Source organism: Coregonus lavaretus (assembly GCF_964263955.1).
Source record: "Coregonus lavaretus genome assembly, chromosome: 20".
NCBI lineage: Eukaryota > Metazoa > Chordata > Actinopteri > Salmoniformes > Salmonidae > Coregonus > Coregonus lavaretus.
This window is the reverse complement of record NC_140007.1, coordinates 10,829,305-10,901,393: the sequence shown is the minus strand read 5'-3', so window position 1 is coordinate 10,901,393 and position 72,089 is coordinate 10,829,305. Positions and strand designations below refer to the sequence as shown.

General features: G+C 42.2%; 2 protein-coding genes across 3 annotated transcripts in view; one reads left to right on the top strand and one right to left on the bottom strand.

The window, feature by feature from the left end:
• LOC311148273 (guanine nucleotide-binding protein G(s) subunit alpha) overlaps nt 1–23,000 on the bottom strand; it is a 24,836-nt gene extending 1,836 nt beyond the window's left edge. The window contains exons 1-12 of one of the 2 annotated variants that reach the window (XM_084185177.1): nt 21,663–23,000; nt 20,036–20,108; nt 17,086–17,140; nt 16,805–16,924; nt 11,743–11,840; nt 7,290–7,344; nt 7,031–7,104; nt 6,791–6,849; nt 6,375–6,495; nt 689–819; nt 415–500; nt 1–171 (exon numbers count right to left, since the gene is read on the bottom strand). The exon at nt 1–171 is cut by the window's left edge and continues 1,836 nt beyond it. In XM_084185177.1, the coding sequence (XP_084041303.1) occupies nt 25–171; nt 415–500; nt 689–819; nt 6,375–6,495; nt 6,791–6,849; nt 7,031–7,104; nt 7,290–7,344; nt 11,743–11,840; nt 16,805–16,924; nt 17,086–17,140; nt 20,036–20,108; nt 21,663–21,801 (1,158 nt within the window). In that variant the 5' untranslated portion in view covers nt 21,802–23,000 and the 3' untranslated portion in view covers nt 1–24. The remainder of the gene's footprint in view (nt 172–414; nt 501–688; nt 820–6,374; nt 6,496–6,790; nt 6,850–7,030; nt 7,105–7,289; nt 7,345–11,742; nt 11,841–16,804; nt 16,925–17,085; nt 17,141–20,035; nt 20,109–21,662) is intronic. The other variant, XM_084185178.1, reaches the window with a different exon arrangement.
• Nucleotides 23,001–31,383: 8,383 nt separating this feature from the next.
• Nucleotides 31,384–67,832, top strand: LOC311147610 (piezo-type mechanosensitive ion channel component 2-like; the record flags this gene model as incomplete). Its single annotated transcript, XM_084184349.1, has 52 exons — nt 31,384–31,447; nt 32,415–32,510; nt 36,061–36,162; nt 36,464–36,509; nt 36,605–36,764; nt 37,057–37,270; nt 37,452–37,665; nt 38,240–38,408; nt 38,872–38,925; nt 39,064–39,146; nt 39,779–40,151; nt 40,356–40,734; nt 40,956–41,137; nt 43,347–43,495; nt 44,056–44,223; nt 44,715–44,756; nt 45,082–45,114; nt 45,252–45,376; nt 45,550–45,722; nt 45,904–46,080; nt 46,385–46,537; nt 46,805–47,005; nt 47,169–47,373; nt 51,081–51,182; nt 52,962–53,127; nt 53,316–53,559; nt 53,808–53,904; nt 54,106–54,265; nt 54,440–54,529; nt 54,636–54,718; nt 57,102–57,214; nt 57,312–57,432; nt 57,527–57,595; nt 57,706–57,872; nt 58,034–58,233; nt 58,464–58,625; nt 62,615–62,887; nt 63,057–63,315; nt 63,426–63,614; nt 63,701–63,902; nt 64,035–64,167; nt 64,366–64,513; nt 64,610–64,824; nt 64,922–65,080; nt 65,202–65,349; nt 65,591–65,779; nt 65,886–65,978; nt 66,116–66,285; nt 66,528–66,644; nt 66,866–66,945; nt 67,146–67,374; nt 67,580–67,832. The coding sequence occupies 52 exons, from the start codon at nt 31,384–31,386 to the stop codon at nt 67,830–67,832; spliced, it is 8,193 nt and encodes a 2,730-aa protein (XP_084040475.1).
• Nucleotides 67,833–72,089: the final 4,257 nt, after the last annotated feature.

Here is a 72,089-nt window from a genome sequence, read left to right as displayed (position 1 = left end):
AGTCTGTGTTGCAGCCCCCTCCAATCACAAGAGCTCGTACTGCCGAAGGTGCATCCGCTGAATGATGTCCCGACAGTCGTTGAAGACCCGGCGGATGTTTTCCGTGTCGACGGCGCAGGTAAAATGCGGGTAACAATAGTGCCTGCCGTCTCCACTGGCTGTGCTGATCCTCTGAAATCACAGTGAAGCACAATGAGACAACAGAGTACTAGCACCATCGGGACATCATCCACTTGACTCAATAACAAATCTAACACTTACTGCATGTTACCCTTCCTGCTCACTTATTCAATATGAGTAAGAGAAAGTCATCTCATTTGGCATCTTTTGTTGTGATTAGATCCTATTTTGTAATCAATACCATAAGATTCTAGATAACATTAGCAGGGGAGACATTGGAATTTCTGCACTTACCAGGAACTCATCTCGTATGAAGTACTTTGCCCTCGTGACGCGTGGATCCTCCCCTGGTTCTGGTGTTGCTATAGAAGCGTGAGAGACTGATGATGAGTGTTATGATTGGATTCTAGTACACCATCACACATGGTCAGTGACACAGTTCGCTATGGCGATTACTTATCAGCCACAGGAAAGAACATTCAGGAGCCACCTACTGTGGCTAAAAGCAGAAGTGCTCTGTGGGGGGGTGTGTACAGTTAACGACCAGTCAAGTGTATCAACTTCTCACCATCATCCGGTGTGGTGTAGCGTGCAAACTCTGGGAAATACTCTTCGATTTTTGATTTCCCAGCCAACACCTTCTCTGCTAGCAGGTCCTGTTTGTTGAGGAATAGGATGACAGAAATGGTCCGCAGCCACCTAAAGAGACACAAACACACACAGAGATGCTGGGTAAATACACAGGTAGAAAGCAATCAGTGGTCATTTAGGGCTAGCAAATTATATTTATGATGAGAGCATTTCATTAGAACAGAGGAATAGAATGAATCTTCATTGTTTGTGGATAGTGGGTGTCATGGGTTGTGTGTGTTTCTCTGTGTGTGTGTGTGTGTGTGTCAGTGGAGGCTCCTCAGAGGAGGAAGGGTAGGACCATCCTACTCAGTGAATTTCATAATTAAAAAATGAAACATTCAAAAAAATGTACCCTTTTTAGATAAAACTATACTAAACATATTCACGTCACCAAATAACTGATTAAAACACACTGTTTTGCAATGAACATTAGCCTCAACAGCATCCTCTAGGGTAGCACCATGGTGTAGCCGGAGGACAGCTATTTTATGTCCTCCTCTGTTTACATTAACTTCAATACAAAACCTAGGAGGCTCATGGTTCTCACCCCCTTCCATAGACTTACACAGTAATTATGACGACTTCGGGGGACGTCATCCAAACCATCAGAGCTCTTGCAGTATGAGCTAAAAATGTTGTCCATCCAATCAAAGGATCAGAAAATGAATCAAGTACTGAAAGTATAAGCTACAGCTAGCTAGGACTGCAGTGCATAAAGTATGGTGAGTAGTTGACTCAAAGTGAGAGAAAGACAATAGTTGTAAAGTTTTGAACAAATTAATTTAGTCAAATTGAGAAGCAGCAGAGAGAGCTAGCTATATTGCGTTGTATCTTTTTTTCTTCTTAGTTTACCTTTCACTTTGTTAGAAAATGCAGCTAATTTGGCCTACTCAACAACCTGACTCAAACAGAGAGGAATGCTATTTATGTTAGCTAGCTGGCTAAGACTATCCAACACTGCAACTCTTTCATGTCAAGGTAAGCTTTCGGTTTTATTAACTTATTGCCACCGGGGCTCCCGGTGTAACTGCTAAACTGCTTGCTGTACATCGTACTGTGTGATTGTACACATGGATTGGATTTGGGGTTTACTAACACCTTAGTTCTAGTTTGTTGACTATAACATTAATACAGTGTAGAACCGTGACTATAGGATCTAGGCATTCAGAGGGACCAAAAATCTTCCAATACATCGCATCAAACTCCAAAATAACATAACAGAAAATATACCATCACTTAAATGTGCCCGACATATCTTATGTAGTCAGTCCATTCTAGTTGTATGAATGAATCAAACAGGCCTGGCCGCGCTTCGGGCTGCGCACACACAGAAACAGAACCGGTTTGGACAGTGGACACAACATGTGACACATAGCATAAAATAATGCGACACTGTTTACACAACCTATGGTACCCTAACACCACTATCAGACTATCACCAATAGCATAAACAACAGTGTCACATCAGAGGTTACAGGCTCATGGTGCTGAAAGGACAGCGACCATAATACCTGTGCACTCCATTGGGCTGAAGAAGAGCCAGTTTTGGTGAAACACATAGACCGGGCTGATAGACAGGCGACAATAGTCACACACAGCATCAAATCATGTTAAAGAATAAGCAACCCATTCACTCCAGTAGGCCCCATGAAATCATAACAATACAAAAGCACAACCATTTCATTTCCAAAATGAAATTAACAAACCAGCTATTACTTCCCATTGCAAATATATTTGATCACATTCTTCACACTAACTGGTGATCTAAAGTTTAAATGCAACACAGTTATAATGTTCAAAGAGATAGCCCGGTTGCAAGCTGCTACAAAAAAGGGCCACTCAGATGATAATTTGTAAACGAAGTTTGAAAATTAATCTTGAAAAGGGTGATGCTACAAATTAGCAACAACATCCACCTTAAAATTGATAACAGCTGCTGCAGCCACCATCGCCATTGTCTCACTACTACAACACAAGCTAGTTAACTCGCTAACGACCATCAGGTCGCTAATGGCCTGGTACTCAGAGCTCTATTGTCCCTCTAACCACTCTGACATCAATGCAAATGTCATCAAAAATCACCTCAAACACTTATCATCAAAACAGTATGTGCTTTTAAAACTCACCTCACTGTGATTGATCAATTTGAAGAAAGAAGTTCAACAACAAGTTGAAACTGAGTGGGAAACCTGGTGTTTTAAGATGTTGTTTCAAAGTCTAACACAACGAAATGGTCAGCGCTTTCTACAGTGATTATTAATTAAAAACACCAATATGCATGTTAGAGGTTATGCATAAGCCTATATACAGTGGGGCAAAAAAGTATTTAGTCAGCCACCAATTGTGCAAGTTCTCCCACTTAAAAAGATGAGAGAGGCCTGTAATTTTCATCATAGGTACACGTCAACTATGACAGACAAATTGAGAAAAAAAAATCCAGAAAATCCCATTGTAGGATTTTTAATGAATTTATTTGCAAATTATGGTGGAAAATAAGTATTTGGTCACCTACAAACAAGCAAGATTTCTGGCTCTCACAGACCTGTAACTTCTTCTTTAAGAGGCTCCTCTGTCCTCCACTCGTTACCTGTATTAATGGCACCTGTTTGAACTTGTTATCAGTATAAAAGACACCTGTCCACAACCTCAAACAGTCACACTCCAAACTTCACAATGGCCAAGACCAAAGAGCTGTCAAAGGACACCAAAAACAAAATTGTAGACCTGCACCAGGCTGGGAAGACTGAATCTGCAACAGGTAAGCAGCTTGGTTTGAAGAAATCAACTGTGGGAGCAATTATTAGGAAATGGAAGACATACAAGACCACTGATAATCTCCCTCGATCTGGGGCTCCATGCAAGATCTCACACCGTGGGGTCAAAATGATCACAAGAACGGTGAGCAAAAATCCCAGAACCACACGGGGGGACCTAGTGAATGACCTGCTGAGAGCTGGGACCAAAGTAACAAAGCCAACCATCAGTAACACACTACGCCGCCAGGGACTCAAATCCTGCAGTGCAAGACGTGTCCCCCTGCTTAAGCCAGTACATGTCCAGGCCCGTCTGAAGTGCATTTGGATGATCCAGAAGAGGATTGGGAGAATGTCATATGGTCAGATGAAACCAAAATATAACTTTTTGGTAAAAACTCAACTCGTCATGTTTGGAGGACAAAGAATGCTGAGTTGCATCCAAAGAACACCATACCTACTGTGAAGCATGGGGTTGGAAACATCATGCTTTGGGGCTGTTTTTCTGCAAAGGGACCAGGACGACTGATCCGTGTAAAGGAAAGAATGAATGGGGCCATGTATCGTGAGATTTTGAGTGAAACCCTCCTTCCATCAGCAAGGGCATTGAAGATGACACGTGGCTGGGTCTTTCAGCATGACAATGATCCCAAACACACCGCCCGGGCAACGAAGGAGTGGCTTCGTAAGAAGCATTTCAAGGTCCTGGAGTGGCCTAGCCAGTCTCCAGATCTCAACCCCATAGAAAATCTTTGGAGGGAGTTGAAAGTCTGTGTTGCCCAGCGACAGCCCCAAAACATCACTGCTCTAGAGGAGATCTGCATGGAGGAATGGGCCAAAATACCAGCAACAGTGTGTGAAAACCTTGTGAAGACTTACAGAAAACGTTTGACCTGTGTCATTGCCAACAAAGGGTATATAACAAAGTATTGAGAAACTTTTGTTATTGACCAAATACTTATTTTCCACCATCATATGCCAATAAATTCATTAAAAATCCTACAATGTGATTTTCTGGATTTTTTTTTCTAATTTTGTCTGTCATAGTTGACGTGTACCTATGATGAAAATTACAGGCCTCTCTCATCTTTTTAAGTGGGAGAACTTGCACAATTGGTGGCTGACTAAATACTTTTTTTCCCCACTGTATGAGTCCAAGCCCGAAAAACCCCCTGAATTAAAATAATTATGTACCCTACCGCATATTACACCTGGCAGAAAAACATAAAGAAATACTGATTTAAGGTACCTTTGGTAGATAATTGGTCCAGCCTAAATTAAACAAATTCAGATCTAGTCTAAAATTATAGTGCATTTGTATTTTATTTTGAATATCCTAGTAATAGGGCATTTAAAATATATACATTTTCATAATTAATAGGCTGACATCTCACCACCGTGAGTTTCCATCTCCTCCCCTCTCTCCTTCATTCCTTTTTCCAGCGCGCAGAGAGAGGGGCTTTCAACAGTTTAATGAAATATGTTTCATTGTGAAAACATGTTACTATCGATGTTGCAGAACAGATTTCACTTGGTTTCCCAAATTAAGCACTGGGTAAAGGCCATGGCATACAGAGTTTGGGCGGAATATTACCTGTAGTGCAGCACCGACATGAGTGAAAAACGTACTGGCGGGAAAGTGGCCTCCAATCGCTATTCCAGACCTCTTTTTTGTCTTGTCCCTATTCTTGCCCATTCAAAATCTAAACTAACTGTACATATTAGTAAAGACTAGATTAAATTGAGAATAGTCTGACGGGTGAAAATATGATCACTTGATGAGAGAAGAGCGTGTACAGCAAGGAACAGAGCGCAAGCATTTTTGGACGACTTTCTCAAATCATCAACAGCCTATAGTCGCATCATGCAGCTCAAATATCTTTTGATTTCTAAGGCACTCTAAGATTTGTATCATTCACCACTACAGTTGCCAGATAACTCTAAATCTAGCATTTAGGACCAAATTATCACTTTTACGCTCAACATAGCCACTTCATATGCGCGCACTCTCGCTCCAGAATGGGAAAAATATCCTTTCTATTTTATTCAATTATATTCTTCTTACTATAAAATCATATCATATAAAATAATGGCCAGGTACTTATAATCATATCTTGTCTGCTAAATGAACAAGCTTACAGCCTATGGCATGGAGCATAGCCAGGTAACATACAGTAGGCCAACTCATATTCTGTTCTTCTGAAGAAAAAAAATATTCATATCATAATGTTTCTTTAGACCTGACTAAAATAAATATTGGATTTATTGTGATGGTGTATATTAAATTGATTGAATATACTTTTTTTTATGTAGATGTTCCAAAGGCGTGCATCAGCGGCTTGTATGCAGCTTGTATGCGTGGAGGCCTGGTGATGCTAAACGTGTTTATGTTAATTAACGGTCAATTACCGTGAGACCGGCATGACAATAACCAGCTGACAAAATGTTATGACCACCACAGCCCTAGGAGGGACCTACCTGAATTTCTCCAATAGAAACTCTTGTTTAAGTAGACTAATGATTACACCCCAGATTAGCTAGATGCAGGCAACAGTATGCAAGGCGTTATTGAATGTGTCACTCACTGTCTGTCACCTTGATTACTCCAATTTGTCTCTTGACCTGTGCACCTACGTTATAAACTTTCATTTGTAGGCTAGGTTGTAGTAACCTCATGATGGGTATAGGGTAAATTCAAGTATCATGTAGTAGCCTAAACCTGAGCTGGGCGAATGGAATATGAATGACAGTCATTCAATATGCTGTAATAGAAATAAGGCCATGCTCATTAAAAAATGAAAGAATGGACTCCGAACAGCACCGACTGCCATTGGTGTGTGTGCATGCATGCGTGCGTTTGTGTGTCACCTGTTGTTCCAGATGTTCTTGAATAGATTGAGAGCCTCCTGTAAACGGTTGGTCTGATTGTCCTCCCGGATCACCATGTTGTAGCTGCTACTGGCCACCACGAAAATAATGGCTGTTACATCTGTGGGGAAGACAGAGGGAGGAAGGACTCAGACAAACTGGTTTTGTAATGTGCAATCAATGACACAGTCAAAAGGCACTTCGCTTTAAGCCTAAGCTCGAAACACACAGGCATAGCAGAAAAGCAAAGGTGATGGTAAATAGGTAGGAAAATACAGGAAACCTTTAGTGGAACGAGGCTACAGACTAGGACCCGTCTAGACTAAAAATAAAGACATCTATAAATGAGATCTGAATTGTGTTTGTGAGTTATTCTCTATTGGGTTGGCCAGATCAATTGGAAAAACAAGTGTTACCGTTAAAGCACTGGATCCATTTCCGACGTTCATCTCTTTGACCACCAACATCAAACATGCTATGGAAGAAATGGCAAAGTGAGACCAATATATCACACACTACCACCTTGTGGCATAGTGATGAATCACATGTTAGCTGCACTGAATGGACTCCTAAACGTCTGCAGGGCTGAGTTGGAGATTGCTCTTCAGGTATTGTACTAATAACCGAATGGGACGATAACCCCGGGTTATACTCACTGGAAATTTACTTTGTCCACTTGAAATCTGGTTTCGAAGATCCCAGAGGTGAGCACTCGGCATCTCAGTAGGTCCTGAGAGACGAGAGAGAGAGACAGGAGTCATTAATCTGTGTTATATTTATAAATATTATGAAAGGCAGTTGATGATGGAGGGACAGTAGTGGCCAAAAGTAGTGCATTGTACAGGGAACAGGGTGCCATTTGAGATGTATCCCTGGGCGTCTGGTGATGGCGGCACTGAGACCACGGAAACTCACCTGATCAGTGGGAGTGTAGTCACTCTGTTTCACAATATCAATCTTGTCTAGAAAGCTGAGGAGAAGAAAGAAACAGAGATTCAGGAGGATGAACAGGAAAGGACAAAATGATGGAATTCTCATCAGTGAGTGAGCATTATGGGAAGCTTTTCTGTGTGTGGACAGGTAGAGACCACTGAGCTCAATAGAATTATATAGACCTGTGTTTCTCCAACTATTTTTCTGCTAGGGAGGGACTGACCTGCAGTAAGCCATCACTCCTTCCTCTTTGGAGGCCAACTTAGATAAAAACTAGGACTTGACAAGTAGGACTTGAGACAGCAATGCCGTATAAAATTCTAGTTACTTGGGAACAGGTCTTTGATGTCCCAATACCTTGGCATCGGGTCTATTATCTGATATCTAAAACAATCAATCTGGTCATTTTAATTTAAGCTATTATATAAAATTCTTGCTACAAAAAGAATGCTCAATATATGGGGCATTGAAAAGTCAGCCTTGTGCTGATACTATCCACCGGTGGCTCGCTTTTGGAGTCAGGTCCAGGAATGGTTGTTATGTCATAATATCAGGGTTCAGATGGACATGAAAACTGTATTGTTAGGGGATCTGAAAAACCACAATCAGTAAATGGGAACTATCATTACACTCTTGTGTAAAATATGTATTTTTAGGGCAATTTCGGTAGAAATGTTACAAATAGGGAGGTTCAAGACCCTCGTAAGACATCACAGTAAAATAGAGCGATGTATCGCAAAAGGAAATAGCACTATAGTGAGAAAGATGGGTTAATCTGTGGACATCAGAGTGTTGGAGTTAAGATCCCAGTGAATGGTGGATTGACCGCTGTGGGTTAAAATCCAGCACTTGCAGAAAGAGGAAATTAGGAATATATGTAGAATTATTTAACTACATGTACATTAAGTATTGTTGTCCTTTAGTTAACTTGAGAACTGATTCGAATCAGTGTCAGCTAACTAACTGAGCAGCCAGTTAGTAACATCCCAGGGACCAGTGTCAGTCCAGGTCAGGAACAAGGAGGTGGAGAGAAACACTAGCATATACGTCATTTGTAGAGACACTTACAGATGACAGGAATGGCAATGGTTCTAGTCCTGTAGTCATACTGACTTTGAGACTAATGTCCCATTCAAAGATATAATGTTAACTGATATTTCACTTGGGTTTAAACAGTCCCTATAGAGTGGCTAATACAACTGAACATCACAAACTGTACCAACAGTGCGTGACAGAACAATGCTGGCCCGGTCTCCCAAGCATACTGAACACAGAGGAATGCCGAGCCTCTGGATAACCAGGAATGTGACATGGTGGGGTGGAATGGGCCAGGCCTAACTACAGGTGAGACATGGCATGAATGAGTCGGCACTCACTGGGTGAGACAAAGGGACTAGGGCTGTGCGATATCTCAAATGTATTTGATATAGTTTTATTTATGTTTTTGCGCGACATTCAAAATCCTTGTATCGCAAGAATCGAGGTTTTGTTATTTTTTCGTTTATATGAGCGTTTATGTCCGCTTGTACTCATGTTGTATTTTTGGTCTCGTCTCCTTCGCTCGTCTGCGCTTCTGTGCTGTGTGCACCTTCCCATTTACACCAGAGATCTGTATATAATGACGAGATGCACGTCTCCGCCCTAACAATGGGAGTCGTTGTCTGAAAGGCGGGAAGGTAGAGGCGACAAGCTTAAATCCAAAAGAAGCCAATAGAAACGCGTTGGCCTTATTTTGGACAGATTTTTAGCGAGAGTGAAACCTCTCGCTTCGCCTCTGCCTCTTTGGTTTACACACACAACAAGCCCCTCCCCTTGCCTCTCACGCCAACAAAGTTGAGAGATCAAATCTTCCTCTCTGACAAGCGGTTTCAACGCGCTATTTGCGTTTGAGGTTTGGTCCAACAGAATCGGTCATATGGCCACCATAACACATTATTTTACTGTAATAGAGGATAAGTTAACTTTTCGAACGATACCCTTATGTCGCAACTACTCAAATTGCGCACAGAGCAGACACTACTAAAACGAGCGTATCAATGTACATTGATTCTGGGAAAACAATGCTCAGTTTGTCGCGCGCGGCATTGGTGTACCATGTACCGCTAGCAGTATTTTGTTATACTGGTTGTCTAGTCTGTGTTTTATAAATGTGCATAAAGCATAAAACACAATTATATAAGGAATTGGCAACTCGTTCTCATTCTGATAAATAATGTAGGCCACTTGATTTCAACATCTGAACAACGTGGACAGGCTAACATGCTTTTCAAACAGTTGGAGACAGACAGAAGGGTGTGTTCATAACAATTCAACTGTTCAACCTTGTTAGCTAGCAAATAGATCCAAATTGGCTAAACTTGAAATATAAAAGATTAGCTGGCTAATCACTAGCAAGTGGGCTTGAGAGATTGTTGATGAGACCTGTGTTAATTTTCGATAGCCTAATGCCTGCTACAAAATGTTGGTCATTATTAGTGAATGTGCATTATGCATTGTTCTAGTTAAATTTATAACAAAAAAGGCCATTTTCATAGCCAGACTTGAAAGCCAGATCAGTGATTATTGCACCAAAAAAATCTGGTTAAACTATTTTGATAAACGAATGAAATTATTAGTGGGTCTTATGGTTGTGGAAGGCTTACATTTAGCCTAGGTATAACTTCACAAACCCTGAATTCATTAGATTATTGCTGACTGTTTGAAATGCGGTGTATTTGACATTTAAAATTGTACAACCATGCTTATTTAGAGAAAACATTTTTTTAAAAATTGAGATATATATCATGGATCGCCCATAAGTTTGAAAAAAGTTAGAGGAATTTTAGGCCATATCGCCCAGCCCCAACTAGGACAAACACACAAAGAGATGATGTGTGTGTACGTGCGCATTTACCATTCTTTGTTATGGCAACAAAGATGGCCAGAGATAACTGCAGACTCCAGAAGAACACAGGTGTGGAGATGAACTATTTTCCTTTCCTACACGTTATAGAATAATGTTGTAAAAGCTGTAAGCTCTCCTTCCACAAGGGTTCACACTCACAAACCTGACCTAGCCCACCGGCCTGAACCCAAAAGACAAACACAGACATCTGGCACTGGGAGAGAGATGAGACTGAGTGGGAGGGGGAGAGAGGAAGTGGTAGGCAAGGCGTAGAGTGAGAGGTACGAAAGAGAGGGAGGGGGATAGGTAGGAAGGGAGTACAATTGAAAAAGTGTGTGTATTTGTGTGTGAAAGAGAGAGGGAGAGAGAAAGTAGTGTCTGACATTACAGAGCAGATTCAAAAATAGCTCCCTGGCCTCCAGCATGGTTGCCATAGAGACAGAACTACAGGCTCTATAAATAGACTATCAGCTCAAAATCTTGTGTGACTAGAGTAGCCTGAGAGAGGGAGAGAAAGAAAAAGGAAGAGAACAAGAGAAAAAAAGAGAGGGAGCAAGAGAGAGAGAAAGAGGGACTGGGAGAGAGGAAGCGGGAGAGTGAGTGAAAGAAAGAAAGAGTGGAGGAGAGTGAGTGAAAGAAAGAGAGAGCAGGAGAGAGAGGGAGGGACCAAAACTGGACTGGACCATCTGAACCACCTGAAGGGGTTGTCCTAGACTGTTAAGTAACACAATCCAATACACAGCACTATTTCTTCAAACATTAGCACATATATTTGTTTTATACAATCAGCTCAAATCAAACACCACCATAACAGATTTAACTCTGAGGCTCCAGTCACTGTGGTTTAGTGGTGTACTCCCCCCCCCCCCCCCCTCCCCATCCAACCACTGGTGAAATCTCTGTATCTCCCGTCTTATGACTCAGGACCTGCCATTTTTGGTCCCTGTCGCTGCAAATATCCTACATCACAGATGCGGAGATGGAGCCACACAACAGTTGAGAGAGAAAGCATGAAGGAGAGGAAAAGAAGGAGAAGAAGAGAATGTGTGTGAGAGAGCGTGGAGCGAGAGAGTACGAGGGAGAGCGGCAGAGAGACGCATAGCCAGAGAGAGGTGGCATTGTTGATGCAGACAGCTCTGGTGATGTCATACTGTGGTGTGCGTGCACTGAGATGCGATGAGGAGATGCAGAGTAAGAGTGTGAGCTCATGAGGACTTCCATTACAGAGCTCTGCGTCCACACACCACTTCCCAGGTCCTTTTACACAGACCCTCAACCACAACAATAGGAATACATAAAACATCAAGGGCCATTTTTCAGGCAGAACACTTGCCCATTATGTCACAGAAAATCAGAACAGTCTCAAGGAAATTGCTTTGTACAATAAAGTTCAGATGAAATTGAATACATTTCAGTTTGGGTACTGTGCTATACGTGCCCCTAATCTTTGGCCTAGACTGTTTATTTTCAGCAACACAGGCCTGTATAAGGGCACTGGAGCTACTAAAGACTGCTGGTCCTCTCTCGGCGTGCGGTGCAGTGCATACTTACTACTGCGCGCAGTCGATCAGCTGGTACTCATTGGATCTCTCAAAACACGCCCTCACGCCCTCGTCCTGCCAGAGAGTCTTCGCATTTTCATAAAACTCCTGAAAGAGAAATACATGGGGAGAAAGAGAATGTGAGAGAGGACGAGAGAGAGAGAGGATCAACTGAATTAAAGCAAGTCGAAAAAGAGGACACTGTCCATCCATGCTGTGTTTGAGGGCACTGCGATGTGCGGCATCTTTGTTGACACCACACGCTGTGTCCTTTGTGCTTGGCTAGAGCGTGTGTACATGCAGAAAAGGTGAATATGGGTGGGAAGAATGACATTCCAATAGGGCAGCACACCTATTAGGGATCTGGCATTTATTGACTGGAGAACAGGTTCTGTGGCCAGTGAGGGTAACGGCCAAGGGGAGCTTCAATATAGCAAAAACCAAGTGGCATAGTCAGGCCGTTGAAATTAGATTGTGCCTTAAATCAAGTAAAAACAAGGCATGTTTTTCAACGTTTCCTTCAATGAGGAGAAATTAAGATTGCATATGGTCGACAGGCTTGGGAGGGTCAGTTGACTTATCTTTGGCAGGTATCACGGACCTACCCCTAAATAATCATGTCAAAATCCCATATAATATTGAATGAATCATATTTAATTGCATTGACTCGACAAACAAAAGTGGTGCAGGTGTAAACAGAGGAGTCAACTGTCATATCTAATGGCTAATCTGTTACATCCTTGTTTGATAAAACCTTTGCATAAAGTGGGAATGTTCACATAGCTTATCAAGGACCAGAGTGACTGCCCCATGGACAACATTCAGAGGGCTAAAAAGCACATGGAAAGGTAGTTAGTCTCAAATCTCCCTTCATTCTTCTCCATTTGGACCATGAAGGTAAACAGGAAACTGTGTCATGTATAAAATAAATGCTTTTGGACAACTGGACATTTGTGGAACAATTGGGCCACACACACTCGCATAACATTTAGGTTTCGCTGCCCAATATATTTGTCCCACTTTTTCGCTGGCTTGGGTTACTTGAAATCCATGTATCCATCTCCATAAAAGAGCACTCATTATGTGTCTTAGTAACAGAGTCCTCCTTTATTATCAGTCATGCGCTTGAGAAAAAAAAAACTCCTCTCTAGTAACTCCTTATTGCATTACAGCAGCCGACCCAGAATCCTTTGGGGCTACAACTCAATGCTATATTGTTTCCCTCCTGCTCACTGGCTTGCAGTGTTCGGGAAGCTACTCTGAAAATACAGTTTACCAAGCTACCAATTACTTCACGCTGGAAGAAGTTAAGCTACACTAAGGCTACTCTTAAGAAAAATACAGTTGAAATGAACTAAAGTTACTTTGAAAAAGTAGTTCACTACATCCAAACTACTTTGTGAAAAAATTATGATATCTAAATCTGGAATGTCATAGACTACAAATTGCAAGAATAGATCACTCTGGAGTCAGATGTTAACAGAATGTGTGATTTAGCCTATTACAAACAAAAACTATGTTTTAAGTGAGAATTAGGCAGGTCTAATGCCGAAAAAGAAAGGAAATTGCCATCTTTCCTTTAATTAATTTTTTTATAATTTCCATTTCATTCTTTGGGATGGGCTTTCTCAAATACACTAATGTTATTGTTTTGCAAAATATATCACAGGGAGCTTGATTTTGCTTTAACAATTTTTTGAAGCAATGGGACAATTGTCAAGTTGAGGTTTATCAGAAGGCCATGGCTCCGTTTCAATGGCTGGTTGCTTTTTCCTGGTTTCTAAACAACAACCTATAACGTAGCATGTGCTACACAAAAACCTTACGCAAAATGTGGCTGAATGGGAATCTCCTCAATAGCATTCTAACTCTATGGTAAACACTACTACAATAGCTTCATGTAGCGAGAGAAATTAGAAACGAAGTGAGGTCCCTGGTAGCTTTGCATTTTAGAAAATTTACATTTTACTGGCGTTTAGACAACCCATAAGACTTCCATTATCATCAGTCGAGAAATCATCAGTCTGAAAATAAATCCCATACCACAACAAAAACGACACCTTAAAACATTAAATTAACTGGAAGTGAATAGCCCAGACAGTAGATACCCGTACAAACTACCCCCACTTCTACCCCCAGATACCCCCACTTCTACCCCCAGATGCCCCCACATGCCCCCACTTCTAACCCCAGATGCCCCCACTTCTACCCCCAGATGCCCCCACTTCTACCCCCAGATGCCCCCACTTCTATCCCCAGATGCCCCCACTTCTACCCCCAGATACCCCCACTTCTAAAGGCCTTTTCCTCATCCTCTCTTTTTTTCTACATGTACTCTGAGATCAGGTGACCAGTAGAACCGGTTTCCTCTCAGCCTGGGGGGTGACAAAGAGGAGGGAGGGAGGGAGGGAGAGAAAGAGTTACACTGTCTGACCTTAGAGTTCCCCAACTCCCCTCCATCAGGAGCTAAAATCACAGACATCCAAACACCACAGAGCAAGATAGCAGACAATCACATCGCCTTCACACGTAGGCCTAGACATCCAAACTCAGAGAGAGATGTTATGGCAGGTGTGCTAGGCCCAGAAAAAAGACAAAGCAATCTTCAATAACTGTCTATGGCGCAATGGTAGGGATGCAACCATTCAATCGTAATAGATCATTTTGTATCAGCCTAAGACTCTTAAGTGGATCTAAATTAACACGTAATAACAGCAAAATATACGCAAAGCATTAACCTATCGGTTGTTTTCATTTTGATGAGTGACAACATGTTGTTGTCTGTCCTAGGGGTAAGTAAAACTCACTGTGGTGCACACTATTCAATCAAATCCGTTAAGGTTTCTGTGATCAATATATAACAAAGTTCCCAATGCATTGATAAAGCCATTATAAATTCAATTAAATGGATTATGTTTTTGACTTATCCAGAAACCTGCTACCTGCTTAACTTGAATAGAGTCCTATGTCCCTCCCAGCCAAGTCCTAACAGCCTGAAGACTACCAGCAAGCACTCTGTTGTTCAGGTGTGGGTCCCAGTGACACTGACACAGACACGTGGGTCCCAGAGAGATATTTAGGGCGTTAAAGGCACAATCAGTGTCAAGCAGTGGTACTCAGAGACCTCCAGGCCTTCCCTCAGGGCAGTCAATTAGCTAAGGGGCATCCCATAGAGGCCCTACCTGCTAATTACTACTGTACTGTACCACAACCCAAAAGAGCTACCAGTACCATGAGAATGGCACCTGCAACAGGGACTACTACATACGGAAAAATGTATGCACACATGACATGACTGTAAGTCGCTTTGGATAAAAGCGTCTGCTAAATGGCATATTATAATATTATTATTATACTAGTGGATGGGCCTTCCTAAGGGAACATGTACAGTGCCTTCAGAATGTGTTTCCCCCCATTTTGTTGTGTTACAGCCTGAATTTAAAATGGATTAAATATACATGTTTGGTCACTGGCCTCCACACAATACCGCATAATGTCAAAATGGAATTATGTTTTTCGAAATGTTTACAAATCCACACAAATACAATTATCTGTACGGTCCCTCAGTCGAGCAGTGAATTTCAAACACAGATTCAACCACAAAGACCAGGGAGGTTTTCCAATGCCTCACAAAGTCGAGCACCTATTGGTAGATGGGTAAAACATTTAAAAGCAGACATTGAATATCCGTTTGAGCATGGTGAAGTCACTAATTACACTTTGGATGGTGTATCAATACACCCAGTCACTACAGAGATACAGGCGTCCTTCCTAACTATGTTGCCAGAGAGGAAGGAAATTGCTCAGGGATTTCACCATGAGGCCAATGGTGACTTTAAAACAGTTACAGAGTTTAATGGCTGTGATAGGAGAAAACTGAGGATGGATCAACAACATAGTTACTCCACAATACTAGCCTAATTGACAAAGTGAAAAGAAGTAAGCCTTTACAGAATACAAATATTCCCGAAACATGCATCTAAAAGGCACTAAAGTAATACTGCTAAACATGTGGCAAAGCAATTAACTATTTATCCTGAATACAGTGTTATGTTTGGGGCAAATCCAATACATTACAGAGTACCACTCTCCATATCTTCAAGCAAAGTGGTGGCTGCATCATGTTATGGGTATGCTTCTAATGGTTAAGGATTCTGGAGTTTTTCAGGATAAAAAAGAACGGAATGGAGCCAAGCACAGGCAAAATCCTAGAGGAAAACCTGGTGCAGTCTGCTTTCCACCAGACACTGGGAGATTAATTTACCTTTCAGCTGGACAGTAACCTAAAACACAATGCCAAATCTAAACTGGAGTTGCTTACCAAGAAGACAGTGAATGTTCCTGAGTGGCTGAGTTACAGTTTTGACTTAAATCTACTTGAAAATCTATGGCAAGACCTGAAAATGGTTGTCTAGCAATGATCAACAACTAATTTGACAGAGCTTGAAGAATTTTGAAAATAAATGGGCAAATGTTGCAGAATCCAGGTGTGGAAAGCTTTTATAATAATAATAATAATAATAATAATATGCCATTTAGCAGACGCTTTTATCCAAAGCGACTTACAGTCATGCGTGCATACATTTTTGTGTATGGGTGGTCCCGGGGATCGAACCCACTACCTTGGCGTTACAAGCGCCGTGCTCTACCAGCTGAGACTTACCCAGAAAGATTCACAGCTGTAATCGCTGCCAAAAGTGCTTCTACATAGTATTGACTCAGGGGTGTGAATATTTACATAAATGCGATATTTCTGTATTTCATTTTCAATAAATTTGCTAACATTTCTAAAAACTTGTTTTCACTTTGTCATTATAGGGTATTGTGTGTAGATGGATTAAATAGATTTGTTTTCCTCACCCATTTTGAATTCAGGCTGTAACAACAAAATGTGGAATAAGTCAAGGGGTATGAATATGTTCTGAAGGCACTTTAGATATGTGCACATGCACAGTACACACAAAAAATCATGTGCTCACAGGCGTGTATATACTGTACATTCATGAAAAGACAATGCCAATCTATAATGATCTCTGTGTGTGTGTGGGTGGTAGAAACATTGTCATACTCACAGATGTGAATTCAAAGTCCTTCTGATTGACTAGGTTGAGGACATAATCGATTCGATGTTGGTTGTGTGGACTGGCGAGCTGAACGGGAGGAGTCAGTGTACTCATAGCCGCTACTATGGTCTAAAGAGTGACACAAACACACACAATCAATACAGATCAAGTGACAACACAGGATTGTCTTGGGGTATCTTATATTCAATAATCATTGATAAAATATTGATGATTCATGCTTAGCTGTTTAGATTTTCCTACCCACAGTGATATTCAAACCGAAAACTTACCTCAATAGCTTCTTTAATATTATTCTTGATGTCGTGAATTTTCTGCTTCTTCTCTCTGCAAAAAAACATCGAAGCTCAATCTTCCACGTTGTAAATTACAAATATCATTTTGTCATACACAACAGATATATTGATGATACAGCAAACAAAAAACTAAAATGTATGTGGATAATAGTCTATAAACAGCTGGCACACATGCACAATACCTCAACATCATCCCTTCTGAACCTGCCACACACATCTTCAACTATGTGAAACTCATATTTAACAGGTCACAGTCTCCCAGTGTCTACACTCTACCTGCTACGATAGCTACAAATGATCCCATGTCAAGCATGACCCCACTTGTAAGAGTGGTAACTGAGCTGCAACAGCCCATTACTAGACTGTTTCAATGTACAACTAAATTGTAAAACAACCGTTCTGCTGAGCAGTACCCATCACAGACTGTGCACTACCACTGATGTTTAATTTACACCAAAAACACAAACAGCATTCAAGGAGTAAGGGAGAGAATGTGAAGGAGAAAGAGGTACACCGACAAATAGAGAGATAAAAGGATAGAAAGGGAAAGGGTGCGAGAGAAGGGAGAGAAAGTAGAGAGAATAGGCAACAGCCAGCAGAAGGGCCTGTATCCCACACAGGCATACCGTCTTGTTTATTGGGTTAGGAGGTAGATTGAGAAGGCCTTGTTTACATTTTCAACATGATAGTCATTAAAAATCACATGCTATTACAAAGTAGCATGTGTTCGCTTGTAGGTGTGTGTCTGTGTTCGGAGAGAGAGAATAGGCAACAACTTGAAGGAAGGAGAAAGCATGTGTTAGTGTATACATCAGTGTCTAGCTTTTTCTAAGAATGTACTAAAGAAGACAAAATAATCCAAATATATTTGTTTCACAAATGGATGAGCTATCATGCTATTAGGCCTATAGAAGTTCAATGGAAGTTACTGAATGCAAAAACATCATACACCAGGATTGAAGGAATCTACCAAACACCTCCTGGAATTCCTTATATTCCTTTTCCTTGTACAGTATATTTTCCTCCAGGACTGACGAGAAAACATTGCTCAAGAAGTCAGTCACACTGCCCTACATTTTATCCATTGCAAATACCATAGAGTTGAAGTTATATACAGTACAGCTAACTTAACACACAGACACAACCAACTAATCAATTAATGTTTGAAATGTCTAGGACAGGCATTCGGTCTTCAACGAGGTCCAGAGGGCCACGCTGAAAATTGGTCATATTTCTTCACCGTCAAAATTTGCATCGTTTTTGGAATTTGATACTCTGACTGTCTAGCTTTAATTTCTGTGATTTTTAGCGAGCTGGACAGTCATGAAACTGTATGAATGTAGGTCCATTATAATTTCTACACAGTTTCGATTTGGTTTTAGTCATTTTAAAAGTAGATTGAGTTTGTTTTCCCCCAACCAAAAAATCAAATAAGTATTATTAAAATGTTTTAGTCAAACTACCCCCGGGCCGTATGTTTGACACCCTGGATCTAGGATGTGACCAAGTGACGAACTGAGTATATTCGCGCGCACACACACACACACACACACACACACACACAGCAGTTGTAAGTGTTATGGAGTCACGAGATGGGTCACACGCTGCTGGGTGCCTTAGGTGCTGGTTTGCTCATCTAACCCAAGCCACTCACCATACCAGAGCCTGAACCGTCAAACCTAACCCCACAAACTGGGGACTAAAACCCAACCCACCAACGCACAGAGGCTGTATCTAGACTTGACAGTTAATGCCATTTTTGTATTCTGATCATGGAATTCCGAACACATCATGCGTCTACACCTACATTTAAATGTGTCCACATTGTGTCCGGATTCCATTTTCCCGCGTTATATTCAAATGCCAGTATGCATTCTGCAAACGGTGGAAAAGGCTAAATGTGATAACACAACAACTACTTGATGGCAGAAGCTAACTACTGTAGCTAATTAGCCAGCTAACCTCTTTAGCTAACCAGCAAGATAGCTAGCAAAGCTAAAAGGGATTGCAAACGGGTTTGCATAACTCTAGTAAAACAACACTTTTTTTCTAAATATTATTTATTTGGCTAGCATTTGAGGACAGCAAACACATTCCTCACACGCTAGGAACGTACGTCCTCCAACACTATAATAAGGTGCCTCTCGCTACCAAAACACACGTTTTCTGGAGACTTGTGGGCGGAGTGCTGATGATGTCGCCCATTGTATGCACTTTTTGGTAGCCTGATTGAGTCCAGACTGAGGAGAAATACGCACACAATGCATCCCTGACCACCTAATGAGGTGGTCAGCCAGATCTGAACACAATCATACCACAATGCGACTTTTGTCTTTTCAATGCGATCATCGTATTCTGATAGCAGAAGTCGCATGTAAGTGCCCAGAGGCATGGACCCTCACCCATCCCCACATTTAGGCCTAAACCCCCAACCAACCTACTTACCTGGGTTTAAACCTCCACCAACCAATGCACTAGCACCCGTCACCAAGCAGGGCTTGAACCCCACAGAGTTAGTTCCAAAATAAGTTTACTCCTCATCTTTACATTAGCTTTTCATTTTTGGAAGTCCATGCAATCGTACTGATAATTCTTCAACAGCAATCTAAGATTTCCATAAAAATTTAAAAAATAACATAAAGACGAGACACCTAGACAGTAAGTAATAGTCGCTATTGAAGCCAAACCGAGGGAACTGTAATTACCCTCCCATCATGTGCTGTAGCACAGGTGCATATAGTGTGTGTATTATACAATTCAGGTATTGAAAGACCAATGCATGAAAGACGCATAAGGGTCAAGTTAGTGTTTTGAATGTTTTCATTCTTGGTTCCTCTGGGAATTTCCCCTATCCCTCTGCCAATCTCAAACCCTGATCTTTATTCGCAGTTGAGGAACGTAGTCTGTAGAATAAAACGATACTTACTCTGCATTGAAGCCATTCACATGTAGGATTCGCATCTGTTTCACTATGGTGCTCTTCCCTGACTCACCAGCCCCTGTGTAAAGGTATAGAGAGAAAGAGCGAACGAAAGAGATAGAGAACAAGAGGTGGTTAGAAACATTTCAAAGATTACAGAGCACTGCACTATCCTGACAGCCAACCGAGATGGCCATTTGGAATGTGATGCTCAGAAGTAATCTGCAAAAAAGTTATTGTAAAGAGAGACATGTTCAAAGTGATAGTGTTTATTTCACAGATTTGAAATGCTGAACTATCAGAAAAGTTCCAATTGAAATGGGTTATTCTGCCACCTGACTGAGGTCTCACACAGCAGTAACAGAGGCCAGGAGTTGGAAGAGGTTGCCCTTAACCTCTGGTCTAGGGTCAGATATACTTGTATTCTCCAGTTGGTTAAGGTCTGGATTTAAGTTGGATGAACTGATGTGGTTAGGGGCAACTTCTACCTTGAGTGTGAGACCAACTGTGTCTGAGGCAAAAAATGTACAATAGGGGGATGTTTGGTGAATCCACACATACAGTAAAATATAAATAAATGAGTGCAATATTAACCTGTTGAAATCTAATAATGATAATAATAACCAGGGGTGTAATGCTAACACAAAGTAAGGCATAAAACCTCTATCAAGTCTGATAGATTATTTTAGATTGGCTAGTTTAGGTTTGTGGACTTCCCCATGTGAGAATAACAAAGGAAGCTCTTCATCACAGATCCACTCTAATGCCTATGGGGCTGACCTGAACTGTACTGGCTCTGATAGTCTTTTAACACTGTCCTTTCCAGCACGGTTCCAGTGGTGGATGCATAACCAGGCTAGCCCAGTAGAGCTCGGCTTGACCCTATAGCGTGAATCAAGCATAAAGGTGCCAACTATACTCTCAATTTCAATTTGAAAATCTTCTTTCCCATAACAGTGATATCAAATGGTATGAGCTTAATCATGGTCGGTTTTCTATCTCCACTGTCTGACAAAATTCAAACTCACAAATATGCCAACATCTGAAAACCTGACAATGGCACAACAAAAAATGGTCATATCATAGAAAAGTGCAAAGAGCACAGTGCTATATAAAGCAGCATTGTAGTAGACATTATGGTTAAATGTGAACTCTGTTCTGCTTACTTTAGTTACCACAACTTCCTCTCCAACGGAAATACTGGTATAACATTCAATACACTAGGTCTCAGGCATTTTCTAATTAAATATAATTTAGAGGACATTTAGACTGTTTTTACATGATAACAGTACAGAAGTGTCAGTGGTAGAAATGCTCAAAGAGTGAGTTCATTATTTCACACTTAGGCCCACCTCGAAATACACAGGCCTATGGATTTGAAAGTTTTCAAGCAGCTAGTAGTTCTGAGAACACAGCCACAACCCACATGTAGAGGCTCAACACCCATGTTTCATATAGATTAGGCACTAGCTGTTACAATCACACAGGCCTACCACATAATGTATCAAATGTGAAGAAACAGAGAAAACAAAATCCTATATCACAACATCAAATATAACATGTCATGTAGGAATAGAAACAATGTTGCCAATGAGGCCTTGCCTACAACACATCAGATTCCATTCAAATTTACCTAAAAGTAGTAGCCTGTGAGTTGCTCTATATAGCTGTTTGTCCTTCTGAAGCTGTTTCTCTATCTTTTTGTTTGCTTCTCTTTGTGCCTTCTCCTCATTTCGCTGATCTTCAGTCTTACTGTTGCCCAAACAACCCATCTTCCCGCAAGAAAGAGAGTCCAGGGGAAGGGGAATGTGAAAAAACAAACTATTCTAGATCCCTCGGTTGACCCACGGAATTGAGAGCAATATTAACGACATGTATACAGTCTGTTGTTTAATGTTACGTCGAACTAATGTCTGTTTTAAAACGTTGTCCTATTGCGTTTGTAAGTATGTGTATATAATGCGTATTTTCAATAGATATTGCTGTCAAAGAGGGCAGGATACTGTTGATGACGACACCCAGGCCGTCCTCTCAGTTTGGTCAATTCTATTAGCCTTTAACGTCTTCACATACAGCGTTTATGTACCGATATAGATGACCATCCACAGATTTAAAGGTTGATTGAAGGGTTTGCCTCTTTCACATTCAATTGAAGAGATTAAAAATATCCTATTTTCATCTCACGAACGGCACGGGTCTCACGTCTCACTGTTGCCTGTGACAAATACCCAAAATCGGCATGGCACAAAAACTCGACTGTAAAATTTGACACGGATCTTTTTGACACGGGTTAGAATAAACATATCTTTGGGAAAAGTCGTATTTGCTGCGGCCTTTCTCCGCGCAGACTGTAGAAAGAAAAAAATATTGACACTTAACGAACTACATGTGTAATATTTTCATTGCTTCCGTCTTCATTTAACACATTTTATATCCATAATATGATCCTCGATCTAAACGGTGAGTCCGGTTTTCAGTTTAGATCCACGAAATAATTCAATTTTCCTGATTTTCCCCCGTTTCTGTGATGGCTGTTCCTTGCTGGTTTTTCTCAATCCAAAAGGCCCTTCGCTGTCTTTTCTTTTGTTGCTGAAATGTGTATCCCTCCTCACATCAGCAAGGCTCCTAAAAGCGCTCTGATAGTCCCCAACACATTCTTAAATGGGTTCTGATTCTTCTAAACATGACGAAAATACGAAAATCCCTCGAATTTTCCCGTTTCTTGCAGCTATAGCCCACTGTCAATCTCAGTTTTATATTCCTTCTGAATTCGAATGGTAGGTACTCGGTAGAGCCTACATGTGCATATACATTCATATATATAACGCGTGTTGTAATAACACATTCCACTATGAAGACAGTTCCCTCCTGGGCTGGTAGTGGAAGATGAAACACGGGAATAACCTATTCTTTAAGGTATTATTTTTCCCTTTCTCTCCGGGAACAGTACATGAGATAGACAGCGCTGAATAGATGGGGTGGGGCAAACAGCGCTCATTGAACCCTGGGAAGGACCAGAGCTTAATCACATGATTCCACAGAACGTCAGCATGGCGAAATTCTGCAGAGAAAACGGCGCCCCCTTCAAAGAAACGACAGATTGGGACCTGAGAGCCCAACCTGAGACCCTCAACACGGGGCCACCGGAGTCACTCTCTTTCTATTTTCCGATGTTTGGACGCGCAGTGGCACTATATTAGGCTACCCCCATTGATGATAAAATATATGTTTCCAGTAGGTTATTATTATTATTATTATTCTCACGGGACCACGAAAACAGGTTTGATAATGCTCCAAAGACCTAGGACTATATGAGGTTGGTAGGCCTTGTCATTTTTGCACTAAGTAGACAGGGTTGTTTTTTCAATTGCAGATTATAAACCTAATTTATTCTTTATTACTGGACTGGAAATTAAATGGAATGCCCTGAAACCTGATAAATTCCTTGTCTTCATCTGTACATCCAGGGGTTACATATAGGCTGACCAGATGGATGGAGTTCTGCCACTTCAGGATGGAACTATAGAATTATAATTCAGAATTATAATTCCAATTTTATTCTAATCCCAACTGTATACTATGATGGAGGGTGGCGTAGGCTACATTTGGGATTGAACATGTGTCCAATTTGGGGGACATTCTTACCCACATGACGAAACCTTTCACTGACACCCCCTGGTCACATTCTAAAACTTGATCATGTCAGATGTCCAATTCTGAATATGACTCATGCTTTCTATTATTAACTAATTTACTGGGCTGTATTTGGAGATCCAAAGGGTCTCTTGGGTGTGTCACTGTCATTGTTTGGATAGCTTTATTCAATGTCTTCCTGGAATTCCATTTGGGAAGTTCTCTGTATATAGGCTGTCATCAAATATTTCCCTGTTCATATTCTCCGTATTGACTCAGAATCTCAGTATAAATAGTTTCATCATCCCCAGTGGTTTGAAAGTGATTTGAATCAGAGATGCTCTAGTAGTATGTTCTAGGTGTAGTGGTGTTCACATTCATCAACATATCATGACTTCTATGCCATAGTCACCCTGCATTGTGATAATGTGGAGCCTAGAGATCTGTGACGCTTTAGCCTCTGTTGCTGTCACATCTTCTCAGCACTAGATGGCAGCAATAACTTGTTTGGATACAAGGTACTACCATTCACATCCTTACTAGCTTTCACGCTTTATTGTACAAATTCAGTTTCAGCATATTGTAAAAGTCCATAAACACACCCTATTCTATCCTTACTCCAAAATTAATTTGTCAGAGGGTTTATGGAAGACTTGACTATATAACTTGAATAGGGTTGATAAACACTGTTTATCGTTGAATATTGTACACTTGGTCATATTAAATTCACCACATTTTGCTTTATTTGTAAAGGAATTTGATCCCTCAAAAGTGTATGCCTTGTAGGAGAGATTTTGGCTAACTTATTTGGTTGTTGTGTTGTCTATAGTTTGTCTCTGTTTGTATATTCCACTTAATTTGTACACTAGAGGGCACACTATGTTGGGTCATGGGTCACTGGACACATTTATAGGCACACCGTTAACCAGGTAGTAAGGATGCACAGTTCTTACCGTGTCCACTTAGCATGTCCACTGCCAGTTCTGAAGTCTTTATAAATGCTTACATAAGGGCATGTGACAGTATATATTTTTTTTAGGGTGGCCAGTAGCCTAGCTGTCAGAGCGTTGGGCCAGTAAAATAAAGGTCACTGCTTTGAATACCCGAGGTGAAACATTTGTCGATGTGCCCTTGAGCAATGCACTTAATCCTAATATGCTCCAGGGGCACCGTAATACTGACACATTTCACTGCACCTATGTACGTGACAATCATTTTGTAAAAAAAAATTACATCTTTGGAACTATGATATCGGCTACTGTAACTAGTATGGAATAATTGCTGTATTTTGCTCCTAATAAATGGGTAAAAGACCCAACCAAAGATCTATGATTGTAAAGCGGTTTGTGCTGCACACGTTTATGAACATTTGCAACCCCACCTGTGCTAGAGTGGCTATCAGGAAGGTTAGCCACTACATGCCTATCAATACAAACATGAGCATGGGTGGATGGACTTCTCTGGTGGTGAGTGCATGATAAGCTCCGGAGTGGGCACTCACTGAAAGGCCCTAAAAGCCCCAGTGAGATATGATATGTATCCCCCATCCTCTAGGCATTGAGGTGGGCTCTGGATTGTGTTGGTGCTACTGACCTGTTCTTCTGTTGGGCTTTGGGGTCAATTAGAGAAACTCATACTAACTGTGGTCAGAACAGATGGGAGTCCCTTTCTGGAACATTTTACCGAAAGCATTTATAATGCTGTGTTATGCTCCATATGGATGACATATAGGATTTATGAACAGGCAAAAGTAGTCTATGTAATAGTGGTGTAAGTGAAATGTTCCAGTTCATGTCACATGTGTTATGTTCCCCAGCAAGAAACCAAAAATTGTCGCTCAAACTGAAGGGGGAACTAACACTCATGGGGGTGTGCACTGAAAGTTGACTAGCAACAACAACTGGAACCTAAAAGACACCCACCATGAGCGCCCACTAAATTTGCCCAAGAAGAGGCAAACTAAATGAAAACTCACATCCAACTTAGACAGGAAGCAAACCAAAAAGTGGAGCAAAACGAAATCAGGGAATATCGAATAAATCATTGTTTTTTAGAAATCAAATAGGGAGAGCCCACTAAAGGTGTTAACCCTCCACATCTATCCAGCTAACTGGAACACTGAGCCAGCCACTCTTAAATATCACCTTCTGACTAACGAGATGACAAGCCAGCAGGGTAGATATTCCGGTCCCACCGTGCCGCAGGGAAGTCAAGTCCTTGATCCCGGCAAAATGGCTCAATCTTTGGCAAAGGGAGTGGGATGCAGCCGTCTTCATCGACCTGGCCAAGGCTTTCGACTCTGTCAATCACCGCATTCTTATTGGCAGGCTAAATAGCCTTGGTTTCTCAAATGACTGCCTCGCCCGGTTCACCAACTACTTCTCAGATAGAGTTCAATGTGTCAAATCGGAGGGCCTGTTGTCTTGACCTCTGGCAGTCTCTATGGGGGTGCCACAGGGTTCAATTCTCGGGCCGACTCTATTCTCTGTGTTTACCAATGATGTTGCTCTTGCTGCTGGTGACTCCCAGATCCACCTCTACGCAGACGACACCATTTTGTATACATCTGGCCCTTCATTGGACACTGTGTTAACAAACCTCCAAACGAGCTTCAATGCCATATAACACTCCTTCCGTAGCCTCCAACTGCTCTTAAATGCTAGTAAAACTAAATGTATGCTCTTCAATCGAACACTGCTTGCACCTGCCCACCCGACTAGAATCACTACTCTCGGCGGGTCTGACTTAGAATATGTGGACAACTACAAATACCGAGGTGTCTGGTTAGACCGTAAACTCTCCTTCCAGACTCACATTAAGCATCTCCAATCCAAATTTACATCTAGAATCGGCTTCCTATTTCGCAAGAAAGCCTCCTTCACTCATGCTGCCAAACATGCCCTCGTAAAACTGACTATCCTAACGATCCTTGACTTCGGCGATGTCATTTACAAAATAGCCTCCAACACTGTGTAGTCTATCACAGTGCCATCCGTTTTGTCACCAAAGCCCCATGTACTACCCACCATTGTGACCTGTACGCTCTCGTTGGCTGGCCCTCACTACATATTCGTCGCCAATCCCACTGGCTCCAGGTCATCTATAAATCTCTGCTAGGCAAATCCCCGCCTTATTTTAGCTCATTGGTCACCATAGCAACACCCACCCGTTGTATGCGCTCCAGCAGGTATATCTCACTGGTCATCCCCAAAGCCAACACCTCCTTTGGCCGCCATTCCTTCCAGTTCTCTGCTGCTAATGACTGGAACGAACTGCAAAAATCTCTGAAGCTGGAGACTCTCATCTCCCTCACTAATTTTAAGCATCAGTTGTCAGAGCAGCTTACCGATCACTGCACCTGTACACAGCCCATCTGTAATTAGCCCACCCAACTACCTCATCCCCATATTGTTATTTATTTTGCTCATTTGCACCCCAGTATCTCTATTTGCACATCATCTTCTGCACATCTATCACTCCAGTGTTAATACTAAATTCTAATTATTTTGCACTATGGCCTATTTATTACCTTACCTCCATAACTTACTACATTTGCACACACTGTATATAGATTTTCTATTGTGTTATTGACTGTATGTTTTGTTTATCCCATGTGTAACTCTGTGTTGTTGTTGTTTTTATCGCACTGCTTTGCTTTTGTCACGTACGTCGTGTAAAGGATTGGACCAAGGTGCAGCGTGGTATGCGTACATGTTTAATGAAGGAGTAAACACATGACAAAACAACAAAAGCAACGTAACGTGACGTTCTAATGGGCTACACATAAACAAGCCAAACCAGAAACAAGATCCCATAACTAAAGGTAGGCAAAATGGCTGCCTAAGTATGATCCCCAATCAGGGACAACGATAGACAGCTGCCTCTGATTGGGAACCACACCCGGCCAACATAGAACTAGATAAACTAGAATCTACACATAGATATTCACACCCTGACCAAACCAACTAGAGATCTCTATGTCAGGGCGTGACAGCTTTATCTTGGCCAGGTCGCAGTTGTAAATGAGAACTTGTTCTCAACTGGCTTACCTGGTAAATAAAGGTGAAATAAAAATAAAAAATACAATTGCTAGTAGTAAGGGGAAGCAATTTTATCACGTGCATCGGTCAGTAAAGGAAGAGGTGAGGAGTATGGGATGTAGGAGAGAGGAAGTTGTGTGGAGTAGACTACGGTTTGGGCACACAGGTTTGAATGACACATTGTGGATGATAGGGAGACATGAAACAGGTCTGTGTGACGACTGTTTAGTGGAGGAAATGGTGGAGCATGTGGTGATATTTTATGAATTTTATGACATAGATAGGGAGAGATTGTATAAAAGGGTTAGAGAGGCTGGACGAGGTTGGGGTTTGGGTGGTGTAGTGGGGGGAGGAAGGGGGAGGGAAGTGGTGTCTATGGCTATATTTCACTTTCTTAGAGGAACAGGACTAATGAAGAGAATTTAATGTAGTTAGGCCGCGACTGGCCTCACACTCCAGTACAGTAGGTGGCGGTGGCGGTTTATTCACCTTGAAAGTTGGATGTGATCCGCCAACACAATCCCAAAGAAGAACAAGACAAGCCAGCACAGGTGTAACACATACTAACGAGGTGACACCAATTGACGTGCCCAACGTGCTAACTTGCTAACGTCCAACCTCGAAATATAAATGGAATAACCAAAGCCTGTAACACATGCAACGATTAGTAATGACCTACATCACACTGTGTCCTGTGAACTTACTTTGAAGTTTTACTTACTAATACTATTTTCCATAGCCGTGGGAAGTAGTTTGGGGGTGGGGGGTGCAGCGATTTGTTTTCTCATTGGAGGGGGGGCTGGACAAATCTTTTTGCCCATGCTGGCTCTGCAGATGGCCATATCTGTCCTCTAATATAGGACTATTAAACTATTAAAGGCACAGTGCACTACTTTTGTAAAAAAAAAATATATATATTCTAAACAATATATATTTTTTATTATGATTTTTCAGGGGGTGCTGCAGCACCCTCAGCACCCCTACTTCCTGCGGCTGTGCTATTTTCCCCCTCAGACATAGATACACCTTTAGGTCTTTACCTGAAAATCTTTGCAATGGGGAGCCAAAGGAGAACCATTACCAAAGGTAAAAGTGCAATATCACTTTCTCCATGGTTGTAATTCAAAATCAAAGGATTTCGCCATGATTACCATACATCACTTTAACAGGGAAAGTAAATATATTTAATGCATTAGAACCTTGTTGTAAATCATGTGTAAATAATGCTTTGTTCATTTCCCTTTCCCTTAAAATAATTGTTTACTGGTGCCATTATGTCTAAGAGTCAATGCTACTTACTCTTACTTTTGACCTTGTCTAAGAATGACTCCTATGTCCAGGGGACAGTTCCCAGCAGTACTATAGCAACCCAGGCATCTGTATGGCCCTTTGGCCTCCTGCTTCCTTCCACATGCACTAATGTCTCTCTCAGTCTACTCACTGCACATTTAACTGCACTGTCAATATAATATTAGCTGCGTGCTCAGCATTTATTGACATAATCAATTTAAATCTTCTGAGAGTAATTGAGGGGGTTTCTCCTGGGTTGAAGACTTTACCTCCGGGCGTTGTTCTGATCCGGAGCGGCCACTCAAACACAGTTGATTATGTTACTCTGTAGTTTGGTTTAGAACACGATTACGGCTTCAGCAAGGTAGTTAAGTTCACGGTAAGTGATTAACTAACTCTTGATAAGGTATCCCTTGATAAGGTATCTCAGTTAATGGCTCTTGATAAGCTATCTCTTGACTGAAATACGCTACAGTTTGCTTACTCTATAGCACAACGCAGGTAAGTGATAAATAAAAACCTTACTTTACATGGGAGACACTACCTGGAATAGTAGGATTCTATGGGAGATGAACGCAGTCTATGACGTGTCTATGGGGTATGGTTACACTGGTGCTGTTACATGCAGTACATGGTGCTGCAGATTAGAGGCAGACCCACTCTTGCATGCAGGTTTACAGTAAGCATTGGGTCTTGTGTCTGTGCCCTGTCCCTGCAATAACTGCAATTATCGCTTATTGCCCCGATCATTGACTAACAGTGAAATTAATCTCCTTCTGAAGGATATACAGTTCAATTAGTTTCCCCTTAGTGCTTCACAGATGTGTACAGTATCAACACCATGATTGGTTTACTCTGAAGCGCCTCTAGACCTCCTCTACTGGTGAGTCAGGGTCAGACTTGGACCAGAAATCAGCCCTGGCGTTTCTAACACACTGGCCGATTTTCCTTGAGGCCCCGACACTCGCCCATTTTCCCCTTCAGTCCCCCATTATTAGCTAAATAATGATAATTTAAAACAAATAAAAAATAAAACAGGGCCACTGGGCTAAAGATGGACCAGGGTCATTCCATCTGAAAAAACACAAGAAAGAGGATTTCGACGCCCACCATCTCAGATTGTTCTGAAATTGTTTATGTTGTTAGAAACAGATAGGATTAGCATTCCTGCAACATTATTTTGTTGAAATATAATTTCTGAGAAATTAAGCAAATTGATTGCACCCTAATTTTTGGCACTTAATTTTTTTAAACAACGAGTTAGACATAAGGAATACAAAGAAATTATCAAAAGCCACCTACAGACCCCCCACAACCACGCCAATCCCACACAAACACTGAGTATATAGTATAAGTTCTCTATGTATGACAAGTAGTATGAAGCGGCTCAGAACATTGTTTCTTCATCCTGTGAAATGTATGTCATGTTTTTTCCCCCTTTAGAGAAATTATGAATTGAAGTTGTTAGGTTATATCCTACATTCTGATATGACCAGGTTCTGACCACTAGATGATGCTGTTCCAGGTGATTTTCTTCATCCTTGAACTCCAGACAATGGCACCAAATTGATCTGATTATTTGAAGGTACAAGTTAATTGAATTGAATGACTTGATTAAATGTCTCCCGTAAAATAATGCTGTTTTACTGGATGTGTAGCCTAGTTCCCTGTGTTCCCTCCCACTCCTGCCCGACAGACAATGTGCTGTGTTCACCATACACTTCTGCTGCAGTCACTGGCTCTTAATGGCCTTACACCCATGAATATTAGATAAACTTTCCCTCGCCAGCAGAAAAAGATGATGAGCTGTGATAAAATACATGGTCCGGCCAAGTGCTGACAAAACAACCTATGAAAAACACATAAATCTCCTATATTTTGAGGGGCTATATTGTTGAGCTTGGTCTCTGTAAAAGTAATTGACAATACAAACAAATGGCCACAAAGTGAAAAAATTTTCTAGCCACCTGATGACTAAGTGTGTTTTTGCTCTGCCTAATGACACTGCGGACTCCAGGGCTCTTGGACAACTTCATCATAAGTCCTCTATAGAGATTCCTATGGTTCCTATTGGAGCCTCCCTCCTTATCAGGGGGGGTTGGGGGAGATAAGAGAGAGAAAGAGAAATTAGATAGAGAGGGAGTCACACACATCTGCATCCAAAACCAAGGAAACACCATTTGGTTTTCGCTCCTCTTGTCTTGGAACTTTCTTTCATTTTGACAAGACCTCTTATTCAGGACCACTGAGTGGGATCATTCTTCCAGTGTATCATTGTGCCTGGTCTAGGGAGATAGATGTATGAACAGATGGGAGTTACCTGCAACCACAGGCAGCCCAGAGAGTAGACTGTCTTCAGAGGGCTGGGTGTCTCTCACACGCTAAGGAGACATGGCAGGGGATATTGTGGTGGGGATGCTCTATAACTTAGTTCTACCTCTTCTTCTGCTTGCAGGTAAGTTGACCTTTCTTTTACATTTTATTCTTATGGGGCTGGAAGAATGTACGGTAATAATTCAAGTGTCAGGCACCAATACAGCAGGACTGTGGACGTGTTAGTTATTGAGGTCATAGTAGTGACTTTTACAGTGATATTGAGAGATTCTGCCTTTGTAAAGTGATCAAATAATATTGCTAGAAGCACCATTTTGGATGCTTTACAGAAAACAAAAAAAATTGTTGTTTGGGGGAATATGCAGATTAATCAACTATGTCTTGTTTCCCCTGATGGGAATTATTTGAGTGGACACAGAAACGTTGTAATATTGTGATCATGCAGTAATTGAGTAAGTTGTACTGTAAAACTGTAATGGGAAATAAAATATTTTAGTTGTTGAATAGTATGTTTATTGTATTGTAAAATGTAAGACATATTTTACATGTTAAGGTGTCATTACATTCAGTAAGTATTCTAATTTTCTACTTCACAATTAGGTAAAGAAAATCAAGATTTCAAGTAATTTCAATAAGAAAGAAATACAATAATCGTTAAATTATACTTTCCTTTATTTGAGTGTTTTGTATTGGTAAAAGATTAACAAAGTAAAAACTATGATACCTGATTTTGTTGTCAGTTTCATTGCCATTGTTGGTCCAAGAAGCCGCATAATTTTTTTTAGCTAGTTACTTGTTTACTGTGTGATGGAGTTTTGTTCAGTCCAACACTAATGCATTTTGAATTAGCAGGTGCAATGGATCATAGCATTTTATTACCAATGCCTTTTCTCTTTGATGGATAATACTGTAGGCTATTTGTTTCTAGCAGCTCTCTTTCAACTCTATTTATTTTGATTTTCAGAAGGATGGACTCAACATAATGAAAAATCTCATAAAATACAGCATCAAAGACAAGAAATGAAAATTATACCTCGATATTATATTCAGATTAACATAAATGTAAAATCTTTGTTTTCTCTCCGTAGCGTCATCATTCCGTTACAATGGTCTGTCTGTGGTGTATTTCCTTTTCTTACTCACCCTTCCCCTGCTGCCAAACCCCTCTCTCACCTCCATGCAAGGTAAGACTTCAGAGGAACACCACTGGGTTGGAAATGGCACCCCAAGTACAGTAGTAGACGATAAAGAATAGGGTGTATTTTATTCCAAGTTACAAGGTATTTTATTCCAAGTTACAAGGTATTTTATTCCAAGTTACAAGGTATTTTATTCCAAGTTACAAGGTATTTTATTCCAAAGTTACAAGGTATTTTATTCTAAGCTATAATAGTGTTAATCAAGGCCATGACATTTAATGCTGATGATGTTTGACTTCAGCCATGGAATGTGGGAACTGACGACCACTGATGACCTGTGTGTGTGTGTGTGTGTGTGTGTGTGATTCATCAACTCATATTGATCAACATACAACATGTCCATTCTATTTTATATTGATCAGTAAAGTTGATGAATTAAAGGACTGGTCATGTACTTTGTAAAGGGATATGGCCGATATGGTCTTATCTATTATGTATAACCTACTAATTACATAGTGGAATTAAAAGTTGTGGTGTCAGCTTTTGTAAGATGGTTTTGTTGCATGCTGGACTGTTTGCTCTTTTCTCTTCGAATCCTCATAGAACCTTATCCATCTCTTCGTCTCGCTAATATGATATCACCCCTGGCTTGAGTGGCCGGGGGATGGTGCAGAGATGAAACACATCATACTGAAGCAGAATTGACCGGCCTTTACTTGGGAGGGCAGAAATGAGGAAAAGCTTTTAGTAAAAACCTGGGCATCAGACAACCATTTGCTGGCTCAGCTTATGCTGCACCATTCCACCAGGCCTTGTTTTCACTCCTATTTCTTAATTATGGCGTTCAGCCTCTTTTTAATTCCCCTGCTGTCTTACTGCTCTGTTTCTGTTATTGGCGTGTAGCTGTAGATGAAATGTAAACATTTCAAGAATACTGCCTTACTACAGAAAATACATACATATTTCACAGCGCATCAGGAATATTTGCCTTCATTGATATGGTATCTATTCAATATACACACAAACTGAAACCAACTGTGTTTCTTAAAGGAAAATACCACTCAAAAAATTATATTTTGGTATTTGTTTCATTAAACCATTGTTGATATAGTCCCAAAATATTTTGCATGTCAGCAATCAAGTTTTCAAGATATATAGCTTTCAAAATACAGAAAGTGTCACATTATGTGTTTTGTATCATATGATGCAAAATGCCAGTGATGGAAAAAGTACTCATTGTCATACTTGAGTAAAAGTAAAAAGTAAAATTAAATGCTATATATCAAATTCCTTATATTACGCACACCAGAGGGCATGATTTTCTTGTTTTTAAAATGTATGGACAGCCAGAGGTACACTTCAACACTCAGACATCATTTAGAAATGCAGTATTTTTGTTTAGTGAGTCTGCCAGATCTGAGGCAGTTGGGATGATAACATGTTATATGGATATTTGTGTGAATTGGGCCATATTGGTGTCCTGCCTGAGCATTCGAAACGTAACAAATATTTTGGGGTGTAAGGCAAAATGTATGGGAGTAAAAAGTACATATTTTCTTTAAGAATGTAGTGGAGTAAAAGTAAAAGTTGTTAAAAGTATAAATAGTAAAGTAAAGTACTACAAAAAACGACTTAGTTACTTTACACTACATCAAAACGCATGATACTGTGTCACTTGCTGTATTTTTGAAAGTTCTATAGGCTATCTTGAAAACATGATTGCTGACAGGCAAAAATAAATTGGGACTGTATCAACAGTGGACTAATGAAAGGAATACCAAAAGATCGTTTTGAGTGGTATTTTCCTTTAAGTACAAGTGTTTTCTTTTTGATTGCGTTTGTCCTGCTGTTCAGGCGAATCCAGTTCCATGTTGGCTACTTTAGTAGACGATTGATCACAGAAACTGCTTGTAAGACACAAAGGGCTCTATTTTCAGCTGGCGCTTAGGAGGCGGAAGTGTCAAAAGCAGGTTAGTTTGCAATTTCGTCATGTAAAAACTGGCGCACTGGCATTTTCCACCCCTTATGCCAGGCAATTTACCTGTCTAACATTAGCTCACTTAACCTGAGGTGGGAGGGGTGGCAATATTTGAGGTTCCTTAAAAACAACCACAAACGTGGCATTTTCATGCAGCGCTAAAGGGAAGTTTTAAGACCCGCCCAAAAGCAGGTCTTAACAGTAACGCAGTTGCTAATGGCATGGATTTTGAGAACAGAAGCGAAGCCTATCCTGCCGGGATGCACTGTGCCCTTGGAATGAGAGATGTGCCTTTTGTGCCGTGAATCTGGTATTTAAAAAACATAAAGAAACGATTGGTTTCCCCCCATTTCATTTAATTTCATTAAAAACCAAGCATAGCCTACCCTCCCGGTAATCAAAGCTGGTTAACAGCTTGGCATATGTGCGTCTTTTTATGCTGGCCATGCATTAGCCAAGTAGCCTATAAATAAAGGGGTTTTAAATGGTCTACTGAGGGGGCCTTGAAATATTTTGGAGTTTTTTTGTCCTCAGGCTTTTTTATGCTTCACAATTCACATACCTGCATACTTCATTTCGCTAGTTAAATTAGACAATCCATCCCCATTTTCAAAAAGCACCTCTCCAAAGACGCGCTCCTCCAAACTATTCAGTCATCCAATAATGCCATATCAACAGCAGATTTTTTTGAGAATGTGCCTCGCACATAGGCAATGAATGATACAATTGACAGAAGCCTAGTATTTTGGTTAAACATGCCTGTGCACACAGTGCCATGGAACAAGAGATGCAATTTATAATATCATGCTTCTGACCCCATCCTATTTAGAAATATTGTTGTTGTTCCAAAAAAATGATCGCTTGTTTTTCGTTTATTAAAAACCAAGCATCTCCTCCCCTCAATGAAGGCTATGTTTTTTTTGTCCTGCCCAACGCATTCGCCAAATAGCAGCCTATCAATAAACGGATTGGCTCATGAGACTGCTTGAAATAAATATGAATCACCAAAGCTTTATTAAAAGATCAAGTTTGGGAGGAGCAAGACAGTGAGTGGACATCCCCTCTTTATCATAATTTTAGCAAGCACCCTATATTTTTTGGGACAAAAAAAAACTCCATGTTGTCCATATGCCCATCATGAAACGAGACATGAGATGATGCCGGTGACCCTCATATTTAGAAGTAAAAGTGGCTTGTGCGAGCCAGAGTCATACTTAGAAACATTTATGTTATTTTCCTGTAACATGTTCTTGTTTTCCATTTCCTTCGATTAAAAACCAAACTAGAATATATATTTACATATTGAAGCCATGCACAGCTCACTATCTGTAAGTACAGACAAATGGGATCTGCATTGCCACAGTAGACTCCACCACTATCCTCAGCCATTAAGATAGGGGGAAATGGAGTAGAAAAAAAGCCACAAAAAGTAACAGCCTAATTACATGTAGTGGTCCCCCTATGGATGACAACACAAAACAGAGTGGCTGATCTGAATGCCTTGTATGTGTCTTCGAGGTGTTGGAAGGAAGAAATAGGTTTTGTTTCTCACAAAAATGGCAAATATATTCTATTCTACCTCTGTTAATCTGTGTCTCTGGTCTTGTATTTCTGAAGGAAAAACAGGGACGTTCCTGCTGCTCATCTGTTCTACCAGCGTGACGTTTCTGGCTCTCCAGTGTTTCATGCAGATCACTTTTGCCTACGTACCTCAGTATGGTAAGATAACATAATAATAATAATAATAATAATAATAATAATCAATAAATAATAATAATATAATAACACCAGCCTCTATCAGCTCACTGAGCCACTAACAACAGACTACTCAGAGGTGCTGCTGAACACCACCTAAAATAGAGGCAGAAGTAGTTTGTTTTAGCATTTCAATACATGGAGAGTATAATGAACGTATTACTTACTCATTCAATTAACATTTGATGAGGGTGGATGTTGCTTTGGCATTTTGCTGATAAGACTAGACTTGATTTCTATCTGAAATATTTGTGTTGTTCAACAGAGAACGAATATTGGGAAAATGTTCTCTACCATCTGGGCATTGTACGGTAGGGCCACATTTTCTTTACTTTTTTAAAGCAGACTTTGGTGTTGTTTCTAATGCAGGTGTTGTTCATCAGATTGTCTTGTGTTATGTCCCCAGGTTCAGTTTGGTGGATGCAGGGGACATTTTGCGTCTCTTAGCCCCTGATCTGGGTCTCTTCCTGTCTGGGCTCTTCATACTCTGCCTGGTCAGGAAGCTGCTACGCCCCGCGCCCCAACTTAATGTCCACGAGAACTGTATCAAACCCTCTGACCCTGAGGTATCCACATGGCCAATTTCATCTGCCACTTTTGTTCAATTAACAGTATAGTTTTACCATTATTGTTTTACATGAGCGCTTTAGAAATGTACATCAAACATGGCGAGATGTTCTAAAGGATTTGAAGAATGTGAAGGTGGGGTGCCTCACCTTCTCATGCAGTATGTCAGCACCTCTATTCTAGTGGTTTGAGCATGGACCTCCTTCAGGTTGAATCTGTTATAAAGCAAAATAGAGTTATGAAACACACCAACTTCTTGTCCATCAAACTTGTGCTCTTTCGACAAAGCAGAATGTGGAGATGTCCGACTCAGAGTCTGAAGATGGGAGTGATGTCACAGATGGCTCGTCCTATGACAGCTCAGATGAAATCACAGCGGCGCCAGCAACCCCTCCTCAGTTTGTCCAGAAGTTCATTTCATTTGCCCTTGGACTGCGCCTCTTGCTGTCTGCCATCATGAACACAGCAGGGAAAGTAGTGGTCACCATACTACTGGGGTTGGCAGGTACATCTCAGAAGGCTGTCACTTTGGACTCTCATGTACTAGTCTTGCGTGCCAGACTTAAAGTCTTGCATTGGCTCAGCATTCTCCGCTGTCTAGCTCAGCCAAAATAAGACACATTTACTATCTGCTCCCGCACACTACTATAATCTTCTCCTTTCTGGTCCTCTTCCCTCTGTACCAGGCATTGCCATGCCCTCCCTGACCTCGGCGGTGTATTTCGGGACGTTCCTGGGCCTGGTGTGGTGGTGGGTGTTACTCCGTTCCCTCAGTCTGCTGTTCTTCAGTACCCTCTGTGTGATGATGGCTATATTCAGCGCCGGTCACCTGCTGAGCCTCTACCTGTACCAGCTGCCCCTGGCCCAACAGATCGTACCTCCACAGGACATCTACGCCAGGTAGGGTCACAGGACCAGGATGTAGCAACGCTGGACACTGGCTGGACGCTGACTGTACAGATACACACTGTCCTTTTAACGATATTGGTTTGCCGGCTGAAATACAGCCACTGAAAAACGGATTGAATTTATTAATACTTGTCGAAATACAAAATAATTACACACTCTATTACACTGGACACAGACATATACAACATAATTACACACTCTATTACACTGGACACAGACATACACAAATCATTGTTAAATGTCATAAACTGATACATGCCCATCTTCAAATTTCAGTATAGACTTGATCTATCTACTGTGAATGTTGATTAAGTTCTGGGTCCATATGTGTTAAGAGAAGAGATCGGAACCGGAACGAAGAGCGAGCAAGTCTATGGGCCAAATGTCCCCTCCCCTTCCGGAATTTGAAGGATGCTAACACCTGGGAAATCGTGATTTGTCTGAAGCACTGGAACTAATCCTGCTCGTTATCTCACACATCCTGATGTATCATGACAGATCTACGGTACCATTTATGTTTACGTAGTCTGTCCCAAGAGATTAATCACCCTCTGGTTTTGTTCAGGCTGTTTGGTATGACAGCGTTCATCTGGACCAATGAGACGGAGCCATACAGTCTGGGTCTGCAGGCAGATGTCAGCTGGCCTGTCTTCACCAACCCCATTGTGCTGCTGCTCCTCTATTACACAATGGTGGCTCTGCTGCACAAGTGGGTCTACATCACTGAAGAAGAGGTACTTTACCTAGACTGAGACTCTAACGCAACTAAGACCTTAATAGTAAATGGCTGCGTCTGAAATGTAACCCTATTCCCTATATAGTGCACTACTGGATATGGGGTAGGGCTCTTTATAGTGAATAGGGTGCCATGTCAGACGCAACCGATGACTTGTGGGTTAAATAAAACTGTGGGTTTATCCTTTATTGGAAGTGTTAATTGTGTGTCAGTTATTTCATGGTGCTGTCTGTGTATTTCTGCAAGGATACTCTGGTGAAGTCTGAGAGTCCAGTAGAAATCCCTGAGAATCCCCACAGCTTCTCCAATATCTTATTCATCTCAGGAGACAGACTGGAGGTGTTGAAATCTACTAAAGTTCTATTTTTCTTCTACAGCTATCACAATCTAGCCTCCTGTAGTTTTACCATCATGATTTTCTACAGATTTCTTGAACAATTATCTTTCTTTCTCTTTTGCAGCTACTGACCAGTACGGATGATGAAATTTATATGCCAGATGAGGAGATGCAGGAGGTACATTCTGCTCTCCCAATGTGTTGTTGTTATAACTACCTTAAAGGGACTTTACATGTCTGGTTAGATACTGTACATTTGGTGCGCATCACTTTTCTTCAAAGCCAAAATTCCTAATGAACTGTTTTTCCTCTGCAGCCAATGGTCTTACTGATGAGCAGCTCATGGCATGATCTGAGAGGACAGGAGGTGGGGTCACTGCTCGGAGGGCCAGGGGTAGGGTATACAAACTGCTGGCCTCCACCACAATATGAAGAAATAGACTTGTCACCCTCACAAGGTATGTACCTGCAAGCCTTGTCAATGTCCAAGTCAAATACACTCCAAGGTCTATTATTTGGTAGCATTACCAAAATGTTAGGTTCTAGACGAATGGTTTAACTTATGGGAAGTCTTTTTTATATCCACCTGGATATTTTGATCTTACTCAGTCATGACTAAATGGTAGGAATTTAATATTGAATACATTTTCATCACTAGTATAGAAACTGATACAACACAGCCTTAAAATATGACAATTATATGGTATAGAAACTTTCCTAAACTCCATCTTCTGCTGTTTTCCTCTCTCAGACTCGGAGGAGGTTAAAGAGAGTAGTGAGGAAGAGAAGGAGAGGAGGAGTGAGATGTCTATGAGGGAGAGGAGGAGTGAGGTGTCTATGAGGGAGAGGAAGAGTGAGGTGTCTATGAACGAGGAGAGGAGTGAGGTGTCTATGAACGAGGGGAGGAGTGAGGTGTCTATGAGGGAGGGGAGGAGTGAGGTGTCTATGAGGGAGAGGAGGAGTGAGGTGTCTATGAGGGAGAGGAGGAGTGAGATGTCTATGAACGATGGGAGGAGTGAGGTGTCTATGAGGGAGAGGAGGAGTGAGGTGTCTATGAGGGAGAGGAAGAGTGAGGTGTCTATGAACGAGGAGAGGAGTGAGGTGTCTATGAACGAGGGGAGGAGTGAGGTGTCTATGAGGGAGGGGAGGAGTGAGGTGTCTATGAACGAGGAGAGGAGTGAGGTGTCTATGAACGAGGAGAGGAGTGAGGTGTCTATGAACGAGGAGAGGAGTGAGGTGTCTATGAACGAGGGGAGGAGTGAGGTGTCTATGAACGAGGAGAGGAGTGAGGTGTCTATGAGCGAGGAAGATAATGTGCCCACCCCTCCTGGCCCCAGTGGACTGGCTTTGTTTGGCCTGTTCATCATGAAGCACAGCTATGTCAGCGCACTCATCATCATGATGGTAAACCACTTTATTTCTATGACGGTATTAAAGTTTTGGTGTAGACATTAGTAATTGAACAATTAACTCCCTGAAAAAAAATCATTTCAAAGTCAAACTGAATTGAAATAAATGACCTTTACATTACCTTGCAATCTTTGAACATAAACGTGGGTATGACTATAAGATGTGTGGCGTGCCTCCTGTGTTCCTTCAACCCCTCAGGTGTGGAGCATCACCTATAACAGCTGGCTGACGTTCGCCCTGCTGGTGTGGTCGTGTGTGATCTGGATGATGCGTGACCGTCGGCGCTACGCCATGATGAGCGCTCCCTTCCTGGCGGTGTACGGCACCTTGCTGTTGCTGCTCGCCTTCCTAAGCGGCCTGAGGCTGCGGCAGGACGAGCTGTACCCTGGCCTGCCACATGCCGTGCTGGTGGACTTTGACATGGCCACGTACCCAGCACCCTGCATCCACCTGGGAGGCAAGGTGTTCTACGCCTTCAGCTTCTGGCTACTGTTCCGCCAACAACTGAAGGAGAAACAGGAAGAGCAGGATCTCAAGGAGTCTGACGAGTCTCTGGATGAAGTGAAAGTACTCCCACGTATGGACTCCTCTCTTTATATGCATACTTTATGGCTTTACATTGATAAAGTCACATTCTCTAATACAGTTACAATGATCAAATGCATTAGAAATGGAAATGTTATTGTACCCAGGTGTTTATAACATGTTTCACTTAACAGTGCCCTCTAAGCCATAGGTGTTTGAACCTTGACCCAGGTATGGTGACATGTTCTACATTGTGTTCCTCCTCTCCCTCAGCGGATGAAGGTGAAACCTCCCCCATAATGGAGATGCTGGGTTCAGCGGTCAAAGGAACCCTGGTGAAGTACTGGATCCTGTTCTGCTGCTACATGTTCTTTGTGGTCAGCTTCTCTGGGAAGGTGATGGTCTACAAGATCCTCTACATCGTGCTGTTCCTCTTCTGTGTTGCCCTCTACCAGGTGGGCCTCATATATATGACTCCTAGATTGTGTTGTAGTGGATATCAGTGGTGCTGTGTATGCTGCACATGATATACAATGTACAATACAACTTTACTGTCCATGTCACAGTGAACAACGGAAATTACTTAACTCCCCCAGATAGCACACATCTCAGGGTGGCAGGTAGGCTAGCGGTTAAGAGCATTGGGCCAGTAACCGAAATGTCGAATCCCTGAGCCGACTAGGTGAAAAATCTGTCGATGTGCCTTTGAGCAAGGAACTTAACCCTAATTGCTCCTGTATGTCGCTCTTGATAAAAGCGTCCCCTAAAATGTAAATGGAAAATCACACATACGAGACGCTATTAACAGTATGATGTTATTCAGAAGGGAAGGAAATTTGGTTTTTACTCGGTGAAAGATAAGATTATGTCATTCAATAGCCATGTTAGTGGGTGGACCAAAAGATGAATCTCAGACCCTGACTATGTAAATATCTTATCACTGACCTCACTATTGGTATGACACATTTACCGCCCGGCCTTGCAGCCAAGACCTCAACAACAGCCCAAGGCTCTAAACTCTTATCAATAGAGCTCCCGTTATGAATATTGATCCTACCTCGTAAACACAGACAAAAAAACATTTCTGCTGCCGTTTTCCTGGTTTCCCTTCCCTTCCCCTCTGTAGCTCAATTGGTAGAGCATGGCGCTTGTAACGCCAGGGTAGTGGGTTCGATCCCCGGGACCACCCATACGTAAAAATGTATGCGCACATGACTGTAAGTCGCTTTGGATAAAAGCGTCTGCTAAATGACATATTATTATATTATTATTATATTATCTTGTATTTCCGCTGATCTTTTAGCGCTGACCACTTACAGTAGCCTAATGGCCTAGCTACGACCTCACAGCACACATACTGTAAGAAAGCCAATATGAACCTCTTGTTTATCAGTGCTAGCAGCGCTGTTGATTCACATACAGTGAGGGAAAAAAAGTATTTGATCCCCTGCTGATTTTGTACGTTTGCCCACTGACAAAGAAATGATCAGTCTATAATTTTAATGGTAGGTTTATTTGAACAGTGAGAGACAGAATAACAACAAATTAAAACGCATGTCAAAAATGTTATACATTTATTTGCATTTTAATGAGGGAAATAAGTATTTGACCCCCTCTCAATCAGAAAGATTTCTGGCTCCCAGGTGTCTTTTATACAGGTAACGAGCTGAGATTAGGAGCACACTCTTAAAGGGAGTGCTCCTAATCTCAGCTTGTTACCTGTATAAAAGACACCTGTCCACAGAAGCAATCAATCAATCAGATTCCAAACTCTCCACCATAGCCAAGACCAAAGAGCTCTCCAAGGATGTCAGGGACAAGATTGTAGACCTACACAAGGCTGGAATGGGCTACAAGACCATCGCCAAGCAGCTTGGTGAGAAGGTGACAACAGTTTGTGCGATTATTCGCAAATGGAAGAAACACAAAATAACTGTCAATCTCCCTCGGCCTGGGGCTCCATGCAAGATCTCAGCTCGTGGAGTTGCAATGATCATGAGAACGGTGAGGAATCAGCCCAGAACTACACGGGAGGATCTTGTCAATGATCTCAAGGCAGCTGGGACCATAGTCACCAAGAAAACATTTGGTAACACACTACGCCGTGAAGGACTGAAATCCTGCAGCGCCCACAAGGTCCCCCTGCTCAAGAAAGCACATATACATGCCCGTCTGAAGTTTGACAATGAACATCTGAATGATTCAGAGGAGAACTGGGTGAAAGTGTTGTCGTCAGATGAGACCAAAATGGAGCTCTTTGGCATCAACTAAACTCGCCGTGTTTGGAGGAGGAGGAATGCTGCCTATGACCCCAAGAACACCATCCCCACCATCAAACATGGAGGTGGAAACATTATGCACAAAAACAGCAATTTAGTAAAAGATGTAGGTATTATTATGGAAATAAATTGTGAATGTGAAATTAATATTTGAAGACAGTGATGATAGATGGGTGTGAAAAGGCAACTTGTTTTGTGGTCGCCTGTTGTCATATGACCGAGGGAAATCAGAGGGTTCGGTTGATCTTTATAAAATAACGTATTTTCAATGTTAATATTGCTCCCTATAGATCAACCGATCCCTCTGATTTCCCTCAGTTACTAGGCACATTTCATAGTGATTTGACCTGATTAGCATCATGGCATCTATGTTACCGTTCCTCAGATCCGTTGTGACGTGTGGAGGCGAGTACTGAAGTACTTCTGGGCGGTGGTGGTAGGCTACTCCATGATGGTCCTGATTGCCATCTACATGTACCAGTTCAAGACCGTCTCTGGCCTCTTCAGACAGATCATGGGCATGTCTGAGGAAGGGTGAGTGTGCATGGTGGCACTGTGGCCAACCCTGTACATTCACAATGCTGCGTATGCCTCCGTATTGTTGTAGTTGTCCCAAGACTTTGACGTACTACATTGTTAATTGATTCATTCATTCATTCATTGGCCCGAAATTCCTCATATCTTGTACCCTATGTCTAGAAGTCTCCCTGATGATGCATGGTTAAGGAACATTTGAACTTCACAGTGTCTTTGCATACTGTGACTAAGTTATTCTTATACAGATGTAGTAGGATCTTAATTTGATCACTCTTTTGTTGCTGAGAATCTTCCTGCACAGCAGGAAATGCAAACTTGTAGTGTACTTTAGTTTTAAAATGGCTTCTTAAGTTTGTCATTTCCACTTTGAAATGTCAGACTTGAAATGTTAAGAAAAATGTATCAACCCCTACAAAAAGTGTCCATTCATTATAATCCACATAATAATTCACATTTCCTGTTGCGGCAGGATTATTTTCCTGCTGTAGCAAACTGGCTCAAATTAAGATCCTACATCTGTACACTCAGTGCTGTCGCTGTCCCGCTCTGTCCTCTAGTCTGCGTGATCTCGGGTTGGAGCAGTATGATACTGTGGAGCTGTTTGCTCGGATCCTCCTCCCTGCAGCCTTCCTATTGGCCTGCATCCTGCAGCTTCACTACTTCAACCAGGACTTCCTGGATCTCACCAACCTGGACAACGTACCTGTCCACCACGGACAAACCAGGTGGAACAGCTAACCTGATCGCAACCACTGGGATAATGTGCTTTATATCAGGGAGGAGGGAACTGTTAGTCCATTAACGTGTTCCTTTCATGTCAACTGGTCTTTTTAGAGACATAATACATTTTCTTCATTAAAAAAAGATGCACAATGGCGTTATCAGTATCATCTCCAGAGCAGTGGACGCTGCTCATAATAATGTCTGGAACGGCACGAATGGAATGGCATCAAACCATGTGTTTGATGTATTTGATACCATTCCACCTATGCGGGTCCAGCCATTACCACGAGCCCGTCCTCCCCAGTTAAGATGCCACCAACCTCCTGTGCTGCAGAGAGATATTGAAAATGTAAGGATCTGATTGGTCCAAATCATGAGTTTAATATTTGCTGGGGTGTTCTTTCCTTTTTTTGTGGAAAAACAAGCTGTCTGTCGTTCTCCCCCCATCTCTATGTTGTTGTGTCTCATCCATTCTGTCCATCTCTTCACCTAGAGAGGAAGAGCTGAGGAACTCAGTCAATGTGATAGCTGACATGTAAGAGCTGCTTTTTTGTCTCCATGAATGGCATGCTTCACACAGTGGTTTGCTCAGTGTTTCAGTCATCTTAAACAACCTTAGTTACGCAAAATTCAAAGTAAGGAGTGTAAAAATATGTTAATCTCATGTTATGATAATATGTTGGCATTATTATACAGAGAAAGCAGCCACCATTTTGAGTGTGCAGATATATCATTTCATTCCATCAGTCCGTCATCAATTCTGAGTAATTTAAATGAAATCTTTTTCAGATAATTTCATGGAATGTTAGCATTTTTGCCACTGTAAGTGCAATGTTTAACTGATGTTTATTTTTCCTCAGAATTAAAGAAAACATTGAAAAGTTACAGAAACGGTACATTCTTAATACACTTTCTTCCTTTACATGGATGAAAAAAGACCATGTATTGCATCTTATATAATGTTATTATACAGTATAAGGTATTAAAATGACTAAATCCATGATGGACTTGCCTACCCTCTTTCTGCTAGGATGGCGAAGGAGCAGAGTGAGCAGATGAATGGGGAGTCAGAACGTGTGGGGAGTCAGGACACCTTGGACAGTGATGGACTGTCTGCCTCATCAGAGAAACCGGAGGAGGAGCAGAAGGGAACAGGTGTGTGCCACTGAGACTCTGAGATTCAGATTCTAATTTATTGTATGAAAGTACATTTTAACAGCACATAGACAATACAAACAAATATGCCACATAAACAAAACAGTCTGTGAAATCTAGCACAGCATATCAGATCTTATATCTGAGTCTGATGTCCTTGTTGTGTCCGATAGGTCCCCCAGAGGAGTATCTGACCCAATGGGGGTTGATAGTGGACCGGGCCAGCCTGCTGCTGTTCCAGACTCTGGTTGCGTTCCAGCGGGCTCAGGAGATGGGCTGGAGGCTGCTGGAGGTTCACAGCCTCAAGATTGTTTCCACCGGCATCATCTGGGTGTCCCTACAAGAGGTCAGATGTCTTTACGTGACCCTGGAACTCCACATTCTCATTGTACCTTGACCCCATTTATAGTACCTTTTATATTGCATTACTGCATTTACACTGCCCTGATTTTACCACATAATATGTTATGCAGTGTAGGGGGTCTGCATAAAGCATTTGTTTTCCTTCTTTTTACTTTGTGCCCCAGGTGTCCCTGATGAACTTCCTGTTCCTGGTTCTGTGGACCTTCGCCCTGCCCTTCCCCCGGCTCCGTCCCATCGCCTCCAGTGTGTCCTCAGTCTGGGCCTGTGTCATGGTGGTGTGTAAGATGCTGTACCAGCTCAAGGTCATCAAACCTCTGGAGTACTCCTCCAACTGCACTGCTGTGAGTTCACTTACCGCTAGCATGCAAAACACTGACCAAATATTCACTAATTATTCCACAGGCATAGCAATATATACTCAGTAATGGTTGGCTCCCAAGGGGATTATGTCATGTTTTAGAGACAATAGACTGTGTGTGTGTGTGTACGTGTGACTGTGTGTGTGACTGTGTGTGTGTGTGTGTGTGTGTGTTTGTATGTGTGTGTGTGTGTGTGTGTGTGTGTGTGTGTGTGTGTGTGTGTGTGTGTGTGCATGCGTACGTGTGACTATCTACATTTACAGTAGTATGTGTCTCTGTGTGTCAGAGCCTGGTGTCAGCTAACGGGACAGGGCTGGAGCTGGAGGGGAACATGGCAGAGCTGCTGAGGAGGTCTGTGCTGTATGTGAAGCCTGTTGACCCAGCCACATGGTGTGGAGCGCTGCGCAAGTGTGAAGACAGGATCCTGCCCTGTCTCAGGGTAAGACAAGCTTCTTATTCAGTGTCTGTGGTCATTTAGTAATATCGACGTCATTTGTCAATCATGCCATGCACTATATAACCATGAAATTAATTGAAAGAGAGATTTTGAGATATATGCATATTAATAACAGATGAATGCATATTGGTAAATACGGCACATATAAATGAATATCCTCTCTATTATTAGTGTGGTAGCTTCATTGATCTGTGGTTCTATGGTTCTGTAGTCTGAGTGTTCTTTGGTTGTGTTTGTCTTTGATGTCAGAACCACCTGATGGTGCTGGGGCTGCTGGTGTTTGAGGTGACGGTCCATAGACACCAGCTCTACTATCGCCTCCGCAACAACCTCAAGGTCCCCACCTTCAGCATCATCTTCCAGGGCATCACACGCCAGCACCTGGACCACGGCATCCTGCCCTGCATCAAATACTTCATCAACTACTTCTTCTACAAGTTTGGCCTGGAGGTACAGTAGCTACAACCGATTATTAGGGCTGCAATAGCCTCTTTTACTGTAGACTTCCATTTGAGATTTGTAGTGTTTTAATTTTAGTACAGTTTCGGAAGTTATCTATAGTTATCTATATGTTTTCATTTTTGTCGTTTCATCATGTCCTCCTGTCCCTCAGGTGTGCTTTGTGGTGGCGGTGAATGTGATTGGCCAGCGGATGGATTTCTACGCGCTTCTGCACTCCTGTGCTCTGATGGCCGTTCTGTCACGACGACGCAGGAAAGCCATGGGGGAGGTGTGGCCTAAGTACTGCTGCTTCACTGCAAGCCTCATGGTGCTGCAGTACCTACTCTGTATCGGCATCCCTCCCGCTCTCTGTGTCGGTAAGGAGAGATATCTGGAGATAAGCCAGTAAGCAAAATGCAAAATGACGCTGACAAAATGACGCTGACATCACGTGCATTTCAGGTGCTGAATGAAAGGTTAGAACATGTATTTTCTGGATGTTGAAAATACGTCTTATAAGAACGTAAAAAATAAGTTGTAAATGGATGTTGAAAAGGCATCTTTTCAGGTGTCTTTTCAGGACATTGAAAATATGTATTTTCCGGACATCATAGAGACATCTTATTGGGACGTTGAAAATACGTCTTATGGGGCCTCCTGAGTGGCGCAGCAGTCTAAGGCACGGCATCGCAGTGTTGCGGCGTCACTACAGTCTGGGGTTCGATCCCAGGCTGTGTCACAACCGGCCGTGACCGGGAGTCCCATAGGGCGGCGCACAATTGGCCCAGCGTCGTCCGGGTTAGGGGAGGGTTTGGCCGGGGGGGGCTTTACTTGGTTCATCGCGCTCTAGCGACTCCTTGTGGCGGGCCGGGTGCCTGCAAGCTGACGTCGGTCGTCAGTTGAACGGTGTTTCCTCCGACACGTTGGTGCAGCTGGCTTCCAGGTTAAGCGAGCAGATGTTAAGAAGCGCGGCTTGGCGGGTCATGTTTCGGAGGACGCATGACTCGACCTTCGCCTCTCCCGAGCCCGTTGGGGAGTTGCAGCGATGAGACAAGATCGTAATGGGATCGCAATTAGATATCACGAAAAGGGAATACAATTACTAAAAAATAAATAGAAATACGTCTTAAACGGACATTGAAAATATGTATTTTTCAGTCATTGATTCTTTGGATAAATGTCAACTGCACATACATTCTCAATGAAGTAAGCATTATGTCACAATAATATAGGAAAGACAAGCCAAAAGAAGATTGCAACAGATTATTTATTATTACTCCCATTTGTCACATGCACTTATGTTAGCTTTTTCAAAAGCTTTAAAACTAGCAGCGATGATGTTCAAATTAGTCCAATTTACAGAATGAACCAACAGAACACTTCAACTATAATAACATTCTCAGTAACGGTTACAGATTTTTTTATTTTCTTGCTTTGACTGTGATATGTTGTAGCTTATCTACCTTAGTTGAATGCTCTGACTGTCAGTCACATCTGCTGAATGACCAAAATGTAAATGTAAAGACAAACACTTGCAAAGCATGCTGAGTATTATTCTAATGAGCTCCGCCCCCAAACAAGTACAAATTGGTCGGTGCAGAGCAAAGGAAAAGGGAAAGGGGGATACCTAGTCAGTTGTACATCTGAATGCATTCAACTGAAATGTGTCTTCCACATTTAACCCAACCCCTCAGATCCAAATCTGAATGAATCATAGACGTCTTGGCTATATTTCACAAGTTTGAACATCACATTACAGTATGGCAGTTTAGTACAGTAGAGTATGGTACGATACAGGACAGTCACGTTTTATTCAGTAGGGTACAGTACAGTAGAGTTTAGTTCAGTAGAATACATTAGAGTAAAGTAGGGTACAATACAGTACACTGTACTTTACTGCACTCTACTGTGCTGTACTTTACTCTACTTTTCTTTACTGGGCTGTGAACTGTAATGTACTGTACTTTGCTGTGCTCTACTGTACTGTACTGTGCTGTCCAAACTTGTGAAACATAGATGTCTGTGATTGGTTCAGATTTGGTCCGGTGCGGGCCGGACCAAATATAGGCCGGACCGGACGTCTGTGGACGTTGAAATCAAGGCTGGTCCAGACCGGACCAAATCTGAACCAAACATAGACATCCAAAAGACTTTACCGTCGGTAAATGCTTAATGGGAAGTGTAGGCCTATACCCGTTCACTACAGTACTTCCCACAAATCTAAAAGCAAGATCAGTGGAATTCTGGGTTAGTTTAAGGAGATTCCACCATATTGCTTAGGCTACCAGTCATGATGTTTCACGGTCATGGCTGCCATCCCATTTCTGACACCAGTGTCGCGAATGACAAATCCTGGTCGTGGAGTGAAAAGCAAGCACCCTACTGGATCAATCATATATGTCTATATTTGGGCCAAATCAAGGCCATTCCGGACCGGAACAAATCTGAACCAAATATAGACGTCCATGATTGGTTCAGATTTGATCCGGTCCAGACAGGACCAAATATCAACGTCTGTAGACGTTGAAATCAAGGCCGGTCCGGGCCGCACCAAAGAAATACCTATAAAATCCACAGTCTCATATTTTCTGACTCTGTTGGTTTGTCACTCTGTTGGTTGGTCCGGATAGGACCAAAAAAAGACGTCCAAATGGCATCGCCTGACGGTAAATGCTTAGTGGGAACCGTCTTCTACACCATAGTTGAAGTGTGATTAGGATTTGAGTGACACGATTGCATACTACATAGGCCTTATACCAGAGTAACTTTCAGGGCCCGTATATACAAAGTGTCTTAGAGTAGGAGTGCTGATATAGGATCTGTCCATACAATCTTATTCATTATGATCTAAAAGACAAAACCTATCCTAGATCAGCACTCCTACTCTGAGACTCTTTGTGGAACAACAATATAAATGCAACATGCAACAATTTCAAAGATTTTACTGAGTTATAGTTCAGTCAATTGAAATAAATAAATTAGGCTACAATCTATGGATTTCACATGACTGGGAATACAGATATGCATCTGTTGGTCACAGATACCTTAAGAAAAAGGTAGGGGTGCGGATCAGAAAACCAGTCAGTATCTGGTGTGACCACCATTTGCCTCATCGCCTTCGCATAGAGTTGATCAGGCTGTTGATTGTGACCTGTGGAATGTTGTCCCCCTCCTCTTCAATGGCTGTGCGAAGTAGCTGGATATTGGCTTGAACTGGAACATGCTGTCGTACACATCGACCCAGAGCATCCCAAACATGCTCAATGGGTGACATGTCTGGTGAGTTTGCAGGCGATGGAAGACATTTTCAGCTTGCAGGAATTGTGTACAGATTCTTGCGACATGGGGTCGTGCATTATCATGCTGAAACATGAGGTGATGGCGGCGGATGAATGGCACGACAATGAGCCTCAGGATCTCGTCACGGTATCTCTGTGCATAAAAATTGCCATTGATAAAATTCAATTGTGTTCGTTATCCGTAGTTTATGCCTGCCCATATCATAATCGCACCACCACCATAATCCCACCACCACCAAAGTTGACATCAGCAAACCGCTCGCCCACACGACGCCATACAGATAGTCTGTGGTTGTGAGGCCAGTTGGACGTACTGCCAAATTCTCTAAAACGACATTGGGAGGCGGCTTATGGTAGAGAAATTAACATTACATTCTCTGGCAACAGCTCTGGTGGACATTCCTGCAGTCAGCATGCCAATTGCACGCTCCCTCAAAACTTGAGACATCTGTGGCATTTTGTTGTGTGACAAAACTGCACATTTTAGAGTGGCCTTTTATTGTCCCCAGCACAAGGTGCACCTGTGTAATGATCATGCTGTTTAATCAGCATCTTGATATGCCACACATGTCAGGTGGATGGATTATTTTGGCAAAAGAGAAATGCTCACTAACAGGGATGTAAACAAATTTGTTCCCAACATTTTAGAGAAATAAGCTTTTTGTGCATATGGAACATTTCTGTGATCTTTTACTTCAGCTCTTGAAACATTGGACCAACACTTGACATGTTGCGTTTATATATTTTTTCAGTGTAACTTCTCAATCTTCTCTTCTCTCTGTCAGATTATCCATGGAGGACCTCCAGTCAGGCTTTGACCTCCAACCTCATCAAGTGGCTTTACTTGCCGGACTTTGCCATGCGTCCCGCCCCTTTCTTCATCCTCTGTGAGTCTGTTTGTCTTCATCCCAGCCATTACCAAATTCAACAATTCTGTGGAAATCTCACATTGGCATTCATTCTTGGTTTATGTGAAAGTAAGAGTTACATGCATATCTCAAGGATTCAGGACATTGTCTACTATATATAGTGTGTACAGTTGTGGTCAAAAGTTTTGAGAATCACAAAGTCTGCTGCCTCAGTTTTGATGATGGCAATTTGCATATACTCCAGAATGTCATGAAGAGTGATCAGATGAATTGCAATTAATTGCAAAGTCCCTCTTTGCTATGAAAATTAACTTAATCCCAAAAAAATATTTCCACTGCATTTCAGCCCTGCCACAAAAGGGTCAGCTGCCATCATGTCAGTGATTCTCTCGTTAACACAGGTGAGAGTGTTGACGAGGACAAGGCTGGAGATCACTCTGTCATGCTGATTGAGCTAGAATAACAGACTGGAAGCTTTAAAAGGAGGGTGGTGCTTGAAATCATTGTCTTCCTCTGTTAACCATGGTTACCTGCAAGGAAACACGTGCCGTCATTGCTTTGCACAAAAAGGGCTTCACAGGCAAGGATATTGCTGCTAGTAAGATTGTACCTAAATCAACCATTTATCGGATCATCAAGAACTTCAAGGAGAGAGGTTCAATTGTTGTGAAGAAGGCGTCAGGGCGCCCAAGAAAGTCCAGCAAGCGCCAGGACCGTCTCCTGAAGTTGATTCAGCTGCGGGATCGCGGCACCACCAGTGCAGAGCTTGCTCAGGAATGGCAGCAGGCAGGTGCGAGTGCATCTGCACGCACAGTGAGGCGAATACTTTTGGAGGATGGCCTGGTGTCAAGAAGGGCAGCAAAGAAGCCACGTCTCTCCAGGAACAACATCAGGGACAGACTGATATTCTGCAAAAGGTACAGGGATTGGACTGCTGAGGACTGGGGTAAAGTCATTTTCTCTGATGAATCCCCTTTCCGATTGTTTGGGGCATCTGGAAAACACCTTGTCCGGAGAAGACAAGGTGAGCGCTACCATCAGTCCTGTGTCATGCCAACAGTAAAGCATCCTGAGACCATTCATGTGTGGGGTTGCTTCTCAGCCAAGGGAGTGGGCTCACTCACAATTTTGTCTAAGAACACAGCCATGAATAAAGAATGGTACTAACACATCCTCCGAGAGTAACTTCTCCCAACCATCCAAGAACAGTTTGGTGACGACCAATGCCTTTTCCAGCATGATGGAGCACCTTGCCATAAGGCAAAAGTGATAACTAAGTGGCTCGGGGAACAAAACATCGACATTTTGGGTCCATGGCCAGGAAACTCCCAAGACCTTAATCCCATTGAGAACTTGTGGTCGATCCTCAAGATGCGGGTGGACAAACAAAACCCCACAAATTCTGACAAACTCCAAGCATTGATTATGCAAGAATGGGCTGCCATCAGTCAGGATGTGAACCAGAAGTTAATTGATAGCATGCCAGGGCGGATTGCAGAGGTCTTGAAAAAGAAGGGTCAACACTGCAAATATTGACTCTTTGCATAAACTTAATGTAATTGTCAATAAAAGCCTTTGACACTTATGGAATGCTTGTAATTATACTTCAGTATACCATAGTAACATCTGACAAAAATATCTCATAACACTGAAGCAGCGAACTTTGTGAAGACCAATACTTGTGTAATTCTCAAAAAAATGTGACCACGACTGTACTGTAAATCCCTTCATACACCATTAATCTGTAACTCCTACATAAGTGAACAAGGCAGCCATTTTGTTTTTCTGTGTGTCCAGATGACCACCTCCTGCTGCTGTGCTCCACGCTGCAGTGGCAGGTGTTTGAGGAGGAGAACCGTGCCGCCGTGCGCCTCATGGCAGGGGAGAACGTGGAGATCAGCCGCAGCCTGGACCCGCGCTCCTTCAACCAATACATTCCCGTCAACAACTTCCTCCACTGCAGGTCAGAGGGTTTTCTTAGCTAGCGTGGGCTTTAGACAACTGCTTTATCGTTTTCGTGAAACGTGGCCTGATTAGGAAAACGTACATTTTACAACTAGGGTTTTTTCCTGTTAGGTCACATGGTCTGGAACAAATCCTGGAACCACTCATATGGTAATATGGATATGAATGTGTCTCTCCTTACCTCAGGTCCTACCTGGACATCGCCAAGGTTTTTGTGTTCAGCTACTTCTTCTGGCTAGTGTTGTGCCTCATCTTCATCACGGGCACCACCCGCATCAACATCTTCTGCCTGGGCTACCTTGTAGCCTGCTTCTACTTCATGCTGTTCGGGGGCAGCCTGCTCATGCAGCCCGTACGAAACATCCTCAGGCTCTGGGACTGCCTCATTGGATACACTTGCTTCGTCATCGGCATGAAGAACCTGCTATCTGTACGTTAGCTAACTAATTACTAACTGTCTAGGCTAGCCTATCCTCGTTGCTGAAAGTGTTTTTTTTTCATTCATGTACTGTATTATGCATAGCGTACCACGTACTATGCTAATAACTCAGTCGGTTTGAATCACTCGTCAATGATAACTGCCAGTTCTGTGTTAGTGCCTCACAAACTGACTCTCACCGTCTCAAGTCAAGTCTTCTCTCTCCTCTGTGCTATCTGTCTTGCTGTATGTGTCCACAGCTTGGCTCATGTGCTTATCTGGACAGCCTGTTGAAGAATGGCTGCTGGCTCATTCAGGCCTTCAGCATGGTCTGTACAATCGAAGGCTATGATGTCTGTAAGTGTGACTGATAATACCCATTAACACACTGTGTGTGTGTGTGTGTGTGTGTGCGTGCGTGCGTTGTTGTGCATGTGTGTAGCCTGTTCTATTTGTGTCTGTATGTGTTTAGCTACGTGCACTCCTGTGTGTGTGTGTGCTTTCATATGTGTGTGTATGTGCGTTTTCTCAGTTGTATATATGTGTGTGTGTTCCCAGCTGCTCCTGATGATGAGTGTGAGCTGCCGGAGGGGGAGGCGGGCATTGTGTGGGATGCGATCTGCTTCACCGTGCTCCTGGCTCAGAGAAGGGTTTTCCTCAGCTACTACTTCCTGTATGTGGTGTCTGACCTCAGGGCCTCCAAGATCCTGGCCTCCAGGTTAATAATCATCATCATCATCATCATCATCATTTAGTTACTGACCACTTCCCTATCAATGATTTTAGATGATTTTAGAATACTTTGGTACTATTGGAAATAGTCATGTTTATCTATTGAATGGTACCAGCTGAAAGTATGACTTCATAGGTTGTTTGTCTCTCATATTTCAAGGGGTGCTGAGCTCTTTGAAGCCAAAGTGAAGAAACGGGTTGCTACCAGACTGGAGATGGAGAGGAAGTCTGTGGAGACGCTGAAGAAGCAGTAAGACTTATGCAACAGCAGTTTGTTTGTTCTCATTTCGTTTTCAGTCTAATGGGTTTGCTATTGTTGTATTGTTTGAATTCACTGTGTTGATTCCTTCCTCTAGGATGGAGAAGATCAAATCCAAACATAAGAGTAAGCCTGGCCAGGGAGACGCAGCAGCGCCCCCTATTGATATAGTGCCAAAAGGTGAGCATCATGGAGCAAGCTAATGGAAGTTGTCCATAACCACTGACGGAGGGTCAGTTCTTAAACGTATACTCTTTGATCGGATCTTTGTATTTACCCCTACTAGAGTTGGTGGTAAGATAGTCTGATCCTAGATCTGTGGTTAGGGGCAACGTACAGTACCAGTCAAAAGTTTGGAGACACCTACTCATTCAAGGGTTTTTCTTTATTTTTACTATTTTCTACATTGTAGAATAATAGTGAAGACATCAAAACTATGAAATAACACATATGGAATCATGTAGTAACCAGAAAAGTGTTAAACAAATCAAAATATATTTTAGATTTTAGATTCTTCAAAGTAGCCACCCTTTGCCATGATGACAGCTTTGCACACTCTTGGCATTCTCTCAACCAGCTTCACCTGGAATGCTTTTCCAACAGTCTTGAAGGAGTTCCCACATATGCTGAGCACTTGTTGGCTGCTTTTCCTTCACTCTGCGGTCCAACTCATCCCAAACCATCTCAATTGGGTTGAGGTCGGGTGATGTGGCCAGGTCATCTGATGCAGCATTCCATCACTCTCCTTCTTGGTCAAATAGCCCTCACACAGCCTGGAGGTGTGTTGGGTCATTGTCCTGTTGAAAAACAAATGATAATCCCACTAAGCTCAAATCAGATGGGATGGCGTATCACTGCAGAATGCTGTGGTAGCCATGCTGGTTAAGTGTGCCTTGAATTCTAAATAAATCACAGACAGTGTCACCAGCAAAGCACCCCCACAGCATCACACCTCCTCCTCCATGCTTCACGGTGGGAACCACACATGCGGAGATCATCCGTTCACCTACTCTGCGTCTCACAAAGACACAGCGGTTGGAACCAAAAATCTCCAATTTGGACTCATCAGACCAAAGGACAGATTTCCACCGGTCTAATGTCCATTGCTCGTGTTTCTTGGCCCAAGCAAGTCTCTTCTTCTTATTGGTGGCCTTTAGTAGTGGGTTCTTTGCAGCAATTCGACCATGAAGGCCTGATTCACATGCAGTCTCCTCTGAACAGTTGATGTTGAGATGTGTCTGTTACTTGAACTCTGAAGCATTTATTTGGGCTGCAATTTCTGAGGCTGGTAACTCTAATGAACTTATCCTCTGCAGCAGAGAATAAGTGTAGCTCAGTTGGTAGAGCATGACGCTTGCAACGCCAAAGTTGTGGGTTCGATTCCCACGGGGGACCAGTATGAAAAAATGTATGCACTCACTAACTGCAAGTCGCTCTGGATAAGAGCGTCTGCTAAATGACTAAAATGTTTTTCCTGTGGCGGTCCTCATGAGAGCCAGTTTCATCATAGCGCTTGATGGTTTTTGCGACTGCACTTGAAGAAACGTTCAAAGTTCTTGAAATGTTCCGTATTGACTGACCTTCATGTCATAAAGTAATAATGGACTGTCATTTCATTGGTCTTTCACCAAATAGGGCTATCTTCTGTATACCACCCCTACCTTGTCACAACACAACTGATTGGCTCAAACGCATTATGAAGGAAAGAAATTCCACAAGTTAACTTTTAATTAGGCACACCTGTTTATTGAAATGCATTCCAGGTGACTACCTCATGAAGCTGGTTGAGAGAATGCCAAGAGTGTGCAAAGCTGTCATCAAGGCAAAGGGTGGCTACTTTGAAGAATCTCAAATATAAAATATATTTTGATTTGTTTAACACTTTTTTGGTTACTACATGATTCCATATGTGTTATTTCATAGTTTTGATGTCTTCACTACTATTCTACAATGTAGAAAATAGTAAAAATAAAGAAAAACCCTTGAATGAGTAGGTGTGTCCAAACTTTTGACTGGTACTGTATATCTCGAGCTTTAATAATGGATTAAATAGAACTACAGTATTAAAAGTACTCAAATCGCTTTACATTTGAAGATGGTGGGAGACTCAACTCATCATGATCATTATTCTTGTCATTCTCACTGAATGAAAGGATACATGTATGATGGAGGGATGAATGGGTGAATATGTTTTCCAGGTGAGAGTGAGAAGGCAGAGAATGATCAGGGGAAATGGTGGAAACCATGGGTCTCACGGCCTGGCGGTAAGTGTTCCATAAACCTAACTAACATGATTTCCAATTTGGTCAGTTACAGAAATAACCTTGAATGGGGAAATGGGGGGATATGGTTTAAAAAGATAAACAACGTGCTTGACTCCACCTTATTAGATCGGGTGCTGAATCCTCGTATATAATGGGATATGATTTCATTTCATCTCATCATAAATAGTCACTTTTTGATTCAAGTAATTTAAACCATTTATATACTGCAATAGTATAAAGTAGGATGTATAAGTAGGAGTTTGTCTTTGTTGTTTGACACTTATGTCGTTTTCCCTCAGTTGAGAACAACTGTGGCTACCATCTTTTTGAGAGTGACAGTGAAGAGGAAGAGGAGGAAGTCCAGGAAAATAAACAGGAAGAGGCTCCACCAAAGAAGAAATCTGCTTTTCAGGCAAGGGGCATAAAAGACAAACTACAAAGAGTAGTAAAATTGTATTTGTGTATGTTGTTGAATGTGATGTCAAACTGTGTGCCTCCTTTCTCCACAGTTAGCCTATGAGGCATGGGTCACAAGCTCCAAAGCAGCCCTGAATCTGCACAAAAAAGAAGAGAAGAAGATGAAAAAAGAGGAGAAGAGGAGGGCAAAGAGAGAGCTGCAGAGACAGCAAGGTAAGAGGGTCTCGTTTGCATGGGACTGTTTGCATAATGTTGTCATAGAGACAGAATAACTAATGTATTATTTTGTGTCTTTGTCTGATCCAAGGCATTGAGAGGGCCGAGTCTCATCAGGACGAGTTGGAGGTGGAAGAGAGAGATGAAGAGGAGGAGAAAGGTAAACATTCCACCTCTACAGACCCTTCGTGGATATACAGTAGAATAACTCTAGAAGTCCTTGTACTGCTTCTAACTTGATAGGTTTCTAACGATTCTGTCCTCTCACAGGAAACACATTTCAGAGGATCATCGACACACTCAAGTTTTTATGGGTGTTTATCCTGTCCCTTTTGGATGACGTCACTGAGGGCCTTAACTCGTTCTGCAAAGATAACCAGGACATCTCCAAAGTGCTGCGCTTTGAGAGGGCTCTTCTAGGCCAGCAACAGAAAAAGGTGTAGAAACATTCATCCACTCTACCTCTCCATGATGATTTTCATTAATTGCAGGGAATCCTTCATTTGACTTCACTCAATTGAACTCTGTTTTAATTATGTCCTGCCTGCAGTGATGATAAAACTAAAAGACACAATCTTTTCCCCTGTTCCTTCTACAGGGGAAAGAGGTGTCACAGGAGAGTGTGAAGCGCTTCTATGAGAACTGGATGTCTAGGCAGAACACTCTGGCCTCACTGGAAGACCAAGATGACATAGTTCTCCCCGTCTCCTCCCCACCACCTGTACCCTCATCACCGCGAGGTTACTCAAAGCTCAAACACGCCCACTCCAAAATCTCCTGGGGCAGCAGCTTGTCCAGGTCTGCATTGATGTAACACCTACATAGTCATGATTAGTTTATTCATGAAATTAATTTATATTCCATAAGTAGACTGCATGTATTATACAGAACTGATTACTTTTAAATTAATGATGGAGTAGTATTTTCTAATATTATGTTATTCTGTATTATAACCTCTGTATGGAGGCTTTATGAATGGCCTCATATGTCCAGGATGGTCATCATGTATCCCTGTCATCATGTCTTAGCTGCATGACGGATGAGACCCTGCTTGGGTCTCGAGAGCCCACTCTGGATGAGCTGGATGTCCCTCCTGTACTCCAGCCAGCTGCCGAGCAACTCAGACGGAAACTACTGAAAACTGCCAACCTGGACCTTGGCTCATTTGACAGCGAAGACCCTCCACCAAGGTGATGTTTTTTTGTTGTTGATTTATTAGGATCCCCATTAGCCGACGCCAATGGCGACAGCTAGTCTTACTGTGGTCCAACACATAAATGAAATACATTACAGACAAAATACTTTACAATTGACATACATTTAAAAACATTACAATGTAGTGTGTGTGTGCATCTATCAGTTACTTATACATGTCAGTACATACACACAACAAGTAGGTCACATGGGGGAGAGGTGTTATGCCGTGAGGTGTTGCTTTATTTGTTTTTTTAAACCAGGTTTGCTGTTCACTTGTGCCATATAAGATGTAAGGGAGTTCCATGCACTCGTGGCTCAGTATAATACTGTACGTTTCCTTGAATTTGTTCTGGACCTGGGGACTGTGAAAATACCCCTGATGACATGTCTGGTGGGGTAAGTACAGGGGTGTAAAGTACTTAAGTAAAAATACTTTAAAGTACTACTTAAGTAGTTTTTTTGGGTATCTGTACTTTACGTTACTATTTATATTTTTGACTACTTTTACTTTTACTTCACTACATTCCTAAAGAAAATATTGTACTTTTTACTCCGTACATTTTCCCTGACAACCAAAAGTACTCATTACATTTTGAATGCTTAGCAGGACGGGAAAATAGTCAGATTCACGCACTTATCAAGAGAACACGTGGTCAGCCCTACTGCCTCTGGTCTGGCGGACTCACTAACCACAAATGCATCTTTTGTAAATAATGTCTGAGTGTTGGAGTGTGCCCCTGGCTATCAAACATTTAAAAAAAACAAGACAATTGTGCTGTCTGCTTTGCTAAATAATAGGAATTTAAAATATTTAACTTTTGATACTTAAGTATTTTTTAGCAATTATATTTACTTTGTATATTTAAAACCAAATACTTTTAGACTTTTACTCAAGTAGTATTTTACTGGCTGACTTTCACTTTTACTTGAGTAACTTTCTATTAAGGTATCTATACTTTTACTCATGTATGACAATTGGGTACTTTTTCCACCACTGGGTAAGTGTGTGTGTCAGTGCTGTGTGTAAGTTGACTATGCAAACAATTAGCAATTTCCAACACATTAATGTTTCTTATAAAAACAAGAAGTGACTCAGTCAGTCTTTCCTCAACTCTTAGCCAAGAGAGACTGGCATGCATAGTATTAATACAATGAAGAGTAAGACGTGCCACTCTGTTCTGGGTCAGCTACAGCTGAACTAGATCTTTCTTTGCACTACTTGACCATATGACTGAACAATAATCAAGATAAGACAAAACTAGAGCCTGCAAAACTTGGTTTTTGGAGCGTGGTGTCAAAAAATCAGAGCATCTCTTTATTACGGACAGACCACTCCCCATCTTTACAACCATTTAATCTATATGTTTTGACCATGACAGTTTACAATCAAAGGTAACACCAAGTACAAGACCAAAGAGCTCTCCAAGGATGTCAGGGACAAGATTGTAGACCTACACAAGGCTGGAATGGGCTACAAGACCATCGCCAAGCAGCTTGGTGAGAAGGTGACAACAGTTGGTGCGATTATTCGTAAATGGAAGAAACACAAAATAACTGTCAATCTCCATCGGCCTGGGGCTCCATGCAAGATCTCACCTCGTGGAGTTGCAATGATCATGAGAACGGTGAGGAATCAGCCCAGAACTACACAGGAGGATCTTGTCAATGATCTCAAGGCAGCTGGGACCATAGTCACCAAGAAAACAATTGGTAACACACTACGCCGTGAAGGACTGAAATCCTGCAGCGCCCGCAAGGTCCCCCTGCTCAAGAAAGCACATATACAGGCCCGTCTGAAGTTTGCCAATGAACATCTGAATGATTCAGAGTAGAACTGGGTGAAAGTGTTGTGGTCAGATGAGACCAAAATCGAGCTCTTTGGCATCAACTCAACTCACCGTGTTTGGAGGAGGAGGAATGCTGCCCATGACCCCAAGAACACCATCCCCACCATCAAACATGGAGGTGCAAACCTGGTGGCCAACTACAAGAAACATCTGACCTCTGTGACTGCCAACAAGGGTTTTGCCACCAAGTACTAAGTCATGTTTTGCAGAGGGGTCAAATACTTATTTCCCTCATTAAAATGCAAATCAATTTATAACATTTTTTACATGTGTTTTTCTGGATTTTTCTGTTGTTATTCTGTCTCTCACTGTTCAAATAAACATACCATTAAAATTATAGACTGATCATGTCTTTGTCAGTGGGCAAATGTACAAAATCAGCAGGGCAGGCGATCAAATACTTTTTTCCCTCACTGTAGGAGTGGCTATAGAGTCAGCTACCATCCTCAGTAGCTTTCCATCTAAATTGTCAATGCCAAGAGGTTTGTCATTATTGATCGATAACAATACTTTTTCCACCTCTCCCACACTAACAAAATTAAAACTTGCAATGCTTTTCTTTCATTATTAGTTTTTTTATGCATGAGTATGATGGCTCACTGTTCGTTGTTGGCATTTCCTGCCTAAGTTTGCCCACTTTGCCAATGAAGTAATCATTAAAATAATTGGCAACATCAAATGGTTTTGTGATGAATAAGCCGTCTGATTTGATGAAAGATGGAGTTGAATTTGTCTTTCTGCCCATAATTTCATTTAAAGTACTCCAAAGTTTTTTCCCATCATTCTTTATAGCATTGATCTTGGCTTCATAATAGAGTTTCTTCTTCTTTTTGTTGATTTTAGTCACATAATTTCTCATCTTGCTGTAACTCAGCCAGTCAGATGTGCAGCCAGACATATTAGCCACTCCTTTTGCCTTATCACTTTCAACCGTACAGTTTTTAAATTCCTCATCAATCCATGGAGCCTAAACAGTTCTAACAAGATATAGCCACTATATTGTGATCACTGCATCCAATGGGTACAGATACAGCTTTAGAACAAAGTTCTACAGTATTAGTAAAACTGTGATTAATACATGTGGATGATCTTGTTCATGTAGTGTTTTGAAAACACCCTGGTAGGTTGATTAATAACCTGAACCGGATTACAGGCACTGGTTACAGTGAGAAGCTTCCTCTTGAGCAGACAGCTTGTGTCACGGTTTCGGCCGAGGCTGCCTCTCTTCCTTGTTCGGGCAGGCTTCGGCGTTCGTTGTCTCCGGAATACTAGCTGCCACCGTTGCATGTTTCTATGTTCGTTTGCTTTTGTCTGTTTGTTGTGACACCTGTTCTCGTTTAGTGTAATTAGTGTCCTATAAGTTTCTCGTTGTGTTTGTCTAGTGTTGTGTGTGATTGATTTATTTCTGTCGTGTGTTGTGCTTGTTATTTACTTATTCGCTCGGTTGAGCTTTACTCCACTGTGTTGGAGCGTTTTACGCACATGGTTAGTGCGCCTTTTGTTTTGTCGCCTTCGTGCGTAGTTTCGCCTTCGGGCAAGTTTGTTCGTATTTTCCTTGTTGGAAATAGCACTAAAGTCTTTTGGACTATACTTCGGTGTCCTGCGCTTGATTCCACCACTACACCCACCTACAGCATTCCTGACAGCTTGGTGAAAACCAGTCAATATTCAGGTCTCCAAGAAAGTAGACCTCTCTGTTTACATCACATACACTATCAAGCATTTCACACATATTATTTAGATACTGACTGTTAGCACTTGGTGGCCTATAGCAACACCCCAAAAGAAAAAGCTTTAGATGTGACAGGTGAACCTGCAACCACAACACCTCAATAACACTTGACATAAGATCTTCTCTAAGCATTACAGTGATATGGCTCTGAATATTTACAGCAACAACTCCCCCTCCTGTCTCTTCTATAGATGTTATATATCTGTATTGCTACTACTGTATCATCAAATGAATTATCTAAGTGGTGACCTCACTTATGCACTTATGGTTTTCTCTACTCTGTATACCAGACTTAGTATATATTGTTGCATATCTACTCACTCTCTATACACCTTTATATAAACTCTCCCATCTTCATAATGTCTGACTGCATCTTATTACTTTCTATAATTACATTTTTCAGCAGCCATGACGATACTGTTCCTGATAAGGAGGACAATGAAGGAGAGGATGCGTGTAAAAAGGAGGGGGAGTATACAGTGGAGGAGGAGTATAGAATGGAGAAGAAGGAATGGAGGGAGGAAGAAGAGGAGGAGAGGGAAAAAGCTGTGATGTTTTCAGGATTTATCTCCCTGGACTATCTGGAGTGTGATGAGAAGAGCGAAGATTTCCCAGACTCCCCCCGGCCTCTGAGTGAGACCAGGCACCTCACGGCCAGTGAGCTCCTGCTCAACAAGTCAGTCATGGGAGATTGGGACTTTGTGGTTTTTCTGGTTACAATTGTGGTATAGTCAAGTGGACCCATTCAGTTGTGTCACATTACCTCGTAGTAAATTAAAGTTGAGTATCACACATTTTATTTACACTTCAGGATACTCACGTACTGCGTTTGCCCTCTATTGCAGCATGTTTGATAACGATGAAATTGAAGAGTCTGATAAGTTCTTCCAGTCTCTCCCGAGGCACCTGAGACTGGTGTTTGCCCTGTACAACACCATGGTGTCGAAGTCAGAGATGCTGTGCTACTTTGTGATCATCCTGAACCACATGGTGTCTGCCTCCCTGCTCAGCCTGATCCTGCCCATCCTTATCTTCCTCTGGGCCATGCTGTCTGTGCCACGCCCAACCAAGCGCTTCTGGATGACTGCCATCATCTACACAGAGGTACACACAGCAGGCACCCCCAATGGAGTGATATTTTGATTGGCTGGTTGGTTGATTGATTGGTTAGATGGATGGATGGTTGATTGATTGATGATTCCTATCTCTTCCAGCTGATTGTGGTGGTCAAGTATTTTTCCCAGTTTGGCTTTTTCCCCTGGACTACCTCGGCCTACCGAGGCATCAATGCAGAGCGGCCCTTTGCTCTGCCCAACATCATTGGGGTAGAGAAGAAATATGGCTATGTTCTCTTTGACTTGATACAAATCCTGGCTCTGTTCTTCCATCGCTCCATTCTAAAGGTACTGACGGGAATGGTGGTTTCTGTGTTACAAATATAGAATATACTAAAGCACAACATCTCAATACATTCTTCTTCTCTCCGTAGTGCCACGGTCTTTGGGATAACAAAGAGGTGGAGATGCCGGACTTCTTCAAGAAGTTGAAGAAGAAGACGGAGAAGATGAAGATGAGTGGAGGAGAAAAAGCAGGGGATCAACTGAAGCGAAGACTACCCTGCCTCCCTCTCCAGGCCTCGACTGCATCCTTGTTTTGCAGATGTGGAAATGCCAACTCCACTGAGAGAGAGAGTACATACATTCAGTAGCATAAGCATAGTGCAGAAAAAATGTATTTGTTTGAAAGCATGTTGAAGTGGGGTGTTGCCTGGACAGATGTGAAACGTTACCCAACCTGAATATACGAATGGGATATTCTTGCAGGTGATATGCAGCTCAAAAAGCGCCACTCCAAGAAGAAGAGGCACCACAATAAAGTTCCCCTGACCAGGAAGGAGAGGATTAAAAAGCTGATCAGAGAAAGGATGCTGGAGGCTAAAGCTGCTATCATAGAAGTGTGAGCATTTAGTGCACTATCATGTACTGATATGTATTGTAGGTGTGTTAAATTACATATCTCCAGTGATAAATGGCCGTTTACAAACAAGTCCAGGAAGCAGCACTTTTGACTGGACATGAATGGATCTTTAAGTACTGGTTTTTGGTTTCAAAATGAATGAATATTTTCAGCCATGGTCGTCTTTTGTCTTCGCAGTGCCCTGCACATATACCTACCCATCAGGCAGTTCTTCTATGACATAATTCACCCAGAGTACAGCCCAGTGTGTGACGTCTACGCTCTCATGTTTCTGATTGACGTGGTCAACTTCATTGTCATCATATTTGGATACTGGGCTTTTGGGGTAAGTGCCTGTTTGAGTCAAAATTGTATTTGGAAAGCTATTAAGCCTACGTTTCAAGTGCATTTCTTTCACTGTTTTCTTTTTGTGTCGGAACAGAAACACAGTGCTGCTGCTGACATCACAGATGCTCTTGGGGAGGACCAGGTCCCATCGGCCTTCCTGGTCATGCTGCTCATCCAGTTTGGGACCATGATAGTGGACCGCGCTCTGTACCTCCGCAAAACCCTAATGGGAAAATGTGTCTTCCAAGTGGTGCTGGTGTTTGGTATCCACTTTTGGATGTTTTTCATACTCCCTGGGGTGACTGAGAGGTCAGAGTTGATATTTATTAAAGTGTAAATGAACATGTAATAATAAAAAAAGGAGCTGCTTATTGACATGTTTCATTGTCATTCTCTTGTGTTCTAGGAGATTCAACATGAACCAGGTGGCACAGTTGTGGTACTTTGTGAAGTGCATCTACTTTGGCCTCTCTGCTTACCAGATCAAGTGTGGCTACCCAAATAGTGTGCTGGGAAACTTCCTGACCAAGAACTACAACTACCTCAACCTATTCCTTTTTCAAGGGTACAGTCGATGCTCTATGATAGATAAGCAAAGCCAAGTTGAAAAGCAATACACTTCCTTGTAAGGGTCTTAGATAATCCCATAATACCAGTGCATTGGGTTGTCCCTGTCTCCTCCTCAGGTTCCGCCTAGTTCCGTTCCTCATAGAGCTGCGTGCCGTGATGGACTGGGTCTGGACCGACACCACCCTCAGCCTAGGCAGCTGGATCTGTGTCGAGGACATTTATGCCAACATCTTCATACTCAAGTGCTGGAGGGAGTCGGAGAAGGTAACTGGGATGCCCAACTGCCAATAGGCTGGTAACTAATCTCTGTAGAGAGTATATCTGATTGATAGTTGATGTTGAATCACTGTAGAATTAAAGGGGTTTGTCAGTCTTCATGTTCGTTTCATGTCTATGAACACTAGATTGTACTAAGTATTCTTGTATCAAGAACAATTGTGTGTTAAACTTGAACTGATTGAAATTGTGTTGAACTATGAATAATTTATGTCTGTTATTTGTACAGAGATACCCACACACCCCAGGGCAGAAGAAGAAAAAGGTGGTGAAGTATGGCATGGGCGGATTCATCATATTCTTCCTCATCAGCGTCATCTGGTTCCCCCTCCTCTTCATGTCATTGGTCAAGTCAGTGGCTGGAGTGACCAATCAGCCTCTAGATGTCTCTATTCAGCTCAGCATAGCAGGATATGAGGTTTGCGATGGCCCCATCAGCTCACAATCGCTCTATTTTATGTAACGTTTTCTTCTTCTGTGAAACTGTTAGTGCTGGTGTTGTTTTCTGTGTGTGTTTCTCACAGCCACTGTTCACAATGAGTGCCCAGGAGCAGAACCTGGTGCCATACTCAGTGGCAGGCCTCAACCGGCTCACCAACCTCTATGCCACTCACCCGGTAAGAGTGTTCTCCATCTCGCCACAACAAGTTGCAAGTTTGAGGGGCTGTGGAATCGACCCTAAGGACCTCTGACATAATCCTCTCTCTCTCTACATCTCTCTCTCTCGCTACCTCTGTCTCATTCTCTCTCTTAGTCAGCCATGCAGTTCCTTGGGAACTACATGGCTGAGGACATTGTCATTGCAAAGATCAAGAGTGATGCCAGTCTGCTGTGGAGCATCAGCCCTGCCAGCCGTGACGCTATGATCCATGAACTCAGCAACTCCACCCATATCTACATCACCCTGCGATGGGTACTACTCAGGTACATACAGTGTAGGAGGATCAGCTACTAACAAGGGTTGGATAGGGCTCTGGATTGGTTATATGTGAACAGGGTGTAACACCATTAACTCAAGGACTGACTTTTTGTAAATGCCAAGACCGTATGATTAGTGCCATAAACATATGCCATATGATACAGCCATAAACAACTAAATGTAACCAGTTAGTGATAGTGGTTGTGATTTCACTCTGTGAGCGTGTACGTGTGCCCCTCCTCCCCAGGAATGTATCTCTGTCGATGAACGTGGAGACCATTGGGGAACACACTGTGAAGTATGAGGACCGTGCCCTGAGGGACCAGATAGTTCAGATGCTCAAAGGGACACGCAGTGACTCTGTGTGAGTCTCATCTTCACAGCACTCTCACTATATCATCAACCGTTATTAGAGTTTACAGCCACAGTCAACATTACATCAATAACATAACCTTAACTCTGAAAGATAATTGTAAAGGAACTTATTACATTCAAAATAACCCCAACTATAAAAGAGATGATCACAATGGTTATTGTATATTGGTGTTGATATGCTCAACAACTGTCATTCATTCTCTCTGATAGGATCATTGAGTCTCTCCTGCCCAAGTTCATCAGAGGTCCCGGAGGACCTGAGTCCAAGATGGCCACCCGTCTGAAAGTAGGTTAGTGACCCTCTATCCAACCATCATACTGTATAGAACTCTCAAATTCAACTCCGGACCTCGTAGGGTAAGAGTTCAATACCCCTGGTATAGAACATCAACATAACAAATGCAGATGCTTGTATAACTATGAATCTTAAAAAGTCACAGTCTCTGCTTGTTTTATTCAAATCTTCCCTGTCCCATCTGTAACACCACAGAACACTCTGATCGGCCTGAGGACCTGCAGACTTTTGCCTTCTTCTGGCCCCTGTCCATCAAACTACAGCGGGCAGAAGACAATGGAAGTGCAGAGGGGGGTCAGTGGTGGATAGTGGAGGAATGCACTCCTGGACAGGGGCTCGTCCAGAGCAGCTGCCACAGCATTGAGATAGTGGTGTTCAATGACAAAGTCAGCCCCTCCAGCCTGGATGCTCTTGCAGGACAGGGGTAGGTTAAAAAACAAAACACTCGCAATGCTTCCCCAGGAGCTATTTACATTTTGAGAGCACTATCCTTTTAACTTGATTTGTTCTCACTGCTAAATAAAGTCTCTTTGCCTTTTTCCATGGAATCCCATATGCTAATGTTGCTTGTCTGGCCTCAACCTTCAACCTGATACCACCTCCTGCAAAATTCCACCTTGCGTCGGCAGAATCGTGGGCCTGTACATGTCAGTGGTGCTGGTCGTCGGGAAGTTTGTCAGGGAATTCTTCAACGGGATATCCCGCTCCATTATGTTTGAGGAGCTGCCGTGTGTGGATCGGGTGTTGAAGCTCTGCACGGACATCTTTGTGGTGCGAGAGACTGGCGAGATGGAGCTGGAGGAAACACTGTTTGAGAAGCTCATCTTCCTGTATCGCTCACCGGAGACCATGATCAAGATGACTAGAGAGAAGAGCGACTAGCGAGCACGGTGACATTTGTTATGAAGAGGATGATTTGCTGATATAGGCCGTTGGTTCTTATCTTATCTGGGGTGTATTCATTACTCAGATTCATTTTGCAACAGAAACCATTTACACCGAACGGAAAGTTTTGTAACGAAAACTAGAGTTTATTGGACAAAATCAGGTAGGTTCCTCCCTGTTTCGTTTACTGTTTAAGAACCAAACAGTTAACATTGCAAGATATAATGAATACACCCCTGGAGTTGCACTTTTGATTGTATTCCTACTATACAATGTATTAATTTTTTCAGTGACTTTACAACAGAAGACCATAATCAAAAATGTGTCCCTAATGTTAAACAATTTAATTTTAGTCGCAACATTCTGAACATTGTAGATACAAATGTCTTGTATAAAGCTGACAGAAATATATTATGTAGAACAGACGTGTTTCGATCTCAACATTCTGTAACTTTACACACTGAACGACCCTGTTTCGTTCCACTGAAAAGCTAATCTAAAGTATTGATTCTCATTTCACACTGGTCCATGTACAGTATTTAATTCAATTAATAAAATATTTGAACTACAATGCCAAGTTCAGAGCTTTTAGCTTACTTTTACATATGACCCCTGAAGTGTTAACTTTTTAAGATCCACTCACGGTTCATGTTGCCAGGTAAGGCAGGAATTTAGCAATCTAGCAGACATTTATTTTTAGATAGGAGTTTTATTTCATTTTCTTAATGACAAATTAAATAAAAATCCATTCTGTTAGGTCTTCCGTCTCTCGACAAATCCTGATGTAACCCTTGCGTTGTCATCCATCACAAAGACAAGTTGGCCCGGGACAGTGACAAATCCTCTTGGCCCCGAAGAAAATCCACTACATGATGACGTACTCAGATTCTGCAAGATAAAGAGGAGAGAAAGCGTGTCAAGTTAGACTGATCTTAGAAACTATGGGCTAGTGATGGTAGCTAGCTATTTGTGCTAGTTGCTGAGAACTGCAGATTATCAGAGAGTAATGACCATAGACAATATATCTGATATAGAGCTGATATATTGTCCCACTATGTTCATAATCTGCAGGGTTCTATATCTATGGTAATGACAAATACTTGACTTGCCTAATAAAATCAGACTGATTTATTTGGCAAATACTTGACATGCTTACTTGGCAGCTGCAGTAAGTAGAAACAAAAACAAAAATCAGGTGTGATAGCCCACACAGCAAGAGGCAAAATCAAATCACATTTTATTTGCCATATGCGCCGAATACAACAGGTGTAGACCTTTCAGTGAAATGATTACTTGCAAGCCCTTAACCAACAATGCAGTTAAGAAAAATAAGTGTCAAGTAAAAAATAAAAATAATTAAAGAGCAGCTGTAAAATAAAATAACAGTAGGGAGGCTATATACAGGGGGTACCGGTACAGAGTCAATGTGCAGGGGCACAGGTTAGTCAATATTGTGTGATGGTTAGTGGGTGGTAGATTAATTCAATTAGTTTTAAATACTGTAGTGATTTCTGATTTGTCCTGTCAACACTCACATGCTATAGCCTTTGGTACGTAGACTTTGACGCTGGATTCGGCAACCTTCAGTGCCTCGACTTTGAACTGGGGTTTCAGTGCCGCACGCACTGCACTTGCGCAGATCGCAGAGAAGCGAATGTAGCTGCAGAGGACACAAGATAATCACACTTTAGCCAACAGGCCGAGGATATCATCTGAATTATACAAACTGCAATGTCATGTGTTCTTAAACCACGATGATACGCATGACAAAGCGTGGTATCACACCAAATAAAACAATTGATATAACTCACGGGAAACACGTTAGCTAGCTTTTCAAGTTCGTTGAACGTGTTAGCATGTCGGCTAGCTAGCCACTAGCTGGATAGTCATATCCATCACACCAGAGCTCTCAAGCAAATATGCAATTTAGTAACTACATCGTGTAAGTGCATCACCTTACAATCAGAATATAAGCTAAACGTAATATTGTTAAATATACAATACATTTACCTAAGGCCCGCTTGTCTCCAGTATGCAACCATTTTGCCAGCGATGTTCTGATCAAGGACAACTCCAAAATGTGCGTGATGACGTTGATAGCGTTGACTAGGCTTCTTCTTCTTCGTTGGGATTTGGTTGGTGGATCGCATCCAACTTTTAAGTGCATACACTGCCACCTACTGTACTGGTGTGTGAGGCCATTCACGGCCTACCTACATTAAATTGTTTGATAAGGTAATACAAAATTGGGGAAAAGGAAAATTGCCCCGCCAACTATTAGCCCTCTCTAAAAAACCCACCACCCCATTCCACTACTTAATCCTATCTAATCCTACTCCAGACCAATGGTCTGAGAGGACATAACACTACCACTCAACACTCCCTGCAGCTGTTTTGCAGTAAATCCTCTCAATCCCAAGTACTTCTCTGCCGCTGCCACCACAACCTCTATTTTCTGTGACTTTCAATCCATTTCTGCAGTACAATTGAAAACCATGACTATAAACGCTATAAAGCCCACCTTACTGAAACACATATTATTCCCATCACTCTCTCTTGGTCTCTGCCTGCTCACATGAATCCTCTCAGGATCCCTCACCCTGTACCCATCTTCGTCTATCACTCTCTTCACTGCTTCGGCATACAACACTTTCTGTACTATTCTAACCCTGGCAACCTTAATCTGCCTTTCTCTCACCGGACACCTCCGATCTCTAGCCCCATGGGCACCCCCATAACTAACACACATAACTTGCTCCACCAATGGCACACATCTCACATCTAGGCGTCTCCCTCCTACACACTGCTGCAACATGCCCATAAACTTGACACGTAAAATACTGTAGTATTTTCGTAACAAAAGTTATCATGGGATAAAAGACACTTCCCTTCCTACCTTGACCTTATCTGGCAAAACTGCATAAAAACTCAGCATAACAGACAATGTCTTCTCCATTTCCCCACCGGATCTATGTCTCACCAAATGGCGGGCATCACCTACACCGTGAATCTTCGATTTCAACTGCTCCTCCTCAACACTTAATGCCACCCCCGTTATCACTCCTTTCAACAGTGCCCTGCTCCGGAGAGCAAAGCAAGTCACAATTATTTTCCCTAATCGCATAATCCGGAGCGCCCACTCCCTCTGGGGTGGAGGAAACACAATAAATAATCACAAGTCCACTCCGAGTTACCTTCACCAACTCAACAGTCCCCAACCTCTTCTCCACCCAACCTGACACCACATATGGATCAGCCAAAATTCAAGGATCCATTCTCTCTACAAATCTCACCCCCACTGAGCCAGAATTATCCTCATCATCCTCGGGACGAGGCCCAAACTAGGCGGTCCTCACCGTAGGTACTTCATCCTCACTCTCATCAGGTTCGATCTCTGAACTACTGGAGCACGTATCCCTCTTTTTGCACTTGACGCCAACCTTCCTCACCACACTGCTTCCCTCTACACTCAACTTCTTCTCAGCAGTCATCACTGCACCTGCCACCACAGTTTATTCATCCTCACTCTCATCCAGTGTCGCCAACTTAGCAACTTTGTCGCCATATTTAGCGAGTTTTCACACCCCTCTAGCGACACATTTTCTAAAAAGCGACTAGCGACAAATCTAGCGACTTTTTCTGGTGTTATTGGAGACTTTTGGAGACTCTGATGTGAAAGCATGTATCGTTCTTACACTTCTCAACGAGCTGTGGGTGCTTTGTTACCCCCGTCCCAAAGCACTCACAGGCGGCCCAGTCCTCGCGCAGCAGTCCCTCCCAGCTGCAGTCAGAGCAGGAGATGTTCACCCCTCCGCGTCCAGACACAAATGAATCGCGCATGCGGGAAGCTGCCGCTGGCTGATCCCGCCCTGGCTTACATTCAGGGCGGGATGTAAATGTAGGGTGTTTTTAACTCACTTTTTGTCACTCCCACAACGTTATTCCTCTCTCCTACAGCATCCATCACAATTATATGCACATGGCCAATTATGCAAATTAGGTGATGACGTCATTTAGGGACTTCTAGTGACTTTTAGGACAGCCAATAGCTACTTTCCTTACTGAGGAGTTGGCAACACTGCTCTTGTCACGTTCAATTTCCTCCTCAAGCGCTTCCAAAAGTTCTGTGAGATTCTCCATTCCATATCCACTCAAAACATATCCACTTTTCTCTTTTTTTTCTTGTCCACCATCTTCTCCTTCACCAGATCTTCCAGAAGGCTTGTGCAATCCCCTACTCCATATTTATTCATA